The sequence below is a fragment of the Salmo trutta genome, chromosome 34, assembly GCF_901001165.1.
Source record: "Salmo trutta chromosome 34, fSalTru1.1, whole genome shotgun sequence".
Classification (NCBI taxonomy): domain Eukaryota; kingdom Metazoa; phylum Chordata; class Actinopteri; order Salmoniformes; family Salmonidae; genus Salmo; species Salmo trutta.
In genome coordinates, this window is record NC_042990.1 from 5,212,020 (window position 1) to 5,274,608 (window position 62,589).

The 62,589-nt window shown below is 41.1% G+C and overlaps 3 protein-coding genes across 5 annotated transcripts in view; 1 reads left to right on the forward strand and 2 right to left on the reverse strand.

The window, feature by feature from the left end:
* mbpa (myelin basic protein a) overlaps positions 1-4,714 on the forward strand; it is a 13,982-nt gene extending 9,268 nt beyond the window's left edge. Inside the window, exons 2-6 of one of the 2 annotated variants that reach the window (XM_029731401.1) lie at positions 229-321; positions 1,107-1,136; positions 1,388-1,408; positions 2,520-2,603; positions 3,431-4,714. In XM_029731401.1, coding sequence (XP_029587261.1) covers positions 229-321; positions 1,107-1,136; positions 1,388-1,408; positions 2,520-2,603; positions 3,431-3,478 — 276 coding nt within the window. In that variant the 3' untranslated portion in view covers positions 3,479-4,714. The remainder of the gene's footprint in view (positions 1-228; positions 322-1,106; positions 1,137-1,387; positions 1,409-2,519; positions 2,604-3,430) is intronic. The other variant, XM_029731402.1, reaches the window with a different exon arrangement.
* Positions 4,715-16,086: 11,372 nt separating this feature from the next.
* LOC115173379 (hypermethylated in cancer 2 protein-like) lies at positions 16,087-36,731 on the reverse strand. Of its 2 annotated transcripts, none has more exons than XM_029731405.1 (4): positions 36,423-36,731; positions 21,758-21,969; positions 20,530-21,349; positions 16,087-17,350 (listed from the first exon to the last, which is right to left on the reverse strand). In XM_029731405.1, exons 2-4 carry the CDS (start codon positions 21,962-21,964, stop codon positions 16,236-16,238), a joined length of 2,142 nt encoding a protein of 713 aa, XP_029587265.1. In that variant the 5' UTR covers positions 21,965-21,969; positions 36,423-36,731; the 3' UTR covers positions 16,087-16,235. The 2 variants fall into 2 exon arrangements, with proteins under 2 accessions (XP_029587265.1, XP_029587264.1); XM_029731404.1 differs by having other exon boundaries at positions 16,087-17,353.
* Positions 36,732-49,484: 12,753 nt separating this feature from the next.
* Positions 49,485-59,153, reverse strand: LOC115173380 (sodium channel subunit beta-1). Its single transcript, XM_029731406.1, has 7 exons — positions 58,859-59,153; positions 57,588-57,827; positions 57,269-57,435; positions 56,277-56,514; positions 55,948-56,089; positions 53,904-53,975; positions 49,485-49,760 (listed from the first exon to the last, which is right to left on the reverse strand). The coding sequence occupies exons 2-6, from the start codon at positions 57,634-57,636 to the stop codon at positions 53,909-53,911; spliced, it is 663 nt and encodes a 220-aa protein (XP_029587266.1). The 5' UTR covers positions 57,637-57,827; positions 58,859-59,153; the 3' UTR covers positions 49,485-49,760; positions 53,904-53,908.
* Between the last annotated feature and the right edge of the window lie 3,436 nt (positions 59,154-62,589).

The window sequence follows — 62,589 nt, forward strand, 5'->3', positions numbered from 1 at the left end:
TAACAAGAATTGAAGCTTTCTGCCGATATAAGACGCCTATGTCCTGGGAAAGTTCTTGTTACTTACAACGTCATGCTAATCACACTAGCGCACATTAGCTCAACCGTCCCGGTATAGGGACACTGATCCCGTAGAGGTTCATGTACTCATAGCCATTTAATTGAGCCTGATTGTCCAACGTTAGCAGTGAGACTTCTGTGAGTTTTTGACAATTGTTTATACCTTTAGGGGTCCTTCCGGGGTCACGCCACCTCCCCCAAGCCAGCCCCTCGACGTCGGGCTAATGAGAATGCCGTAATGCATTTCTTCAGGAGCTTGAGCGTGAGTATCTTAGATTGACTACCTCTGTGCGATTTTATATATTATAACATGTATTATATTAGTTTTATTTAAACAAATTGTAATTGTAAAGTTGATAACGTTGTGAAATAAATATATTGAACTTACTCTTACACACTCTTACACAAGATGTTTTGTTGTCGAAGAATTATAAACTAGTTTAATTCTCAATGGTATTTATCTTACCTGAAGCATTGTAGAGACCTTGGAGAAAATGTATTACCTGAAGTTACATCCGCTTTGGTCAATGGTGATTGTTTGATACAGTATAAGAAGGGCATGATCAAACTTGCCATACAATTGGAACAAGATTTACTTGTAGCTGTAAATAAGCGGTTTGTAGTGCATACAGTATTCATCTTCACCCATTCATGTTCCTATTTATATTGATGAGAGAACATACTGCTCAGAGAATAATGTATGTTCTCTCATCAACATAAATGTAAACTTGGACAAAGTTATTTTTCACCCATTGAAGTTCTCCAGCAACTTTTGGTTTCATTATTCATAATCTAGACAGACCAGATGTTTTGCCCAGCTCTGGTCCTCGTTAGGAGACATATCCACAAGATATTGCGTAGAGTAGCTATCTAGCACAAGTCAGTTTCTCTAGGCCTGCACCACTGCTTCAAACGTTCAAAAGTACAGTTTTTTTATTAAACTCTCTGCTGTTGCAAAGGGTTTTCCCCATGAGCCAATGTCCTTATGTTTCCATCTTTGAACTCATGGAATAAGACCTTTTCATTTGTTGGGTTCTGTATCCTCAGGTGACAGCCTCTCCCCGTCCCAAGTCCAGGGTGAGTTCCATTACCTCCTTTAAAAAACATTTTACTTTACTGTGGTTACTGTTTCTTTAGGCTCCTGTCAGAAAAAAAGTGGTAATTAGCTTTAAACTGTTCCTTGCTTTTTACAGCGCATGACTTCATGGGCCTGTGCAAGTTGGCTAGCTAGTATAGTAGGTTTACGTTTTCTGTTGTTATAGTTACAGGTGCTGCTACAGTAGGGCTTCATGAATCTTCCTGATTCTCTCTTTTTCTTTCATGTCTAGTGGAGGGAGGTCTTGGGCTTGGTAGGTCATTCAAACTCAACCCTAAACCCCCAAAACAGTGTTGACCTCACAGCCCCGTGTTTGATAATGACATCTTAAATGTTTCCCTCTGTCTGAAGACTTTCTCTAATGTCCTTCTGTGAGCGTTTTGATTGTGTTCTTCCCTCTTATTTAACTTTTACTCTCCCAACTCTGCATCTTCCTTCCCTGGTGTGATTCTTCAAGACAGTTAACATCCAAAAGAATATATATATATTTCTTAGAAAGCCTAAATAACATTTTGCTAAGCACAAACATTGTTTACCTTACTATTCTTACTCTAATGGAAAATGTCGGATGCATGAATCAACGTCGAACACAGTTTTCCTCACATTGGAATTATTCATGGAACGTAGTGGCTGATGAAAAGCTCAAATACAGCTTATACTGTGGTGACATTACATCTCACGATTTCTGTTTTTCTGACATTTTAATTTAGTGTCACTGCTTCTGGATGACTTTGACACTGCTCAACTATTTCTGAACCGCAAGCGGTAAAGACTCTCTCAGGACCCCTATATACAACAGTTTCCGCCTTACTTTCCACCATTCCTTTCCTTACCAGTCTGTGAGACTCTTTCATCTCTGCCCCATTTTCTGTTCATGGTGACTCACTAATCTTCCTGCATTAGTGTGTTTCTTCATTCAACTCCTCTGTGTCCACAGAGTGAGCTGTCCAGGGTGTAAGAATTGAAATGTGCTCCTCACCAGTTCTCTGTGTTATGTGTGCTCTGAAGTAATGCATGCCTTTGTCTTCTGTCTTCTTACCCCCTAAAGGTTGCTGTAATGTTGGTCATTCCACATTTATTTCTCTTCCTGTCTCATTCATACCATTCTTTTACAGTAACAGACCACTGAATGAAGTAAACTGATTTTGGTAGAAACAAGACATTTCTGGGTTTAATGCAAAAGAGCATTGTAGTAATGTAACATTTATACCCATTGTGTTTATCAAAATATATTCAAACTCAATATAACTACTAGTTCAACACCATTTTGGTGTCCTCTCCCTACTTCATCCAATGAGAGCTGAGCACTGATTTTTACCCAGGGCCAGCCATGTTCCATGTGTTTATAAAGCATCTTGTTCTAGGCCTCGCCACCACATGCTGATGCCACAAAGTCATCTTACAGATGCCGCAGAGACCAAGGGACATTGTCCAAAATCTTCAACCTGGTGAGACATCCTGATGTTTGTATCCCAAGTTTATCTTGTCGCTACACAGTTACACTGTCTAAAGAGTGAACCTGATAAACATTGTTTCTTATGTGTGTTTACCTATCAAAACACCATTATTATCAAAGTGAGTCAATTAGAGATGTAACCTAGCCATATGCATCCTGAATCTTCATTAGTTTAGACATAAATCACAAAAAATCTAATTACATTGCGATTTATTTGACATCATACTAAACTAACATGTGCATTAATTAAATGGACACAATTATATACGTTTAACTTGACTGGTAGGGCTACACTTTATGATATACAGTATGTGCTCCTATATATTTGCGGAGTTAAAGTATAATTACAGTGTAGGTACACATTGATATAAACAGGTATTACAGTACGCAAACAGGTATGTAAGTACACTGTAATTACACTGTACCTGGCTATGTAATTTTCATGTAAATGCATAGGTATTAGAGAAATGAATGGTAAAGTGGATGGTGTCTTTTGTTATCAATACTTTTTCAGTTTAATCTCTACTGCACAACTCATTTTTATTGATGTCTTTATACCTACCTCAACCCTCTTTCCTGAGAGTATATACTAACTTTGAATCCCTGAAAATGTGACTTTTGACAATCATGTAAATACAAATAACAAACTTAACCGTAATCTTCTCATAGAAAATAGAAATCCTTCTTTCTATCGAATAGAGACACTCGTCCAACCATGACAAGCACTTTTAAAGCTCTATATTTCCTCTTTTGGTTGTATAGAATTTAATATTTCAGATATCAGTACAATATATTACTTCTGCTTCCCTCTGTTTACAGGAGACCAAGTCCCGCCTTCCCCCCAAACGCTGGAGCACAATCTTCTGAGCTCTCCTTAGATGAGAAAACCATGGAAAAAGATGAAGAGGAGAAAGTTCTCCATTTGCCAGACTCACAACAACCCTTGACAACGTTAACACACTAACACCAGCATGTCTCCTTTGTTTGTAGATAGTGACACATTCTTGGCACCTAACATTTAGCATGCTGGGATGAAAGTGTGCAGTCATTGAGGGTGGGAGCTGTTGAGTTTCTCAATAGCCTTATAATCTGAGCTTTAAGGGAAAGTTCTCCTTTAGAGTGTTGGAAATGCAACAATATTATTCTACTCTAACATTTGACTCAATGGCCTATTCGCCTCATATAGCACCCTGTTCTGATGACGCTAGTGTCTACTATTAATGGGTTGTTGTGTTTTTCTATTTGTCTGCATTTTGTACATGGATGATCTATTCTACGCATAGAAATAGGCTTTATATTCCCCCTTGTTTCTTTTTAGGAGCTCAAACACACAACTGTGTTTCGTTTTGTATGTTGCCATTTATGTGAAATCTGGTCTAAGAAAGTGTTTGTGGGTCTTGTTATGCATGCAATAGTCCAAATTGTCTTGTGAAAGTATGTTGTGAATGCAGTGCTTGCGTATTTGAAAATGTAATGGGAAAACCTGTAAAAGTTCTAAACTAACATTATGTAGTATAACAATTAGATTTGATTCGTTTAGCCATATTACAAAAGTCGTGTTTTATTTAGGCACTTAAATCATCAATGTTGTATAGTGTTATGGTGTCCAAGCCTATTAAAACAACTAATTAAAACAAATGCCCTTCCAAACTGCACTGTTAAACCTTTGCAAATATATACTTCAAAACTGTTTAAGAGCATTTAACATATTTTCTGACTAATCTTTAAATTTGTAGTTTCAATACTTTGGTTAATTTGAAGTTAGCTTTTTGAGTAAAAGAGATGGTGAAATGGGTAGTTGTTATGAGGTCTAACAAATCTCCAAAGTAAAAAAGCGGGTGAGAGCATGGAGTTTTGCAAATTTTCTCTCAAACAATTGTATTATGTGTTTTATTAATTTGTCACTTCCCTTGTGTGCACATATCTGTCTGTTCACTGTGAGTGTTCAATAAAAAATATGATTAAAACTTTATAAAATCATACATTTTTCTGAGGGTGCTCAATAACATTAACTTGGTGCTAAATGTGAAGAAATGGATTGAAGACCAGAATAATGTGTTTCTTGTAAAATGCTCTTTGAAATAAAGATTTTTAAATTGCCAACAAGTTCTCAGAATCATACATTTAAATAACTGAAATTGAAGTCCAAAATCCACCTGTCAGGTAGCTGGATTATCTTGGCAAAGGTGAAATGCTCACTAACAGGGATGTAAACAAATCCGACTTAAGTCAAAACTGTAACTGGGCCACTAAGGAACATTCAATGTCATCTTGGTAAGCAACTCCAATGTTGATTTGGCATTGTGTTTTAGGTTATTGTCCTTCTGAAAGATACATTTGTCTCGTCGTGCCTGTTGGAAAGAAGACAACCAGGTATTCCTCTAGGATTTTGCCTGTGATTAGCTCTAATTTGTTTATTTTAATCAACAAAAAAACTCCCTAGTCCTTGCCGATAAGAGGTATACCCATAACATGATGCAGCCACCACCATGCTTGAAAATATGAAGTGGTACTTAGTGACGTGTTGTGTTGGACTTGCCCCAAACATAACGCTTTGTATTCAGGACATAAAGTTAATTTCTTTGGCACATTTGTTGCAGCTTTACGTTAGTGCCTTATTTCAAACAGGATCCATGTTTTGGAATATTTTTATTCCGTACAGGCTTCCTTCTTTTTACTCTGTCATTTAGTTTAGTATTGTGGAGTAACTACAATATAGCTGATCCATCCTCAGTTTTCTCCTATCACAGCTATTAAACTGTAACTGTTTTAATGTCACCATAGGCCTATGGTGAAATCCCTGAACAGTTTCCTTCCTCTCCGGCGACTGAGTTAGATAGGACGCCTGTATCTTTGTAGTGACTGGGTGTATTGATACACCATCCAAATTGTAACTATACAACAACTTCACCATGTTCCTAGGGATATACAATGTTGGCTTCTTTTTATACCCATCTACCAATAAGTTCCCTTTTTTGCAAGGCATTTGAAAACCTTACTGGTCTTTCTGGTTGAATCTGTGTATGAAATTCACTGCTCGACTGAAGAACCTTACAGATAATTGTATGTGGGGGGTACAGAGAAAGGGAGTCATTCAAAAATCATGTTAAACACTATTGTACAGTGCATTCAGAAAGTATTCAGACCCTTTGACTTTTCCCACATTTTGTTACGTTACAGCCTAATCCTAAAATGGATGAAATATTTTTTTCCCCTCATTAACCTACACACGATAGCCGATAATGACAAAGCAAAAACGTAAATATCACATTGACATAAATATTCAGACCCTTTACTCAGTACTTTGTTGAAGCACGTTTGGCAGCGATTACAGCCTTGAGTCTTCTTGGTTATGACGCTACAAGCTTGACACATATTTATTTGGGGAGTTTCACGCATTCTTCTCTGCAGATTCTCTCAAGCTCTGTCAGGTTGGATGGGGAGTGTTGCTGCACATCTATTTTCAGGTCTCTCCAGAGATGTTCGACTGGGTTCAAGTCCGGGCTCTGACATGACATTTTGCTCTGACATGCACTATGTAGACAGGTGTGTGCCTTTCCAAATCATGTCCAATCAATTGAATTTACCAGGTGGACTCCAATCAAGTTGTAGAAACATCTCAAGGATGATCAATGGAAACAGGATGCACCTGAGCTCAATTTCGAGTCTCATAGCAAAGGTTCTGAGTACAAGTATTTCTGTTTTTATTTTGTATAATTTTGAAAACATTTCTAAAAACTTGTTTTCACCTTGTGATTATGGGGTATTGTATGTAGATTGATGAAGGAAATTTTTTTTAAAATCCCTTTTAGAATATGGCTGTAACGTAACAGAAACAGAAAAAAGTCAAGTGGTCTGAATACTTGGGCGCCAACAGACATAGCAGCTCCTAAGTAACTTTGCAGTACTATACTTTTTGTGTGTTATTTCTTACATTATTAGCCCAGAATGTTTTTTGTTTTATTACATACAGCCTTAAAGAACTTTTGGATATCAGAGCGGCAATAACTTTGTTCGAACTCCCCAGGGCAATTGAACTTATTCCAGAGTCTGCTCCAAGATGCTGCCGGCGGAGAAGAGGTATTCGGTGTGGACTTCAAGTCTGACTCAGGAGGTGCGCACACCATCCACTGCTTCCGAGTACATTACTCGCTAATGTTCAGTCTCTGAATAAAGTAGACAAGCTCAGGGCGAGGATCTCTTTACAGAGAGACATCAGGGACTGTAACATACTCTGTTTCACGGAATCATGGCTCTCTCGGGATATACTGTCCCTGTCCATACAGCCAGCTGGGTTTGCAGTACATCGCATAGACAGGAGTAAAGAACTCTCCGGGAAGAAGAAGGGCGGTGGTGTATCTTTCATGATTAACTACTCATGGTGTGATTGTAATTACATACAGAAACTCAAGTCCTTTTGTTCATCTGACCGAGAATACCTCACAATCAAATGCCGGCCGTATTACCTCCCAAGAGAATTATCTTATAGTTATAGTCACAACTGTGCATATTCCCCCTCATGCTGATACCACGACGGCCCTCAAGGGACTAAACTGGACTTCGAGGAAAACGCTACCAAAGTTCTATCAACACATTGACTGTAGTACTTGCTCTGATAAAACACTCGACCACTACTACTCCCCCTTTTGAAATGCCTACAAGGCCCTCCCCCGCCCTCCCTTTGGCAAATCATATCACGACTCCATTTTGCTCCTCCCTTCCTACAGGCAGAAACTCAAACAGAAAGTACACGTGCTAAGGTCAACTCTGGTCTGACAAATCTGAATCCATGCTTTAAGATTGTTTTGATCACGCAGACTGGGATATGTTCCGGGTAGCCTCTGAGTATAACACTGATATACACACGGACACGGTAACTGAGTTAATCAGGAAGTGTATAGGGGATGTTGTTCCCACTGTGACTATTAAAACCTACCCAAACCAGAAACTGTGGATAGATGGCAGCATTCGAGCAAAACTGAAAGCGCAAATCATCGCATTTAACCATGGCAAAGTGACTGGTAATATGGTTGAATACAAACACTGTATTTATTCCCTCCGTAAGGCAATCAAACAGGCAAAATGTCAGTTCAGAGACATAGTGGAGATGCAATTCAACGGCTCAGACACAAGACGTATTTGGCAGGGTCTACAGACAATCACGGATTACAAAGGGAAAACCAGCCACGTCGCAGACACCAACGTCTTGCTCATGGACAGGCTAAACACCTTCTTCGCCAGCTTTGAGGATAACACAGTGCCACCGACGCGACCGTTCCCAAGGACTGTGTGCTCTCCTTCTCCGACATGAGTAAGACATTTAAACGTGTTAACCCTCGCAAGTCTGCCTGCCCAGACGGCATCCCTAGCCGCGTCCTCAGAGCATGCGCAGACCGGCTGTCTGGAGTGTTTACAGACATATTCAATCACTCCCTATCCCAGTCTGCAGTCCCCACTTTCTTCAAGATGTCCACCATTGCTCTTGTACTCAAGAAAGCAAGGTATATGAACTAAATGACTATCACTACGTAGCACTCACTTCTGTCGTCAGTGCTTTGAGAGGCTAGTTAAGGATCATATCACCTCTACCTTACCTGACATCTTAGACCCACTTCAATTTGCCTACTGCCCCAATAGATCCACAGACGATGCAATCGCCATCGACTGCACACTGCCCTATCCCATCTGGACAAGAGGAATACATAAGTAAGAATGCTGTTCATTGACAACAGCTCGGCCTTCAAAACCATAGTAGCCTCCAAGCTCATTATTAAGCTCGGGGCCCTGGGTCTGAAACCCGCCCAGTGCAACTGGGTCCTGGACTTCCTGACTGGCCACCCCCAGGTGGTGAAGGTAGGAAACAACACCTCCCCTTCGCTGATCCTCAAGACAGGGTTCCCACAAGGGTGCCTGTTCATTCCCCTCCTGTACTCCCTGTTCACCCATGACTGCGTGGCCACGCACGCCTCCAATTCAATAATCAAGTTTGCAGACAACACAACAGTAGTAGGCCTGATTACCAACAATGACGAGACAGCCTACAGGGAGGAGGTGAGTGCACTGGAGTAGTGGTGCCAGGAAAATAACCTCTCCCTCAATGTCAACAAAACGAAGTACCTGATCATGGACTTCAGGAAACAGCAGAGGGAGCACACCCCTATCCACATCGACGGGACCGCAGTGGAGAAGGTGGAAAGCTTCAAGTTCCTCGGCGTACACATCACTGACAATATGAAATGCTCCACCCACACAGACAGTGTGGTGAAGAAGAACTTCAGGAGGCTGAAGAAATTTGGCTTGGTCCGTAAGATCCTCACAAACTTTTACAGATGCACAATTGAGAGCATCCTGTCGGGCTGTATCACCGCCTGGTATGGCAAGTGCACTGCCCGCAACCGCAGGGCTCTCCAGAGGGTGGTGCAGTCTGCCCAACACATCACCGGGGGCACACTGCCTGCCCTCCAGGACACATTCAGCACCCGATGACACAGGAAGACCAAAAAGATCATCAAAGCCATCAACCACCCAAGCAACGACCTGTTCATCCCGCCATCATGCAGAAGGCGAGGTCAGTACAGGTGCATCCAAGCTGGGACCGAGAGACTGAAAAACAGCTTCTATCTCAAGGCCATCAGACTGTTAAATAGCCATCACTAGCCAGCTACCGGATACTTAACCCTGCACCTTAGAGGTTGCTGCCCTATATACATAGACTTGGAATCACTGGTCACTTTAATAATGGAACACTAGGCACTTTAATAATGTTAACGTTCTGCTTTACTCATCCTGTATGTATATACTGTATTCTATTCTGCTGTAGATTAGTCAATGCCACTCTGACATTGCTCGTTCTAATATTTATATATTTCTAAATTCCATTCTTTTACTTTTAGATTTGTGTGTGTGTGTTGTTGTGAATTGTTAGATAGTACTGCCCTGTTGGAGCTAGGAACACAAGCATTTCGCTACACCTGCAATAACATCTGCTAAAAATGTGAATGTGACCAATAAAATTTGATTCGATTTATTGCACACAGTGTGAGTTTTTTTTACCCATCTACCAATAGGTGCCCTTATTTTCGAGGCATTGGAAAACCTCCCTGGTCTTTGTGGTTGAAATTCACTGGCCGACTGAGGGACCTTAATGACAATTGTATCTGTGGAGTTGTCATTCAAAAATCTTGTTCAACACTATTATTGCACACAGAGTGCGCATGCAACTTATTATGTGACTTGTTAAGCACATTTTTACTCCTGAACTTATTTAGGCTTGCCATAACAAAGGGGTTGAATACTTATTGACTCAAGACATTTCAGATTTTCATTTGTTCTTAATTTGTAAAATATTCTAAAAACATAATTCCACTTTGACTGTCACAGGGGTCGTTGAATGGAGACCAAGACGCAGCGTGGATAGTGCTCATTCTTAATTCTTTAATGAAGACACTTTAACAAAAAAACAACAAAACGACCAACAACAGTCCCGTCAGGTACACTTAGACTAAACAGAAACAACTACCCACAAACCCCAAAGGAAAACAGGCTGCCTAAGTATGGCTTCCAATCAGAGACAACAAAAGACTCCTGCCTCTGATTGGAAACCATACCTGGCCAAACATGGAAAAACAACACATAGAAATAGAAAACTAGAACACTCCCACATAGAAACAGAAAACCCCAAAACCCACACAAAACAACCCCCTGCCATGCCCTGACCATTTTACTATGGCAAATGACCTCTTTACCTGGTCAGGACGTGACATTGACATTATATGGTATTGTGTGTAGGCCAGTGACAACATCCCAATTTAATCCATTTTGAATTCAGGCTGTAACACAACAAAATGTGGAAAAAATCAAGGGGTGTGAATGCTTTCTGAAGGCGCTGTATATGCATCAGCTAATACCAACTCAGAAAGTCATTGTAGGATCGTGTAGGGGTCTTCTTTTTCCCAATATTGCATGTCCCTTTGGAGTTGAAATCTCTATACCCCCTGTTATAAACTGTGCACCTGAACACATCAAAACACTATCAGTCCATAATCTCCATCTCTTACTGGCTCTCCATCTCTCAATGTCTAGTATTTAAGCTCAACGCTTTCTTGGCATAGTGTCCTTGTACAGGTTTTTGATCAACTCTGTGTATACTATGTGTGCATCCCAAATGGCACCCTTTCCCCTATCTAGTGTACTACTTTTGACCAGATGGTGCACTACCTGCACTATATAATGAATAGGGTGACATTTGGGATGAAGCCTATGTGTGTGTTTGATCATGAAAACAATTTTAGCAGCAAACAATGAGGATCACAAGACATCACCCTTGCTGCATTTAGCAATATAGACTCGCTGTGTTCCCTGTGAGTTCTGCTACTCATAATTATTGTAGAACTGCATTTAGCCTGCATACACTCAGTGGTCTAAAGTACTTAAATTTAAATATTTTTGGGGTATCTGTACTTTGCTATTTATATGATTCTTTTTTTAATTTACCTATTTTTCACCCAAATTTCATGGTATTCAATTGGTAGTTACAGTCTTGTCTCATCGCTGCAACTCCCGTATGGATTTGGGAGAGGTGAAGTTCGAGAGCCGTGCGTCCTCCAAAACATGACCCAACCAAGCCGCACTGCTTCTTGAAACAATACCCGCTCAGCCCAGAAGCCAGCCACGCCAAGGTGGCGGAGGAAACACCGTACAGCTGGCTACCGTGTCAGCGTGCATGCTCCCGGCCCGCCACAGGAGTCGCTAGAGCACGATGGGACAAGGACATCACTGCTGGCCAAACCCTCCCCTAACCCGGACGACGCTGGGCCAATTGTGAACTGTCCTGTGGTCAGCTGCGATAGAGCCTGGACTCGAACCAGGATCTCTAGCGGCATGGTTAGCACTGCGATGCAGTGCCTTAGACCACTGTGCCACTCGGGAGGATACTATTTATATTTTTGACAACTTTTACTTCACTAGTGCGCATTCCTAAAGAAAATATTGTACTTTTTACTCCATACATTTTCCCTGACAACCCAAAATACTCGTTACATTTTGAATGCTTAGCAGGACAGGAAAATGGTCCAATTCACACACTTATCAAGAGAACATCCCTGGTCATCCCTACTGCCTCTGATCTGGCGGACTCACTAAACACAAATGCATCTTTTGTAAATAATGCGTTGGAGTGTGCCTCTGGCTATCCGTACATTTTAAAAACAATAAATATAAGGAAATTTAAATGACTTATATTTTTACTTCTACTTTTGATAGTATATTTTAGCAATTACAGTTACTTTTGATACTTAAGTATATTTAAAACCAAATACTTTTAGACTTTTACTCCAGTACTACTTTACTGGTTTCACTTCCACTTTTATTTGAGAAACTTTCTATTAAGGTATCTATACTTTTACTCAAGTATGACAATTGGGTAGTTTTTCCACCACCGCATAGACTTTCAATGTCATTTCTTCAAAATTCCTGGGAAGCAAAGGACCATACTTGCGGCATTCCGTAAGTTACCCAATTTGACATGAATGAACCTGATAACTTATTGTTCAAACCATATCTGTGCAAACAAGATTTTATTGTCTCAATTACATTCACAGATGGCTCATGATAAGATAATTTTGCTCATTTAAATATACAAAATATCAGGGATGCAACTTTCATTGGGGAAATTGCATTTTTGTTCCCCCCAGTTTTATCATTGGAATGTGATACAAAAAGAGGCAACTTTAGGACCATGCGGACACCTCCAAGCGGTCAGGTAGGCTGTTTGGAGTGTTTAGATAAAAAAAAATATATATATATATATATATATATATATATATATATATATATATATATATAACTAAAAGTACAAATAACACATAAGGAATCACGTATTAACCAAAAAAAAGTGTTAAACTAATCAAAATATATTTTATATTTGAGATTCTTCAAAGTAGCCACCCTTTGCCTTGATGACAGCTTTACAAACTCTTGGCATTCTCTCAACCAGCTTCATGAGGTAGTCACCTGGAATGGATTTCAAATAACAGGTGTGCCTTGTTGAAAGTTAATTTGTGGAATTTCTATTTGGTAAAAAACCAAGTCCATAATATGGCAATCAGTTGTGATAAGGTAGGGGTGGTATACAGAAGATAGCCCTATTTAGTAAAATACCAAGTCCATATTATGGCAAGAACAGCCCAAATAAGCAAAGAGAAACGACAGCCCTTCATTACTTAAAGACATGAAGGTCAGTCAATCTGGAAAATTTCAAGAACTTTGAAAGTTTCTTCAGGTGCAGTCGCAAAAACCATCAAGCACTATGATGAAAATGGCTCTCATGAGAACCGCCACAGGAAAGGAAGACAAAGAGTTACCTCTGCTGCAGAGGATAAGTTCATCAGACTTAGCAGCCTCAGAAATTGCAGCCCAAATAAATGCTTCACAGAGTTCCAGTAAAAGACACATCTCAACATCAACTGTTCAGAGGAGACTGGTGAATGAGACCTCCATGGTCGAATTGCTGCAAAGAAACCACTACTAAAGGACACCAATAAGAAGAAGAGACTTGCTTGGGCCAAAAAACACACTGGAAATCTGTCCCTTGGTCTGATGAGTCCAAATGTGAGATTTTTGGTTCCAACCGCTGTGTCTTTGTGAGACGCAGAGTAGGTGAACGGATGATCTACGCAAGTGTGGTTCAAACCGTAAAGTACGGAGGAGGAGGTGTGATGGTGTGGGGGTGCTTTGCTGGTGACACTGTCTGTGATTTATTTCGAATTCAAGGCACTCTTAACCAGCATGGCTACCACAGAATTCTGCAGCAATACGCTATCCAATCTGGTTTGCACTTAGTGGGACTATCATTTGTTTTTCAACAGGACAATGACCCAACACACCTCCAGGCTCTGTAAGGGCTATTTGACCAAGAAGGAGTGACGGAGCGCTGCATCAGATTACCTGGCCTCAAAAATCACCTGACCTCAACCCACTTGAGATGGTTTGGGATGAGTTGGACCACAGATTGAAGGAAAAGCAGCCAACAAGTGCTCAGCATATTTCAGAACTCCTTCAAGACTGCATTCCAGGTGAAGCTGGTTGAGAGAATCTCAAGAGTGTGTAAAGCTGTCGTCAAGGCAAAGGGTGGCTACTTAGAAGAACCTAAAATGTTAAATATATTTGTTTAACCTCTCTGGGCCAGTGAGAGGTTAAACAACGCTTGCGTCCCACCTACTCAACAGCCAGTGTAATCCCGTGGCGCGATATTCAAATACCTTAGAAATGCTATTACTTCAATTTCTCAAACATATGACTATTTTACACAATTTTAAAGACAAGACTCTCGTTAATCTAACCACACTGTCCGATTTCAAAAAGGCTTTACAACGAAAGCAAAACATTAGATTATGTCAGCAGAGTACCCAGACAGAAATAATCAGACACCCATTTTTCAAGCTAGCATATAATGTCACATAAACCCAAACCACAGCTAAATGCAGCACTAACCTTTGATGATCTTCATCAGATGACAATCCTAGGACATTATGTTATACAATACATGCATGTTTTGTTCAATCAAGTTCATATTTATATCAAAAACCAGCTTTTTACATTAGCATGTGACTAGCATGTGACTAGCATTCCCACCGAACACTTCCGGTGAATTTACTAAATTACTCACGATAAACGTTCACAAAAAACATAACAATTATTTTAAGAATTATAGATACAGAACTCCTTTATGCACTCGCTATGTCCGATTTTAAAATAGCTTTTCGGTGAAAGCACATTTTGCAATATTCTGAGTAGATAGCCCGGCCATCACAGGCTAGCTATTTTGACACCCACCAAGTGTGGTACTCACCAAACTCCGATTTACTATTAGAAAAGTTTGATTACCTTTGCTGTTCTTCGTCAGAATACACTCCCAGGACTTCTACTTCAATAACAAATGTTGGTTTGGTTCCAAATAATCCATAGTTATATCCAAATAGCGCCGTTTTGTTTGTGCGTTCAAGACACTATCCGAAGGGTAAAGAAGGGTGACGCGCCCGACGCGTTTCGTGACAAACTATTTCAAAATATTCCATTACCGTACTTCGAAGCATGTCAAACGCTGTTTAAAATCAATTTTTATGCTATTTTTCTCATAAAAAAGCGATAATATTCTGACCAGGATTCGTTGTTTTCGTTCAAAGAGAGAGAAAGTAAACATGGTGTCGGCTCGTGCATGCGCCTCCAGTCTCATTGTCCTCAGATCGACCACTATCCAAATGCGCTAATGTTTTTCAGCCATGGCCTGCAAAGCCACCATTCATCGTTCTGGCGCCTTCTGAGAGCCTATGGGAGCGTTAGAAAATGTCACGTTATGCCAGAGATCCCCTGTTTTGGTTAGAGATGATCAAGAATGCCAAGATATAGTCAGAGAGAGCGCTTCCTGTTTGGAATCTTCTCAGGTTTTGGCCTGCCAAATGAGTTCTGTTATACTCACAGACACCATTCAAACAGTTTTAGAAACTTTAGGGTGCTTTCTATCCAAATCAAACAATTATATGCATATTCTAGTTACTGGGCAGGAGTAGTAACCAGATTAAATCGGGTACGTTTTTTATCCGGCCGTGCAAATACTGCCCCCTATCCCCAACAGGTTAACACTTTTTGGTTACTACAGGATTCCATATGTGTTATTTCATCGTTTTGATGTCTTCACTATTATTCTACAATGTAGAAAATAATAAAAATAAAGAAAAACCCTTGAATGAGTAGGTGTGTCTAAAATCTTGACTGGTACAGTATACATATACTACCGATCATAACTTTGGGGTCACTTAGAAATGTCCTTGTTTTTGAAAGAAAAGCAACATTTTTGTCCATTAACACATCAAATTGATCAGAAATACAGTGTAGACATTGTTCATGTTGTAAATGACTATTGTAGCTGGAAACGTCAGATTTTTTATGGAATATCTACATAGACGAACAGAGGCCCATTATCAGCAACCATCATTCCAGTGTTTCAATGGCATGTTATGTTAGCTAATCCAAGTTTATCATTTTAAAAGGCTAATTAATCATTAGAAAACCCTTTTGCAATTATGTTAGCACAGCTGAAAACTGTTTTCTGATTAAAGAAGCAATAAAACTGGCCTTCTTTAGACTAGTTGAGTATCTGGAGCATCAGCATTTGTGGGTTCGATTACAGGCTCAAAATGGCCAGAAACAAAGCACTTTACACTGAAACCCGTCAGCCTATTCTAGTTCTGAGAAATGATGGCAATTCCATGCGAGAAATTGATAAGAAACTGAAGATCTCGTATACAAAATCGTATACAAAATATACACACTGGTGCTCACATCACACTTCACAAACTTTTAAAACCACATGATTCACATTTAGCAAATTACGTTTGTTCCCTCTTTCGAGATATCAATGACATGATGGGATAGTCCTTTAAATAAATAAGAAAGCAGAAATCTCCCTCATAGAATAGTTGTTCAAACAGGTGTATCAACATTGATCTGAGTTTTAATGGTTTACACATGGACCATTATGGACATAATTATCACCCTATCTAATACCACTTTCAAGTGCTGCGGGCCCTATATTCCACAATATTTCACCATCCTCCTTCCTTTAGCTTCAGCTAAACCTGTTGCTGGCTTCCTCTTTAAAGCTGTGACTAACCACAGTCCTTGACTGAGAGCCTAATTCAGTCCCAACCCCACCCGCTAACAACGCACTCATCCCAGACTCTGCCTCTCCCTGACAGTCTGCCTGCTCCACTTTCACTTGACCGCCCTGTGAAAAAAAAACCTCCCCCTCCTTGAACCCATAGGCATAACCATCGTCCATGTCAGCAGCCGCTGTGGTGTTACTACTGGCAGCGGCTCCATCATAGCTGGCGGCCAGTCTCTCACAGCGTGCCTGGTGGCGCAGGAAACTATCCCTCCAGATGACCTTCTTCCCACACAGGCTACACTCGTAGGGCCGCAGCCCGCCATGGGTCTTCAGGTGCTTGGTGAGGTGGTGCTTCATCTTGAAGCTCTTGGCGCACACGGGGCAGGCGAAGGGCCGCAGGTTGAGATGCTGCATCTTGACGTGGCGGTCACGCATACTCTTCAGGGTGTAGGCCTTCCCACAGTGGCAGAAGTGTACTTTTCCTGTGTAAGGGGCCCCGGCAAGGGAGATGGAAGAGGAGGAAGATGGGATGGGGGGTGAGGACGAAGGGGGGAATGGAGCAGGAGATGGGGACAGGTGGCAGCTGGAGGTGGAGGTTGGGGTACCACCACCATGGGTCATCTTTGCCCCATTGGGCCAGTTCAACTCTGGGGCCCCCAGGATAAAGTCATTGTCATCAGGAGAGGTAGGTACTAAGGGTCTCTGAGAAACTTGTCCGGTGCCATCCTCAATCTCATCATAGGTTTCCCTTCCAAAGGCACCCTCCGCAAATCGGCCAAAGTCCACTTCCCCCTCATCATCTTCTTCGTCATCTTCTCTTCTGTAGTCTTCCTCTCCAGCTTGCGGCCTAGCTACTTGCTGAGACCAGGGACTCGCCTGCCACTGCTTTTGGGTAGAGGGTGTAGAAGCTGAGCAGGAGGGTCCAGGAATCACCTCATCTGGTTCCCCAGCATGGGGAGAAGTCAGGGCTGAACTTCTCCCCAACTGTCTCTCCTCTTTCTTCTGCAGCTCCCCTGAGCTCTTTCTCCCCTCTGGCTGTCGTCCCTCCTCACCTTGGTGTACACCAGAGTGGAAGTCTACTGGAGAAATACAAACAGAGTGATGTACAATGGACATAGAGAAATATATAAAGATGGTGTATTTATGGCACTGGGAGGTGTGCTTATCACGGATAAGTGCTTATCCTCTCATAAATATGAGACAAATTTTTAAAGGGACAATCAGCAGTTGAAACAATAACAATGCGAATCCCCGCCCCCGGTTTCGGTAAAAGCTAAGGGATGGGGCTAGATAAATGTAGCCACTCTCAAAAACATACACAGAGCTATGGATGCAAGGACTGACCATCCATGATATCAAAAATATAGTTGTAACCATGTTTTGAGGCTATATAGTGTTTGTTTACATTACTTTGTGTACAAACATTGGAGTAAACAAGGTTATATTTTGGCTTCTGATGGGGTACGTATTATAAATGAATGACTTATAAATGAATGATATGTACCCAATGATTATTGAAGAATATAACTTATAAAAAATATATATATACACTACCATTCAAAAGTTCGGGGTCACTTAGAAATGCCCTTGTTTTTGAACGAAAAGCTAATTTTTTACCCATTAAAATAACATCAATTTGATCAGAAATACAGTGTAGACATTGTTAATGTTGTAAACGACTATTGTAGCTGGAAACGGCAGATTTTTTATGGAATATCTACGTAGGCGTACAGAGGCCCATTATCAGAAATCCTTTCACTCCTGTGTTCCAATGGCACATTGTGTTAGCTAATCAAAGTTTATCATTTTAAAAGACTAATTGATCATTAGAAAACCTTTTTGCAATTATGTTAGAACAGCTGAAAACTGATTAAAAAAGCAATAAAACTGGCCGTCTTTAGACTAGTTGAGTATCTGGAGCATCGGCATTTGTGGGATTCGATTACAGGCTCAAAATGGCCAGAAACAAATAACATTCGTCTGAAACTCGTCAGTCTATTCTTGTTCTGAGAAATGAAGGCTATTCCATGCGAGAAATTGCCAAGAAACTGAAGATCTCGTACAACTCTGTGTACTACTCCCTTCACAGAACAGCGCAAACTGTCTCTAACTAGAATAGAAAGAGGAGTGGGAGGCCCCAGTGCACAACTGAGCAAGAGGACAAGTACAATCGCGTGTCTAGTTTGAGAAATAGATGCCTCACAAGTCCTCAACTGGCAGCTTCATTAAATATTACCCGCAAAACACCAGTCTCAACGTCAACAGTGAAGAGGCGACTCCGGGATGCAGAGTTCCTCTGTCCAGTGTCTGTGTTCTTTTGTCCATCTTAATCTTTTATTTTTATTGGCCAGTCTGAGATATGGCTTTTTCATTGCAACTCTGCCTTTTAAAATTATAAACTTGGATTAGCTAACACAACGTGCCATTGGAACACAGGAGTGATGGTTGCTGATAATGGTCCTCTTTTACGCCTATGTAGGTATTCCATAAAAAATCCACCGTTTCCAGCTACAATAGTCATTTACAATATTAACAATGTCTACACTGTATTTCTGATCAATTTTATGTTATTTTAATGGACAGAAAAAGTGCTTTTCTTTCAAAAACAAGGACATTTCTAAGTGACCATATACAGTTGAAGTTGGAAGTTTACATACACTTAGGTTGGAGTCATTAAAACTCGTTTTTCAACCACTCCACAAATGTCTTGTTAACAAACTATAGTTTTGGCAAGTCGGTTAGGAAATCTGCTTTGTGCATAACACAAGTAACTATTCCAACAATTCTTTACAGACAGATTATTTCACTTATAATTCACTTTATCACAATTCCAGTGGGTCAGAAGTTTACATACACTAAGTTGACTGTGCCTTTAAACAGCTTTGAAAATTCCAGAAAATGATGTCATGGCTTTAGAAGTTTATGAAATCAGCCAAGACTTCAGAAAAAAAATTGTAGACCTCCACAAGTCTGGTTCATCCTTGGGAGCAATTTCCAAACGCCTGAAGGTACCACGTTCATCTGTACAAACAATAGTACGCAAGTTTAAACACCATGGGACCACACAGCCGTCATATCGCTCAGGAAGGAGAAGGGTTCTGTATCCTAGAGATTAACGTACTTTGGTGCGAAAAGTGCAAATCAATCTCAGAACAACAGCAAAGGACCTTGTGAAGATGCTGGAGGAAACAGGTACAAAAATATCTATATTCAGAGTTAAACGAGTCCTATATCAACATAACCTGAAAGGCTACTCAGCAAGGAAGAAGCCACTGCTCCAAAACCGCCATAAAAGCCAGACTACGGTTTGCAACTGCACATGGGGACAAAGATCATACTTTTTGGAGAAATGTCCTCTGGTCTGATGAAACAAAAATACAACTCTTTGGCCATAATGACCATCATTATGTTTGGAGGAAAAAGGGGGAGTCTTGCAAGCCGAAGAACACCATCCGAACCGTGAAGCACGGTGGTGGCAGCATCATGTTGTGGGGGTGCTTTGCTGCAGGAGGGGCTGATGCACTTCACAAAATAGATGGCATCATGAGGATGGAAAATGATGTGGATATATTGAAGCAACATCTCAAGACATCAGTCAGGAAGTTAAAGCTTGATCACAAATGGGTCTTCCAAATGGACAATGACCCCAAGCATACTTCCAAAGTTGTGGCAAAATGGCTTAAGGACAACAAAGTCAAGGTATTGGAGTGACCATCACAAAGCCCTGACCTAAATCCTATAGAAAATTTGTGGGCAGAACTGAAAAAGCATGTGCGAGCAACGAGGCCTACAAACCTGATGAATGGGCCAAAATTCACCTAACTTATTGTGGGAAGCTTGTGGAAGGCTACCAGAAACGTTTGACCCAAGTTAAACAATTTAAAGGCAACGCTCCCAAATACTAATTGGGTGTATGTAAACTTCTGACCCACTGGGAATGTGATGAAATAAATCATTCTCTCTACTATTATTCTGACATTTCACATTCTTTAAATAAAGTGGTGATCCTAACTGACCTAAGACAGGGAATTTTTACTAGGATTAAATGTCAGGAATTGTGAAAAACTGAGTTTAAATGTATTTGGCTAAGGTGTATGTAAACTTCCAACTTCAACTGTATATATATATATATATATACACACACACACACACATACTGTATATTAAAAAAAATATATATAAACAAATATAAACACTTTATAAACACATATCAATGTCCAAGTCCTGTTTACATTTCACATTCTAGGACTACTTACCAGAGTGTCCTCTCAGCTCAGGACCCTCCCTCTTCTCCTCTTCCAACTCTTCTCCCATTCCTTCACTTGCTTCAATCACTCTTTCAGTCCCCTTCTTCTCCTGAGGATCTTCCCCATAGCCCTCTCCACTTCCTCTATCCCTGCCATGGAGTTTCTCAGCACTTGGTGGCACTGCCCTCTGTCTCAGTCTAGCTCTCAGTCTCAATGCCTCACCAGGAAACCCCACGTGCCTGGTGTGGCTATGGTCCAGTCCTCTCCCATCATGATGGCTTAGGGGGCTGGCTTTGCTGTGGCTGGACATCCACACCTCCTCACAGCTGGAGTAGTCACTCTCCCCAGCAGGGTGGGAGTCCAGCTGTGAGTCAGCTAGGTGCTGGACAGGCATGGACATGGCTGGCTGGGGTGAGGACCTGGGGTGGCCCCACCTGGGGAACTGATGGGGCCTCCTCCACGTGGCCAATGGCGGCAGAGCATTCTGCACCTGACCGTAGGTCCTCTTCTGCTTCTCTTTCCCCTCTCTCTCCATGTATAGGCAGTCGGTGCTGCTTGGGGACTGCTGCCTTGAGGAGGCACCGTGGTGTGTGGCAGCTGCAACATCCACAGGGTTGCATTCTGTTGGGGGTCGAGGTCTCTTCAGGATCTCTGTGCATTTGTCAACAATATGCCACATCTGGAGAAAGCTGGCTACCGTTACATAGTTGACAATGTCATCACGCACTATGCTCAGTCGGCCGGTGTAGGCTGAACTCAGGACACTCTCAAAGGCCACAGGGTCCATGACAGAGGGCAGAGACACTGTCATCACATTCTTAAGCAACACCTGGTGAAAGTGATGAAAACTAGGATTTCACAGCTATTTTTCCAGACAACAATGCACATGACAGAGCAAAGACACAAACTACTATTGTGTAGAGACAGGCAAAGACAGACGTCTCTCTCTAATACACTAGTCACGGAAACCCAGACCTAGGCAACAGCAGTGACTAGCCTATGTTTGGGATCAATAAAGGACTCTCTTGGTAACTTCGAAAAGGGGTGAAAAAAATTCAGGGGAGGGTCCACTTCAGATAGACATAGGCTAGTCACATAGGCTAACTCCGCCTTTTCCTCTATGCTAAACTGACGTTGTTTACGTACAGAGGTGTAAGCCGGAAGATTGGTACATTGGCGGAGGCAACCCGAGAGAGACTACTAGTACACACACACATATGCACACAGACAGACAAACCTGATCGTGAAAGTATGGCGAGGAGGCAGCCAGCACACAGCGGTGGGCCCTGAACACCTGTCCCTGCACCTGGATGGAGAGGTCACAGAGCCGGCCCTCCTCCCGCTGTCGATTCAGGCTGTCCAAAACTGCTGCACGCACATTGGGGAAGCATACTTGGACCACCGGGCCAGCAGGGGCACCAGAGACAATGCAGTCCTGATCCATTGTGCCTAAAGTATAAAGAAGAATAAAATCCCGTTAGCTAGCTAGCATTTACGGTTAGTGCTATCTGGGGATCCTTGGGATGTCCCTAAACTCCCTACCCTAAACCATAACCTGAACCCCAAAGCTTGTTGGGTTTTGAGAATGTGAAATATACGTATTCCTGTCACTGATGGAGTGCTGTTTAGAGGGTCTACACCAGAAGGGTTATAGGAGGAAGGTATATAGTGCAACTAAGCTTGGAATGTTTTGAGTGCAGGGAAGCGATTACGTGTGGCAGGCATTGATATGGGGAGACGGGTGGAGATCTTAGAAACTAACAATGTCACTGAGGGAGAGAGGGTACCGTATAATGTTTACATTATGTCAGGATATGTTACTGTTAACCATCAGGGATCCTCTGGGAGAGATCCTCTGGGAGGAGAAGAGACACAGTCTGGTAGCAATAACCATGACAGCCTTGAGTTGAGGAGGCGTGAGCCCTTTGGGGTAAAGGTCAGGTTAGATGAAGTGAGGAAGAACAGATATCACTAAGGTTCTGTCTAGCAACAGAGATGCATTGGCTGTTCATTTGTGGAAGAAGAGACTCAGCCTAGGAGAAAGGGTTAAATATCAGTGCTTGTGAGAAATGTTTTTTTGTCTGAATTACAGATGGAACGACTCTTTGGGAAGAATTAAACTTGGTTAAGCTTCTCTAGTGTCCGTGAGTTATTTACTCTGAAAATTAGGTTCTAACACCATTTTAAATTTAAACTTCAATGGAGAAGGGTGCAATTGCGGCCCGCAATTCAGGGTGTTCCTGCATGTTGGCATTCCTGCATCTGCAGGAACCCCTCTTTATACCTCTATTGGTCCATTTTTAACCTAGGACAGGCGAGAGGTGGGGACGCTCCAGTACAGTAGGTTCCCGTTGGTTGCCATCTGCCGATAAACCCCACAGAAGAAAAAGACGTGAGGGTGACAACGGTAGACAGTGTCCTTCGTCCCCTCCTGTCGGGCATTGTTTTCCTGCAGTTTTGTTAACGACGGTGAGGGCAGGTGTTCAGCCGGCGGGAGCAAAGGACATTGTGTGCTAGCTAGCTAGTCCTAGGAAGACTGCGGTACACAGCATGCGGGAGCGACACCGTGTGCTCGCTAACTACCAAGTTAGCGAGCACACAGTGTAGCTAACTAGCAACCTAGCTAGTTAGTTAGCACACAGTGTCGTCCCCACCTTCCGCCTGCTGTGTACCGTAGTAGCTAGCGGGAAGTGGGGATGACCGGTAGGCAGTGTCCTAATGCACCCGCCGGTTGGGGCACTGATTTCCCGCAGTGCCTCCCGCTAACGTAAACTCACTCACTTTTGTACATCGCCTTGGTCTGTACAATTGACCTTATTTTAGCGCCCCAAAAACATAATACTTCCAGATCAACTGTAATGTCAATACCATTTTAAAGCACAATGTCTCCCCTTTCCAACAAAATCAATGACGAGACCTTCATGATGCCCATCTCTGCATGATTCAAGAATCACTGGGTCGGGTCCGTCGGGTCTTTTTAACAATGGCGGGTGGGGAAGCTAAACCTATTATGTGATAGTGAGAAGTCGTTTTGACCAACTTATCACCTTATCGCCTCTAAAATGTAAATAAAACACTATAAAGAGTTTATATAATGTGTCATTACATACAGTGGGGGGAAAAAGTATTTGATCCCCTGCTGATTTTGTACGATTGCCCACTGATGAAGAAAGGATCAGTCTATAATTTTAATGGTAGGTTTATTTGAACAGTGAGAGACAGAATAACAACAAAAAAATCCAGAAAAACGCATGTCTAAAATGTTATAAATTGATTTGCATTTTAATGACGGAAATAAGTATTTGACCCCCTCTCAATCAGAAAGATTTCTGGCTCCCAGGTGTCTTTAATACAGGTAACAAGCTGAGATTAGGAGCACACTGTTAAAGGGAGTGCTCCTAACCGCAGCTTGTTAACTGTAAAAAATACATCTGTCCACAGAAGCAATCAATCAATCAAATTCCAAACTCTCCACCATGGCTAGTTCTGAACAACACATGCTAATGTAAAAAGCTGGTTTTTGATATAAATATGAACTTGATTGAACAAAACATGCATGTATTGTATAACATAATGTCCTAGGAGTGTCATCTTATGAAGATCATCAAAGGTTAGTGCTGCATTTAGCTGTGGTTTTGGTTTTTGTGACATATAGGCTTGCTTTGAAAATGGCTGTGTGATTATTTTTGGGAGGGTACTCTCCTGACCTAATCTAATGTTTTGCTTTCGTTGTAAAGCCTTTTTGAAATCGGACAATGTGGTTAGATAAAGGATAGTCTTGTCTTTAAAATGGTGTAAAATAGTCATATGTTTGAGAAATTGAAGTTTTTGCATTTTTGAGGTATTTGTAATTCGCGCCACTCTATACCATTGGATATTGGTGAGGCGTTCCGCTAGCGGAACGTCTGTCCCTAACAGGTTTTAATGACTTGGAGAAGATCTGCAAAGAGGAGTGGGACAAAATCCCTCCTGAGATGTGTGCAAACCTGGTGGCCAACTACAAGAAACGTCTGACCTCTGTGATTGCCAACAAGGGTTTTGCCACCAAGTACTAAGTCATGTTTTGCAGAGGGGTCAAATACTTATTTCCCTCATTAAAATGCAAATAATTTTCTAACATGTGTTTTTCTGGATTTTTTTGTTGTTATTCTGTCTCTCACTGTTCAAATAAACCTACCATTAAAATTATAGACTGATCATTTCTTTGTAAGTGGGCAAACGTACAAAATCAGCAGGGGATCAAATACTTTTTTCCCCCACTGTACCTATTTGCAGGTTTGTGTCGAATTTGAATCGGGTTTTCAGGGCGGTGCTAAAGTGATCTTCAGAAATAAACAGCAGCTTTTGAGAGTCATGATAGCTTGCAGTGATGACGGAAAAAAATGACTAGGTATCCCCCCTTACCCCGTCACGGTCCATTTCTTGTTTTTAAACAATGAGAGAAGTGCTACACCTGGTGGAGAGAGATTGTAACACAGAAATAGTTGCTTTATGCGTGCTGTACGTTACGGCATGACACGTCACGATGTAACGAAGGGTCCGTTTTTTTCTACTTTTCTCCAATACTATAGAGCCATTACCATGTCGATCAACGCTTGAATAGAAACGTAGTTCACACCCCAGATTTTGAAGTCAACACAGTCGCTACAGTCCCATTAGTTTTCTTTGCAGCCTCGTTTGAATGTCGCGGTTGCGCACATTTGTACGGAATGGGGTGAGTTTACGTTAGCTAGTAAGAAGGACTCCGGTACACAGCAGGTGGGGGTGACACTGTGTGCTAACTATCCAGATAGCAAGCTAGTAAGGAGGCCTCCGGTACACAGGATGCGGGGGCAAAAAATAAATACTTGCAGTAACTGCAGTCAACTTTGGTATTTTGGATGCAGTAATTGCAGAATTAGTTATACTGCACTGTAACTCCAGTTACACTGCATAGTTACTGCGGTAAAAAAACTATTATTTTGGACGCAGTATTTGCAGCATATTGCAGTTATACTGCACTCTGACTGCAATCTTTTTTTTGTAAGGGCGGGCTGGATAAGCTGAAGTGGACTCGGCCCTAGTATCATTAGCCGGAACCCAGAGTAATATGATTCTGCCGGATTCGGGAAGAGCTCGGCCCGCATGAAGCCCACCCCCCGAATCACGCAAAGCCTGCTGAAAAAGAACATTACTGTATAATTGTAATTGTTAGTGTCTTATAATGCAATGGGTGCATGGCCCACAAACACTATGCACATGTTTATATAGATTGGTTTCTATTAATTGAGAAGCATTTAGATAACTGGTCAGTAGTTTAACCAGATTCCAACAAAAACCAGATATCAACCAAAATTAGACGTATTTTACATGACGTCAAAAAGACTTTATAAAGAAGACGTCTTCATCTGGTTGTGATCTGGTTATATGATGTCCTGACCAGATTTCAACCAGTAAAATACGTCTTTATTTCGTCGTATGACAACTGTGCTTCTCGGCCGGTGCTAGCACATGCACAAAACAAATACACTGCTGGAACACCGATTAAGGTGTTTACATGTCCTAATAATTAGAAAGATAGCTCAGAAAACCAGGTGATTTAATCAGGGTATAATTAATTACTTCCATTTTGACCTTACGCTGATTAAGATAAGCAGAGTAAGTAGTTTACATGACTATTGCATAATCTGTTTACTGCTATAATCCGTTTAATATCGAATTATTAGTGTACATGTAAATGTACTAAATGTTGCACTTCACTAGCAATAGCTCAAGTCAAAACAGATAGAAAAGGGAGGCAGACAGGTGGAGTAGAGAGAGTCATGTAATTTTAAGACCCACATTTTCATCAGGATATTTTCTACTGTTTTTACTTGTCGGCTTTAGACCTATATATTTTACTTAGTTGACGATCTAATTTATAGGCCTACGGCTGCAATGGCCTATAGGCTATCTCTGAGTAATATGCACTCATTTCTTTAGCTGCCAATGGATCACAGTGTATCAATTTGTCCATAAGGCAGAGGCTAGTGCTCTCCATAGTTTCACTTTAACTTTCCGATTTTTATCATTTTACTTCAGATATTTACAGTGCCTTGCAAAAGTATTCATCCACCTTGGTGTTTTTCCTATTTCGTTGCATTACAATCTGTAATTTAAAATGGATTTATATTTGGATTTCATGTTTTATTTAACCATTATTTAACTAGGCAAGTCAGTTAAGAACAAATTCTTATTTACAATGACGGCCTACCAAAAGGCAAAAGACCTCCTGCGAGGATGGGGGCTGGGATTTAAAAAAATCATTTTTTAATAAAAAAAAAATATATAGGACAAAACACACATCACGACAAGAGAAACAACACTACATAAAGACAGACCTAAGACAAAAACATAGCAAGGCAGCAACACATGACAACACAGCATGGTAGCAACACAACATGACAACAACATGGTAGCAGCACAACATGGTACCAGCACAAAACATGGTACAAACATTATTGGGCACAGACAACAGCACAAAGGGCAAGAAGCTAGAGACAACAATATATCACGCAAAGCAGCCACAACTGTCAGTAAGTGTCCATGATTGAGTCTGAATTAAGAGATTGAGATAAAACTGTCCAGACTGAGTGTTTGTTGCAGCTCGTTCCAGTCGTTAGCTGCAGCAAACTGAAAAGGCGTGCGTCTCTGGGATGTGTGTGCTTTGGGGACCTTTAACAGAATGTGACTGGCAGAACGAGTGTTGTATGTGGAGGATGAGGGCTGCAGTAGATATCTCAGATAGGGGGGATTGAGGCCAGAAACTAGAATATGCATATTATTAGTAGATGTGGATAGAAAACTCTGAAGTTTCTAAAACTGTTTGAATGGCGTCTGTGAGTATAACAGAACTCATATGGCAGGCTAAAACCTGAGAAAAAGTCAACCAGGAAGTGGAGGATCTGAGTATTGTAGTTCTTCTTTCTAGTCCCTTTCGAAACTACAGTATCTGTGGGGTTATGTTGCACTTCCTAAGGCTTCCATTGGCTGTCAAAAGCCTTCAGAAAGTGGTTTAAGCATTCTCCTGTCACTGGGCAGAGTATAGGAGCTCAGTTACTGAGTGGTCTGCCTGGCAACAAAGGGATTGGATATGCGCCGTCACGCGAGCGCGCTGTTCCTTCTTTTTCTTCTTGAATGAATATGCTATTGTCCGGTTGGAATATTATCGCAATTTATGTTAAAAATACCATAAAGATTGATTTTAAACAGCGTTTGACATGCTTCTAAGTACGGTAATGGAACATTTTGACTTTTCGTCTCTGGTTCCACGCTCGCGCGTTATGCCTTTGGATAAGTGATCTGTACACACGACCAAAACGGAGGTATTTGTACATAAATATGGATTATTTCGAACAAAAACAACATTTCTTGTCGAAGTAGCAGTCCTGGGAGTGCATTCTGACGAAGCAAAGGTAAGAGAATATTTTTAATACTAATTCTGAGTTTAGGTTGCTCCGAACTTGGTGGGTGTCTGTATAGCTCTCTGTGATGGCTGAGCTATGTACTCAGAATATTGAAAAATGTGCTTTCTCCGTAAATGTAATGCTCGGGCGTCGTGGGTGAGGAATCAAACGCAGGAAGCAGCGAGTACAGGGTAGTGGCTTTTAATGGGCCAAGAGACGAACAAACACAAGCCACCCCAAACAGCGATAAACGCGCACACAAAACAAAGTGCCCCAAACACAGGGGAAAACACAGTCGGCGCAAAACCAACGCACAAGCTCAAGCACAAACATACAACAGAATAAACAATCCCGCACAAAGAGAAGGCGGGCCAGCTAATAATTATAGCCCCGCTAATCACCCCCACTACGAACAGGTGCAAACAATCACAAAAGGGGGGAAAACAAAAAGGGAATCAGTGGCAGCTAGTAGGCCGGTGACGACGACCGCCGAGCGCCACCCGAGCAGGAGGTGGAAGGAAGTTCTTAGTCAACAAAGCATGCAGGAGTCATGAGGCAAATAGCAAAATAGCAAAATGCACAAGTAGGTGTCACCCACTTGGGAGAAGCTTTTATTTCTGAAGGCAGATTTCTTGTAGAAAATGCCAGTGGGTGGTCTTTGAACAGCAGGAGGCGGCTTCAAGGCCTCTGGATCTGGGTGGGGTAGCCTGCCATTTATTGGGCTCAAAGGCTTCGACAGTGTAGGAAGCATTGAGTGTAGGAAGCATTCCAAGTAATTCCATCCAAAATCAGGTTGTAGGTTTGCTGTTTCAATTTGGAATGAAGGTTATGTTGTTTAGGGTAGCATCCTGTATATGTCCATCCCAAAACATCTAAGTTAGTCTAACTCTAAATCTATCTATTTTAAAAACATGCTGAAAAATTTGGGAGCTCATCTGCTCATGACCTCTCTCTCTGGGGTGACCTCTCTCATGTAATGGACATACACAAAATATTCCAAATTGGTGAAGTGAAATGAAAAAATATTATTTAACAAACAACACGTACGCCCATGTATTTTATTTCAATATCCTACTATAATCCACCAGGATTTACAAAAACCTATTTTTATCACATTCATTTCCATCAATAATTACTCAAAAATTATTGCACCTGAATTTGACACGGAAAATATGACTATTATATTTTTCCTTAGAGGTTTTAAGCAAATAACAATGCAGTAATTGTATATTAATTTCAGTAGCTAAATAAAGAGGTAGGCATATCAGTTCCAGCTAAAGCAATTAAATATTTTTGTTTCACTACCCCGTACAGAAGGTGGCGGCAGTAGATAAATACAGTGCCTTGCAAAAGTATTCATCACCCTTGGTGTTTTTCCTAGTTTGTTGCATTACAAACTGTAATTTAAATTGATTTTTATTTGGATTTCATGTAATGGACATAGACAAAATGTTCCAAATTGGTGAAGTGAAATTCAAAAAACGACTTATTTCCCCAAAAAATAAAAAAATAAATGAACTGAAAACTGGTGCGTGCATATGTATTCACCCCCTTTGCTATGAAGCCCCTAAATAAGATCTTGTGCAACCAATTACCTTCAGAAGTCACATAATTAGTTAAATAAAGTCCACCTGTCTGCAATCTAAGTGTCAAGCTAAGCTACAAAGCTCCACAGGGGAGATTGGAGTATCCGTCCATAGGACCACTTTAAGACGTACACCCCACAGAGCTGGGCTTTACGGAAGAGTGGCCAAGAAAAAGCCATTGCTTACAGAAAAAAAATAAGCAAACACATTTGGTATTCCCCAAAAGGCATGTGGGAGACTCCGCAAACATACTCTGGTCAGATGAGATTCTAAAATTGAGCTTTTTGGCCATCAAGGAAAACACTGTCTGGCGCAAACCCAACACCTCTCATCACCCCGAGAATATCATCCCCACAGTAAAGTATGGTGGTGGCAGCATCATGCTGTGGGGATGTTTTTCATCGGCAGGGACTGGGAAACTGGTCAGAATTGAAGGAATGATGGATGGCACTAAATACAGGGAAATTCTTGAGGGAAACCTGTTTCAGTCTTCCAGAGATTTGAGACTGGGACGGAGGTTCACCTTCCAGCAGGACAAACTGCTAAAGCAACACTCGAGTGGTGTAAGGGGAAACATTTAAATGTCTTGGAATGGCCTAGTCAAAGATTAAAGATTGCTGTACACCAGCGGAACCCATCCAACATGAAGGAGTTGGAGCAGTTTTGCCTTGAAGAATGGTCAAAAATCCAAGTGCCTAGATGTGCCAAGCTTATAGAGACATACCCCAAAAGACTTAAAGCTGTAATTGCTGCAAAAGGTGGCTCTACAAAGTATTGACTTTGGGGGGGTGAATAGTTATGCACGCTCAAGTTTTCTGTTTTTTTTGTCTTATTTCTTTTTTGTTTCGCAATAGAGATTGACAAAGATTTTGCATCTTCAAAGTGGTAGGCATGTTGTGTAAATCAAATGATACAAACCCCCCCAAAAATGTATTTTAATTCCAGGTTGTAAGGCAACAAAATAGGAAAAATGCCGAGGGGGGTGAATACTTTCGCAAGCCACTGTAGGTGTAGTCTGCCATAAAACCTTAAAGAAGAAGAAGCAGAAGCTCCAACTAAAACTTGGATTGAAATCTGTGCTTCACGCGCTGGCTGCCAGTTTGAGCGCATCCGTCAACCTTCCAGTATGATTCCATATGGAAGTTTGGACAGAGCGCCCGGTAAAGCTATACAACAACACAGCTGGAAAACAACGACAGTTTCTAGAAATGTTCACCTTTTTTAAAGATTTGACTGCTAAGTGGTAGTCCCTGTTCTCCTGCATTCTTGTTTTACTTTTCTAAGTAAATCGGAGGTTTGTTGGGGAGAAGAACGTGAAAGAAAGATTTGCTAGCAAGCTACTGTAAAGCTAGTTAATTTAGCTGGCTGGACACGTTACATTTTTAACATTCATTGCATCCGCCGTGGAGCCCAGTTTCATAATATTATCATATGTCCCAGCTGCTTCTAGTAGTTTTCAAGTAATCGCGAGAAAACAGGCCTCATTTGAGGGCATTTTTTCACCCTGCCAGCTCCTATTAGTTCTATTGAGCACAGTGGCACCAACTCGCTTTCTCGAACATTCTATTCCCAGCACATTGTTCTGCGTCACAATGCCTGCTTCGCTATTGCAGGCAATGAGACCTGCCCACGTCAACATCGTAGGCTTGCCTCAGGTAACTTATTATTAACAAGGTTATTATTATTATTAACAAGACTACTTTGTGCGCAAGCTAAGCGACGGCTGGCGCGTATCCATCAAATGTTAAACAATAATTTTTTTTGACAAAAGTGTAAAACCTAAACAAACGTGTGTCCCTGTCCACTTTTTCAAGTGTCCGATTTAAAAAATAGCCAGAATTTAGAATAGTCCTTGTTTTTGAAAGAAAAGCACTTTTTTACCCATTAAAATAACATCAAATTGATCAGAAATACAGTGTAGACATTGTTAATGTTGTAAATGACTATTGTAGCTGTAAACGGTGGATTTGTAATGGAATACCTACATAGGCGTACAGAGGCCCATTATCAGCAACCATCACTCATGTGTTCCAATGGCACGTTGGAACAGCATCCCGGAGTCACCTCTTCACTGTTGACATTGAGACTGGTGTTTTGCGGGTACTATTTAATGAAGCTTCCAGTTGAGGACTTGTGAGGCGTCTGTTTCTCATACTAGACACTCTTGCTCAGTTGTGCACCAGGGCCTCCCACTCCTCTTTCTATTCTGGTTAGAGTCAGTTTGCAATGTTCTGTGAAGGGAGGAGTACACAGAGCTGTACGAGATCTTCAGTTTCATGGCAATTTCTCGCATGGAATAGCCTTTATTGCTCAGAACAAGAATAGACTGATGAGTTTCAGAAGAATGTTATTTGTTTCTGGCCATTTTGAGCTTGTAATGGAACCCACAAATGCTGATGATCCAGATACTCAACTAGTCTAAAGACGGACAGTTTTATTGCTTTTTTATCCGTTTTCAGCTGTTCTAACATAATTGCAAAAGGGTTTTCTAATGATCAATTAGTCTTTTACAATTGATTTTTGATAGGATTTCTGATAATGGGCCTCTGTACGCCTACGTAGATATTCCATAAAAAATCTACCGTTTCCAGCTACAATAGTCGTTTACAACATTAACAATGTCTACACTGTATTTCTGATCAAATTGATGTTATTTTAATGGGCAGAAAATGTGCTTTTCTTTCAAAAACAAGGACATTTCTAAGTGACCCCAAACTTTTGAATGATTAAGTGGTTAGAGCATTGGGCCAGTCACTGAAAGGTTGCAAGATCAAATCCCCAAGCTGACAAGGTAAAAATCTGTTGTTCTGCCCCTGAACAAGGCAGTTAACCTACTGTTCCTAGGGCATCATTGTAAATAAGAATGTGTTCTTAACTGACTTGCCTAGTTAAATGAAGGTTAAATAAAAAATTAAGAAATAAAATAGCTAATACAACGTGCCATTGGAACACAGAAGTGATGGTTGCTGATAATGGGCCTATGTTGATATTCCATAAAAAATCTGCTGTTTCTTGCTACAATAGTCATTTACAACATTAACAATGTCTACACTATATTTCTGATCAATTTTATGTTATTTTAATGGACAAAAAAAAATGCTTTTCTTTCAAAAACAAGGACATTTCTAAGTGACCCCAAACATTTGAACGGTTGTGTACATACTTGAATTTTTGCATTTAACTTTCTTTTTTTAAGACTGCCAAACTGTCCTCAATTGGGAAACCTCTGACAGGAACAATATCCTCAGAATTAGGGAGCAGCGTGTTTATAAAAAGTTGTTTGAATTACAACATGTATTAGGATTAAGCAAAACTTGACCATTTAGAGAGGAGTTAAATATTTCCATTATCCAACTGTCTAATTTTGATATCCTCTTAAAATGCTTCAGATTGATGACCAATGACTGAATGTACCACTTCAATAAGAAGGGACAGAGGAGCAAACATGCTGTTGCTATCACTTTTAGTACTGTAGATTCTGACTGTTAAAGATATTTTACTGTGCGTTACAGTTATGTCGTGTCCTGCATGCCCACATGATGCCAATCGTCTTTTTATTTAACATTTTTTAGGCTTACAGTGTCATGAAAAGCCAAGAAACTCAGGAGGTTGATGTATTGCGAGCCCTCTGGAAATTCCCGAAATGTGCCCCTAAGTCATGTTGGAGAAGGACGCAAAGTATGTATATGAGCAAGTTGCTCTTTTTTAAAGACATCTCTAAGCTATAACTGCCACAAAACTCAACTACCGTAATTTCCGGACTATTAAGTGCACCTGAATATAAGCCGCACCCACTGAATTTAAAAAAATATATTATTTTGAACATAAATAAGCCGCACATGTCTATAAGCCGCAGGTGCCTACCGGTACATTGAAACAAATTAACTTTACACAGGCTTTAACGAAGCACGGCTTGTAACAAAAATAAATAGGCTTTAACGAAGCACGGCTTGTAACAAAAATAAATAGGCTTTTTAACGAAACACGGCTTGTAACAAAAAGAAATAGGCTTTAACGAAACACGACTTGTAACAAAAATAAATAGGCTTTAACGAAACACGGCTTGTAACAAAAAATAAAAAATTAGCAGTAAACAGTAGCCTACCAAGAAAGTCATTGGTCACCATCTTCCTTCTCCTGTGCACTGAAACCATCTCCTTCGGTGTCGGAGTTGAATAGCCTCAGAATTGCTTCATCCGATATTGGATCGTTTTCATTGTCGCTCTCGTCACTTTCATCCGGAGGCAAATCCCCCGCTGAGCCCTCTTCAACATGCAGCAGTCCAGCCTTTCGAAACCCGTTGATGATAGTGGATTTTTTGACAATGCTCCACACTGTCAGGACCCACTGGCAGACTTGACCATAAGTTTCTCTTCACATATGGCCCGTTTTAGTGAAGGATTTCTCCCCACTTGTCATCCAAGCCTCCCACTGAACACGGAGCGCCACCTTAAATGCACGATTTACACTGATGTCGAGTGGCTGCAAATACTTTGTTGTACGCCCAGGAATCAGGGTGACAAAATGACTCCCGTAATCAGAATGATGGGAAGTTTGAGAGCGCTCGATTTAATCTAAACAGTAAACAAAATAGTTGTTTGACCTTAACCCGTTCGGCAATTTCATTGGTCTAATGAAAGCTTCATGCCGCCAAAAAACTGAGCACGTCACAGAATGTGTTTTTTTGGAGAAAAAATTTGAAAGCGGGAAAAATCCACATATTAGCCGCGTCATTGTTTAAGCCGCGACGTTCAAAGCGTGGGAAAAAAGTTGCGGCTTATAGTCCGGAAATTCCGGTAGTACCATGGAAATACTTTTAGTCAGCTGAGTCCACAAAGTTTCTTCAAGAATCTCCTTTCTAGTTTGCTTATAAAATCTGAAATTGATGAAGTTGTAATGCGCTGATTCTTTCCACTGCAGATCTGATCCATCACACGACTCTTCAAGAGGGCCACTACGCTCTAGATCGCCTTCTGTGCTCAGAGTTCCCTGATGAGGATCTACCCCATCACACCACTCTAATTAATCATTAATCAAATAAAACAATGGGCCTTTATATGCTCATAGTATTTCTATGCATTATGCAACAATTACTGTATGCAGATGTGCGGAAAATTGTGATTGCTTGATCTATTTTAAATGTAAGAAAATGTTGCTGATTAACTTTAATTGGGGACTATGGAAACAAATAGAAATGTAGTGAACAATGTTTGCAATATCCAACTTTATCCTCTGCAATACTTTTTACAAAAGTAGAACCTAAAAGGGTTATTCAGCTGTCCCCATAAGAGAACCCTTTTGGGTTCTATATAGGACCCTTTCCAAAGAAGGTTCAACATGGAAACCAAAATGTTTCTCCCTGGAACCAAAAAGGATTATTCTATGGGAACAGCCGAAGAACCCCTTTGGAACCCTTTTTTCAAAGAGTGTAGGTAATAAGCTGTAGTCAGGGGGTTATTACCAGTTTATGACAAGGTCTTAACTATGACAAGGTCTTAACTATGACCTTGAGAGCGTTGGACTAGTAACCGAAAGGTTGCAAGTTCGAATCCCTTAGCTGACAAGGTAAAAATCTGTCGTTCTGTCCCTGAACAAGGCAGTTAACCCACCGTTCCTAGGCCGTCATTGAAAATAAGAATGTGTTCTTAACTGACTTGCCTAGTTAAATAAAGGTAAAAAATAATTTTTAAAAGTAGGCTACATATGGCGGTCAGAAAATAAACCATATTCTGGTCAGTAAAAAAACGTTGAAAAAACATACTTTTTCAACCAGTTTGCGACCTGAATAAGGCATAATAAGTTGTCATATTGACTTATTTTCAACCAGGTTTTGCTCACTGAGAAGCCCCCCTCTTAGTGTGAGTGACGTGAATTTGAAACAACTGAATGTATGTCTATTAGAAGTAGTTTTCACATGCAAACTTTATATGTCCGAACTCAGAATCAAACATGCTTCCCAAAAAGAACATGATTGCTGTGGTAGAATGTTTATTTTGATTGGCAATTTCCTGCATTTATCAGAGTGCCATCAGGTAGCCTGATTTCAGATGTTTCCATGTAAACAGGATTATCAGGGGAATCGTTCTTGAAAAGCATGTAAACATTTTTATCAAACTATTATATTAATATGACTATCCACAATCATCACATTTTTGTCTGCATGTAACCATACTCATTGTATCAAATCATCACTGCAAATTCGCTAGCTACAGCTACAGCTTCACTTGCAACATTGTATCAACTAGCCTATTCTGTGCCCTCAGTTTCCTGGGCCAGTGAGCTCGGGACAAACAGCGCCCCTTTCAGACAGAGGGGCGCTGTTTCGTTCGCTCGGATGCGTCTTTCTGTCCGTGCGCGTCTCGGTCAAATAAATGAACAATATTTCAATATTTGATTTGGACGGGCAAGGAGGTACGGTAGGGCGGGCCAGACCCCTAAGACCGGACCATACGCCGACCCTGAGTTTTGGGAACCATCTCGCTCCATCTTCTCCCACTGTCGGCCGCTGGGCTTGCTCTCATCACCATTTGGTGGAGAGTGGAATGGAAACGCCAACCGGATGCTTCAGATTTATACATCCGGTGAAACATTTGGTTCTATCTGTGGTGTGGTTAGCTAGCTTGTTAACATTATCTAGCTACATTAGCTAGCTAGCTACAACCAGAAAGGGTTGAAAGGCCCAACGGTAATCTTCGCAGCCCTAACCCTGCGCAAATTCATTGTCAGTCTAATATAGCCAGGAACAGTGAATAGTAGCAAGACCGACAATTGTTTATCTAGTCCATTCAACCCAGTGCACTCAACTCGTAGTCAATAGCTAGCTAGTCAGGCTAGCCAAGTTAGCATGAAACAAAAAAGTGTGCAATTCTATTAGCTTCAGTTAGCTAATTACCTCTGTTATCAGGTTCTCCAAATGCGAAACGAGTCTTCAAAATATGCCAGTGGTTTCAACTAAAGCACATTATTTTCAGCGTTGTTCAATCACTTAGTCCTTCTCGTTTGGTAACGCACATTCAACTCGACACAGTTCCATCATCATGTCAAGTGGGTGTAGGGTGGGAGTGTAGAGCTTGTCTGTGACTGCCCATCGTGTACAAAGTTCCAACCATTGCTAACTCATGTAGTTACAGTAGCACAGAACTAAAATAATTTAGGTTTGGGCAGCTATCTACCTCCTTTATTTATTGTCAATATACCTGATTCCTAGAACTATCCATCCCATTATCAGAGGCTGATAATCATTAGAGGCATGGTCATTATAGCCTTGTCACTTTTAGTAATGAATTATCTATTTATTAGGAGTTTAGGCCTATCATCACAATGAACATAATAAAAAGACAAGAATACTTGTGACTGGATGATTTTCATTTAAAAGAATGCGGACCACTTAACCTTTATTCATGATTTTACCATTAGAATGTCCCTGTAAAAAGGCTGGCTGCTACATTCTTGTCCCTTTTTTCATTACCATAAGCATCTTATCATATAGCCTGTTGTGTCTGTAGGTTTCAGTAATTTTATTGGAGGGTAAATGCAGTTTAAATTCATTGAAAGTATAGGGAGCATTACTTTTTTCACCGCAACCGGCGATCAGCGTTTTCCCACTTATTGTTTTTACCACTACATCAATGACCATGTGGTAAAGGGACCAGCACACTGTGTGCTTTGAGTTCCACCCATAGACTTACGTAGACATTGCTTTATTGTATATGTCCCATTATGGCGTCTCTGAGAGCACGGGAAGTGCCATTGAGGCCATCTCCATTTTGAAGTAGTCCATTTTCTTCTTCTGCTACTTCTATGAGTTGGCAAGCAAACTGAAAGGGTGCATACTGCCACCTGTAGTGTGTTGTTTGAACAGGTATAAAGCCACCTGCAGTAAATGTGTTTACTGACAACAAAGCCCTTAGAGAAAGATTACAGGGATTATACTATCAATGTAGCGATATTGTTGGTAACAGCTCCATGGTGTGGCATGAACCAACAAACCTGCTAAGGGTGAGCACTCTGTCACCTGTGCCATCAGACCTCTTGGCATATAGTGTAGCAGATCCCAATGATATCTGGAGCAGTTGCAATCATTTTCAATGTATTTCCTATTGTCAGGGGAAAGGGAACAATAGCAGAACACATGGCAGTTTCATCTGGCTTAACAGGCCTTCTTCCTGCACAGAGTCACACACAACAAGAACAATCCCAACATAGGTGTGCTGAAACTCCCCATTATGAGTAGTGAGGTAAACTGGGCACGGTGTGGCTGGATGCTACTATGGAGCGATTTCAATACCAGCAGAAATTGTATTTGAATTCCATAATTTTGAATTATTGCACTAATTTAATCATTAAATTGAACATGTGTTTTGTAATTTCAAACTGAATGAATATTTTTTTATTTTACTAGGCAAGTCAGTTAAGAACAAATTCTTATTTTCAATGATGGCCTAGGAACAGTGGGTTAACTATCTTGTTCAGAGGCAGAATGACAGATTTGTACCTTGTCAGCTCGGTGATTTGAACTTGCAACCTTTCGGTTACTAGTCCAACACTAACCACTAGGCTACGCTGCCACCCCGACTTCCACTGAAATCGGTTCCTTTCCTTGTTCGGGCGGTGTTCGGTGGTCGGCGTCGCCGGTCTTCTAGCCATCGTCGATCACTTTTCATTTTCCATTTGTTTTGTCTTGTTTTCCTACACACCTGGTTTTCATTTCCCTCATTAAGTGTTGTGTATTTAACCCTCTGTTCCCCCCATGTCTTTGTGTGGAATTGTTTGTTGTAAGTGCTTGTGCACATGTTTACTGGTGTGCGACGGGTTTTGTACCCATGTTTGTTATTCTTTATGCTGTTGGTTTTGAAATTAAACTTCTCCGGCTATTACCTAGTTCTGTTCTCCTGCGTCTGACTTCCCTGCCACCAGTTACGCGAACCTTACAGAATTCCACACCTATGAAATGGAGTCAGCAGGAGCAGGTGCCCCTGGTATGGGGGTCGAGGAGCGCATCTAGGAGCAAGCAGCGATGATCCACCATCTCGGCGCCGCCATGGACCACGTCGTCCAAACCATGGACCGCTGGGAGAGACAGGGAGTTCCTCCAGCACCTCCACCAGCAGAACCAGGGCCTCCAATACTCGCCTCCCCTTCACCCGGTTCCAGTGGGATTCGTCTCGCCCTTCCCCGGGAGTACGACGGGACGGCTGCACGCTGCCAGGGTTTCCTATTGCAGCTAGATCTCTACCTGGCAACCGTCCACCCGGCTCCTTCGGGCCGTGAGAGGGTGTCCGCCCTCGTCTCATGCCTCTCAGGGAAGGCCCTGGAGTGGGGAGAAGGAGATGCGACACTGGACCATTTCGAGGATTTCACCCCAGTCTTCGACCACCCGCCCGAGGGTAGAGCGGTGGGTGAACGTCTCTACCATCTGAGGCAGGGGACAAGGAGCGCCCAGGAGTTTGCCATGGACTTTCGGACCCTGGCCGCCAGCGCGGGATGGAATGACAGGGCCCTGATTGACCACTATCGCTGCAGTTTGCGCGAGGACGTCCGTCGGGAGTTGACCTGCCGGGACACTACCCTCACCTTCGACCAGCTGGTGGACCTGTCCATTCGGTTGGATAACCTGCTGGCTACCCGCGGACGTCCAGAGCAGGGTCTGTCAGTTCCATTCCCCAGCACCACCGCTCCGATGCCCATGGAGCTGGGAGGTGCTGTGCGCAGGGAGACCGGAGGAGGTTCCGTCTCGTGCACCATCTGTGGCCACAGAGGTCACACTGCCAGTTGGTGTCGGGTTGGTTCCTCTGGGAGTTGAGGCAGCAGGCAGGGCACTCTGGCGTCACCCCAGGTGAGAAAGCACCATTCTCACCCAGAGCCCTCTGTTGCACATGTTTTTGTTTGTTACTTTTCCTGAGTTTTCCCCGCATTCCCAGCATAAGGCGCTCGTCGATTCAGGTGCGGCTTGGAATTTTATAGACAGATCATTTGCCCATAGGTTAGGGATCCCCATCGTTCCAGTGGCTATTCCCTTCCCAGTTCAGTTTTGAAATTCTGTTCTCTAAATTCAGATTCAAAACCAGAGAGAACATTATAGCCAGGAAAGGTAGAGGAGACAAGATAGAATCAAACACTCTCTTTTGTAAATAGAAGCTTCTGGCGGTTTCTCAGCTGTGGAAAAAGGACCCAATTGTCATACTTGAGTAAAAGTAAAGACATCTTAATAGAAAATGACAAGTCAAAGTCCCCCATTAAAATACTACTTGAGTAAAAGTCTAAAAGTATTTGGTTTTAAATATACTTAATAATCAAAAGTAAATGTTATTGCTAAAATATCAAATGTAAAAGTATAAATAATTTCAAATTCCTTATATTATGATTAAAACGAGACGGCACCATTTTATTAATATTTTTTATTTATTTAAGGGGGCTCACCAACACTCAGACATCATTTACAAACTAAGCATGTGTGTTTAGTGAGTCTGCCAGATCAGAGGCAGTACGGATGACCAGGGATGTTCCCTTGATAAGTGCGTGAATTGAACCATTTTCCTGTCCTGCTTAAGCATTCAACATTTAACGAGTACTTTTGGCCGTCGGGGAAAAGTATGGAGGAAGAAGTACATTATTTTCTTTAGGAATGTAGTAAAGTAAAAGTAGCCTAAAAATATAAATGGTAAAGTACAGATACCGCAGAGAAAATAAAAAAATAAGGCCCACAATGGAAATAAATCCCCGACTTTATTTTTTAATCCCTTTTAAAGATCTGTGTGTATAAAAAGTACCAGTCAAAAGTTTGGACACACCTACTCATTCAAGTGTTTTTCTTTATTTTTACTATTTTTTACATTGTAAAATAATAGTGAAGACAGCAAAACTGTGAAATAACCAAAAAAGTGTTAAACAAATCAAAATATATTTTCTATTTGAGATTCTTCAAAGTAGCCACCGTTTGCCCTCAACCAGCTTCATGAGGTAGTCATCTAGAATGCATTTCAATTAACAGGTGTGCCTTGTTAAAAGTTAATTTGTGGAATTTATTTCCTTCTTAGTGCAATTGAGCTAATCCGTTGTGTTGTGACAAGGTAGGGGGGTATACAGAAGATAGCCCTATTTGGTAAAAGACCAAGTCCATATTATGTCAGAACAGCTCAAATAAGCAAAGAGAAACGACAGTCAATAATTAGACATGAAGGTCAGACAATCCGGAAAAATTCAAGAACATTGAAAGTTTCTTCAAGTGCAGTCGCAAAAAGCATCAAGCGCTATGATGAAACTGGCTCTGATGAGGACCGCAACAAGAAAGTAAGACCCAGTTACCTCTGTTGCAGAGGAAAAGTTTATTAGAGTTAACTGCACCTCAGATTGCAGCCCAAATAAATGCTTCAACTGTTCAGAGGAGACTATATGTATCAGGCCTTCATGGTTGAATTGCTACAAAAAAAAACACTACTAAAGGACACCAATAAGAAGAAGAGACTTGCTTGGGCCAAGAAACACAAGCAATGACCATTAGACAGGTGGAAATCTGTCCTTTGGTCTGATGAGACCAAATTTTTGAATTTTGCTTCTAACAACTTTGTCTTTGTGAGACGCAGTGTAGGTGAACGTATGATCTCAGCATGTGTTGTTCCCTCCGTGAAGCATGGCGGAGGAGGTGTGGGGGTGCTTTGCTGGTGAATTCAAGGCATACTTAACCAGCATGTCTACCACAGCATTCTGCAGCGATATACCATCCCATCTGGTTTGCGCTTAGTGGGACTATAATTAGTTTTTCAACAGGACAATGACCCAACACACCTCCAGGCTGTGTAAGGGCTATTTGAACAAGAAGGAGAGTGATGGAGTGCTGCATCAGATTACCTGGCCTCCACAATCACCCAACCTCAACCCAATTGAGAAGGTTTTGGATGAGTTGGACCAAAGAGTGAAGGAAAAGCAGCCAACAAGTGCTCAGCATATGTGGGAACTCTTTCAAGACTGTTGGAAAAACATTCCTCATGAAGCTGGTTGAGAGAATGCGAAGGGTGTGCAAAGCTGGCATCAAGGCAAAGGGTGATACTTTGAAGAATCTAAAATATATTTGTAATTGTTTAGCACTTTTCTGGTTACTACATGATTCCATATGTGTTATTTCATAGTGTTGATGCCTTCACTATTATTCTACGATGTAGAAAATAGTAAAAATAAAGAAAAACCCTTGAATTAGTAGCTGTGTCCAAACTTTTGACTGGTACTGTATTTGTACAGTTGGGGAGGGGGTGCATTTTTTTATGACACCTTGAGTTGGACCCAAGTACATTTATATCTGTCCCTAAAGCCTAGGAATTGGACCTGTGACTTGGATGGGTCTCTTCAAGGAGGAGGTCAAAGGGGGGTGAAGTGTAACACAGATGGTTCGGTGACCACGCTCGTGTGATGAGTAACTTGTCTGCGACCTGAAAAGTTGCATTGTCTGGCGCACAGGAGACCTGGGTTAGAACCCCATCAGTCAAACTAACACGTCTCCATGTCTCAGGCAAGGTTGCTCATCGCATGCATGGATCACCAAGCCACCTCTGTTGCACAAATGAATTAGCCAGCTACAGGAATTTTGAGAAATATTGAGAAATAGTTTGATAGATTTTTGGGTCAAATTAGCCAGTTATCTACCTTTGATAAGCAGACTGTGTTAGCCCAGCTTGCTAGCTAGTTAGCCCCCATGCCAATTTCAAGTCTTTCAAAACTAATATCTGCCTAATTCGGAAATAGGAAGCTATTTCAAAGAAAATTAACTGGCAGTACGGGAGTTGCAGCGATGAGACAAGACTGTAACTACTACCAATTGGATACCACAAAATTGGGGAGAAAAAAGGGGTAAACATTTTTTTATTATAATAATAATAAAAAATAATAAATAAAAAATAGCAGCACAACATTGCTTAGAATCAAGGGCAATGGTGACATCATTGAGAACCTTTAAGGTTGCAGTGACACATCCATAACCTGAACGGAAACCAGATTGCATACCAGAGAGAATACTATAGACATCAAGAAAGCCAGTCATTTGATTATTGACAAGCTTTTCCAACACTTTTGATTATCAGGGCAAAATAGAAATAGCCTATAACAGTTAGGATCAGCTTGATCTCCCCTTTAAATAAAGGACAAACCGTGGCTGCCTTCCAAACAATGGGAACCTCCCCAGAGAGGAGAGACAGGTTACAATTGTCAGAGATAGGCTTGGCAATTATAGGGGCAGCAACCTTAAAGAAGAAAGGGTCTAAACCTTCTGATCCAGATGGTTTTTTTGGGGTCAAGTTTAAGGAGCTCCTTTAGCAACTCGGACTCAGTGACCACCTGAGCTGACAAGGTAAAACACTTTGTAGCGGGGCAGGGGAAAAAGAGGGAGGAGCATCGGGTCTAGTCGCATTAGAAGGGTTGCGAGATGAGGAAATGTTGGATGGGCAAGGAGGCATGGCTGAGTCAAATAGGAATCCTGACTTAATGAAGTGGTGATTAAAGAGCTCAGCCATGTGCTTCTTGTCAGTAACAACCACATCATCAACATTAAGGGACATGGGCAGCTATGAGGAGGGTTTATTCTCCAGGTCATTAGCCGTTTTCCAGAACTTCTTGGGGTTAGACCCACAGAAAGAGAACTGCTCCTTAAAGTAACTTACTTTGGCCTTCCGGATAGCCTGAGTGCACTTATTTCTCATTTGCCTGAACGAGAGCCAATCAGCCTGAGCATGCGTGTGCTGAGCCTTTCGCCAAATGCAATTCTTGAGGTGGAGTAACTCTGCAATATCACGGTCGAACCAGGGGCTGAACCTGTTTTTAATTCTAATTTTCTTTACAGGGGCGTATTTGTTAACAATATCACTGAAAATATTAAAAAAGAAGGTCCAAGTGTCTTTGACAGAGGGGATCAAGCTGATTTATACCAATTTACAGAGGCCAGTTCATGAAGGAAGGCTTGCTCATTAAAGTTTTTTAGCATGCGTCTATGACAAATCAGGACAGGTCGTTTTACTGAGCAGCCATTATGAACACAGGCTGTAAAACAGTGATCACTAAGGTCATTACAGAAAACACCAGACTGATACCTATCAGAATTATTTGTGAGGATAACATCGAGGAGAGTAGCCTTTTCTGGGTGTTTGGAGTCATACCTTGTGGGATTGGTAATAATATGAGAAAGATTTAGGGAGTCCCTTTGCTTTAGGACTTGGAAAGGGGGTTGTCCCAGTTTAGGTCACCTAGCAGGACAAATTCAGACTTAGTGTAAGGGGCCAGGAGAGAGCTTAGTGCAGGTAGGGTACAGGCCGGTGCTGATGGAGGACGATAGCACCCAGCAACAGTCAACAAAGAGCTATTTGAAAGTTAAATGCAGCAAATCGAATTGTTTGGGGACAGATTTGGTGGAGACAACCGAGCACTGAAGGTGATCCTTGGTAAAGATCGCCACTCCCCCACCTTTGGAAGATATGTCTTGCCAAAAAAACAGAAAGGTTAACATCAGTATTCAAAACACTCTTTCTTAACCACGTCTCAGTAATGACCAACACATCTGGATTGGAGCTGTAAACCCACACTTTCAATTGATCCATTTAGGTAATAAGCTTCTAGTGTTAACATGCAGAAAACACAGGCTTTTATGGGAGCAGAAATCAGTGAAACAGATATCAGAGCACAAATCAGAATTGGGGCTAGCAACAGTAGATGGGCCAGTGTGTACATGGACATTTCCAGATATCATCAACAGTAATACAATCAAGGCACGGCAGAGGACAGGGAGAGCTCTGCAGTGTTGATTTATGACATTTGAATGTGCATTAGATGGCAACAAGATCATATTATACAGCAATTTCATCAGGTAACATGAATACAAAGCCGTGGTTAGAATAGGATGGGAGCCCAGAAGTCTGTGTAACCAATAGAGAGTCAGAGTCCCGAGTGTGGGAACAAACATAGTCTGTCCCACAGTTGGGTTAACAAGAAAGTAATGTACTTTTAAATAAATACATTTTCCCTGACACACAAAAGTACTTGTTACATTTTGAATGCTTAGCAGGAAAGGAAAATGCTCAATTCACATCACACACTTATCAAGATAAATGTAGTTGCTAAAATATACTTAAGTATCAAAATCATTTCAAATTCCTTATATTAAGCAAACCAGACGGTTAGGTACTATATTTATTGAACATTATATGAATCCTATAAATTAAAATTGACAATTTGGGTGCAATCAATTCATTCAAATTATATTTCAACAAAATAATGTTGCAGGAAGGCTAATCTTATCTGTTTCAAGCTACAGAAACGATTTCATAACAATCTGAGATGGTAAGTGTCGAAATCCTCTTTCTTATGCCTTTTGGCTGCGTCCTGGATCTGCTGAAGAAGACCACAGTACCCATAGGGGTGGCAGGTAGCCTCGTGGTTAGAGCATTGGGCCAGTTACCAAAAGGTTGCTGGATTGAATCCCTGAGCTGACAAGGTAAAAAATCTGTCGTTCTGCCCCTGAACAAGGCAGTTAACCCACAGTTCCCCGGTAGGCCGTCATTGCAAATAAGAATTTGTTCTTAACTGACTTGCCTAGTTAAATAACGGTTAAATAAAAATTAAATGCTAGAATCGACATCCCCTCAGATAGGTGGGCCCCTCCCTGACCAAGCCATGAGGTAAAAGGAATTGTCCAAAGAGCGCAGAGACAGGATTGTGTTGAGGCACAGATCTGGGGAAGGGCCTTGGTCAGGGAGGTGACCAAGATCCTGATGGTCACTCTGGCAGAGCTCCAGAGTTCCTCTGTGGAGATGGGAACACCTTCCACAAGGACAACCATCTCTGCAGGACTCCACCAAACAGGCCTTTATGGTAGAGTGGCCAGATGGAAATCACTCCTCAGTAAAAGGCATGACAGCCTGCTTGGAGTTTTCCAAAAAGCACCTAGACTCTCAGACACTGAGAAACAAGATTCTCTGGTCTGATGAAACCAAGATTGAATTATTTGGCCTAAATGCCAAGTGTCACGTCTGGAGGAAACCTGGCACCATCCCTACGGTGAAGCATGGTGGTGGCAGCATCATGTTGTGGGGATGTTTTTCAGGGACTGGAAGACTAGTCAGAATCAAGTCAAAGATGAACGGAGCAAAGTACAGAGATCCTTGATGAAAACCCTAAGCACACAACCATGACAACGCAGGAGTGGCTTCGGGACAAGTCTCTGAATGTCCTTGAGTGGCCCAGCCAGAGCACAGACTTGAACCCGATCGAACATCTCTGGAGAGTTCTGAAAATAGCTGTGCAGCGACGCTCCCCATCCAACCTGACAGAGCTTGAGAGGATCTGCAGAGAATGGGAGAAACTCCCCAAATACAGGTGTGCCAAGCTTGTAGCGTCATACCCAAGAGGACTCGAAGCTGTAATCACTGCCAAAGGTAAATGTGATATTTTTTTATTTTCAATAAACGTGCCTAATTTCCTAAACCTGTTTTTGCTTTGTCATCATGGGGTATTGTGTGTAGATTGAAGAGAAAAAACAATATAATCCATTTTAACAATATAATAAATTTTAAAACAAAGCTGTAACGTAACAAAATGTGGAAAAATCCAGGGGTCTAAATACTTTCCAAATATACTGTACATGTCCTCTTCAGGTTGGGACGTGGAGCAGGGTAGCACAGACGAACTCCAGCCAGGTATGCCAATCACGCTGACTGCCCCTAAGTCAGCAATACGCATCCATGGACGCCACCAGTATCTTGGGACGTTTCCTGAGTACCAGCTCAACCTACCTTAGTACCCCAATACTGACTGTGTGTACCAGCTGCAGTAGTGGCAAAATAAATGTTGGAGGGGGTAAACGGTGATCGTCGTTTGTAGTGAGTAACGTAACGCTCCCAATATTTTGCATTTTACTCCAATTGATAGGCATTTACATGCGTTTAACCTCCACTACATTACTCGTGCCAACTGTATAGTTGAAAGTCTATGTAAGTAAAGTTGGGGTTTGAGAAGTTATCAACATCAGTGGACCTATTATGAATTTGGTGAGATTTGCATGTACTGTTTGCAGGAAAGGTTATATTTAAATGAATGGGTCTTTTGCTAATGCAGTTAGCTTTAAATGTTTTGGCGTTCTTGTGAGTTCTTGTGAGACAATTAAAAGTTCAATATAAAAAATGGTAAGATCAATCTTCACTTCAATTAAGTTTATTATTTGATTTATCATCACATTGTACATTGTAGACAGTCTATCATAATCAATCACATTCTATTATAAATACCTTTTGAAGTTTAGTACATTTCATGATGATTGTGCATAATCTAGAAGACATACAACAGGTGGAGTGGATGGATTTATTAATACAGTGTGATAAACAGAGATCCTATGACATTTCTTGAGCGGCTATGTAATAAACCCTCAAAGTTCAAGAATGGGATGATAATGGCAGTCATTGTAGTAAAATAAAATTGGAATGAATGGCAGTAGAGGCATAGGTGATGCATTTCCTGCTTTTACTAATGCAGGAAAATAAAAGTAAGGCATGTGATATATCAGAAATTGTGTAATAGAATTATTGTCAACCTAAATATTGTCATAATTACAAAGTACCAGTCAAAAGTGTGGACACACCTACTCATTCAAGGGTTTTTCTTTATTTTTACTATTTTCTACATTGTAGAATAATAGTGAAGACAAACTATGAAGTAACACATATGTTATCATGTAGTAACCCAAAAAGTGTTAATCAAATCAAAATATATTTGATATTCTTCAAAGTATCCACCCTTTGCATTGATGACAGCTTTGCATACTCTTGGCATTCTCTCAACCAGCTTCACCTGAGCACTTGTTGGCAGCTTTTCCTTCACTCTGTGGTCCAACTCATCCCAAACAATCTCAATTGGGTTGAGGTCTGGTGATTATGGAGGCCAGGTCATCTGATGCAGCACTCCATCACGTTCCTTCTTGGTCAAATAGCCCTTACACAGCCTGGAGGTGTGTTGGGTCATTGTCCTGTTGAAAAGCAAATTATAGTCCCACCAAGCGCAAACCAGATGGGATGGCTTATTGCTGCAGAATGCTGTGGTTGCCATGCTGGTTAAGTGTGCCTTGAATTCTACATAAATCACTGACAGTGTCACCAGCAAAGCACCCCCACACCTCCTCCTCCATGATTCACAGTGGGAACCACACATGCGGAGATCATCCGTTCACCTACTCTGCGTCTCACAAAGAACCAAAAATCTCAAATTTGGACTCATCAGTCCAAAGGACAGATTTCCACTGGTCTAATGTCTATTGCTCGTGTTTCTTGGCCCAAGCAAGTTTCTTCTTCTTAGTGGTATCCTTTAGTAGTAGTTCCTTTACAGCAATTCGACCATGAAGGCCTGATTGACGTGGTCTCCTCTGAACAGTTGATGTTGAGATGTGTCTGTTACTTGAACTCTGTGAATCATTTATTTGGGCTGCAATTTCTGAGGCTGGTAACTCTAATGAACTTATCCTCTGCAGCAGAGGTAACTCTGGGTCTTCCTTTCCTGTGGCGTTCCTCATGAGAGGCAGTTTCATCATAGCGCTTGACGGTTTTTGCAACTGCACTTCGAAGAAACTTTCAACGTTTTTGAAATTTTCCGGATTGACTGATTTCTTAAAGTAATGATGGACTGTCATTTGTCTTTGCTTCTTTGAGCTGTTCTTGCCATAATATGGACCTGGTATTTTGTCTATACCACCACTACCTTGTCACAACACAACTGATTGTCTCAAACGCATTAAGGAAAGAAACTCCACATATTAACTTTTAACAAGGCACACCTGTTAAAAGCTGGTTGAGACTACCTCATAAAGCTGGTTGAGAGAATGCCAAGAGTTTCCAAAGCTGTCATCAAGGCAAAGGGTGGCTACTTTGAAGAATCTAAAATATAAAACATATTTTGATTTGTTTAACGTTTTGTTAGTTACTAAATTAATCCATATGTGTTAGAAAATAGTAAAATTAAAGAACAACCCTGGAATGAGTAGGTGTCCAAACTTTTGACCTGTAAATACAGGTTTTATACAAATGTTCTGTATAAATTGCCTCAAAAATGTTTTCAATGTTTGTTTTCTTGGAAAGTTGTGAATCTTATATAATACAATATCAATTACTTGTTGCATTTACACTTTGTCTAAGTCATATCACCAACTGATTTCAGCCAGTGTATTGACTGCATTGTTTGTTTGGAATGTCGGCATATTGGCAGTTATTTAGAAAAAAATGATGGAATCATTCTACTAAAACTGGCAGACTAGCTAGCTAATAAACATTACTGTGCATATAATTTTCAAAGTCATTGTTTTAAATTCATTGTTTTAAATAACATCTTCTCACAGCACTCGCTGACCATTGGGGTTGACCAACTCTCTTACCAAAATGGCTGACCTTTTATACTATCATAAGAACGTTCATGTCCATTCGAGTATTCTAATTCCAAAGTGATCTCGCGATAACCATTCAATCAGATTCATTCTCTTACTGTCACACCCTGAGCTGTTTCACCTGTCCTTGTGATGGTCTCCACCCCCTCCAGGTGTCGCTTATTATCCCCGGTGTATATATCCCTGTGTTTCCTGTCTCTCTGTGCCAGTTTGTCTTGTTTGCCAAGTCAACCAGTGGTTTTTCTTGTCCTATTTCCCCCCCCCCCCCAGTCTCTTTTGGTTCTAGTCCTCCTGGTTTTGACCCTTGCCTGTTCGGACTCTGAACCCACCTGCCTGACCACTCTGCCTGTTCTGTCTTCAAGCCTGCCTATCCCCTTGTACTGTTTGGACTCCAATCTGGTTACTGAACCCCTGTCTGGCCTGACCTCAAGACTGCCCTTCATCTGGTACTGTTTTGGACTCTGACCCGGTTCATGAACTCTCGCCTGTCCCCGACCTACCTTTTACCTACCCCTTGGATTAATAAATATCGGAGCTCAATCATCTGCTTCCTGTGTCTGCATTTGGGTCTCGCCTTGTGTCCTTATGATCACAATACCTCTTAATATAAATGTACATACACTTTTGAGAGAAAGATACCATTAAAACTGAAAAATAGGATTCTTACACATACTACTCTAAAAGTAATCATGTCATCATATCACATTTATCCATTAACATTGTAACAGGAATAATAAAGACTCAGAGATACTATACATCTTCCGGGTGTCTTCATGCAAAACAAGGGGTCGTATCGGTGATGAGGCCAGTCTGTAGATGGCACCGCTTGAATTCCTGAAAGCAGAATTAAACATGAATACATTACACATGGTTCATCCTGTGACAAGAGAAAGGTCAAGGACAGTTGAACTCTGTTAGATGTAAATGTGCATATCCATGACAAGCCTCGATTCTACAATAATGACCTCTCCACTCGCTTCATGCTTGAACCTGGTTGAATTGTGTGCATAGAATAGAGTTACTTTTTTTCCCAGACGGAACTTCAGTTATGGCAAGTCAGATAAGATAAAGATATATATACAAAAAGTATTTGGACACCCCTTCAAATTAGTGGATTCAGCCATTTCAGACACACCTGTTGCTGACGTTTATAAAATTGAGAATACAACCATGCAATTTCCATAGACAAACATTGGCAGTAGAATGGCCTTACTGAAGAGCTCAGTGACTTTCAACTTGAAATCGTCATAGAATACCACCTTCCCAACAAGTCAAATTTCTGCCCTGCTATAGCTACCCCGGTCAATTGTAAGTGCTGTTATTGTGAAGTGGAAACGTCTAGGAGCAACAACGGCCCGGCTTGTCTGGTAGGCCACACAAGCTCACAGAACGGCACCGTCGAGTGCTGAAGCGCGGACCAATCGTCTTTCCTCGGTTACAACACTCACAAGGTCCAAACTGCCTCTGGAAGCAACGTCAGCACAAAAACTGTTTGTCGGAAGCTTCATGAAATGGGTTTCCATGGCCAAGCAGTCCCACACAAGCCTAAGATCACCATGCACATGTCAAGCGTCGGCTGTAAAGCTCACTGCCATTGGACTCTGGAGCAGTGGAAATGATGAATCACGCTTCACCATCTGGCAGTCCGACAGACGAATCTGAGTTTGGCAGATGCCAGGAGAACGATACCTGCCCGAATGCATAGTGCCAAATGTAAATTTTGGTGGAGGAGGAATAATGTTCTGGGGCTGTTTTTCATGGTTCGGACTAGGCCCCTTAGTTCCAGTGAAGGGAAATCTTAACACTACATCATACAATTACATTCTAGACGATTGTGTGCTTCCAACTTCGTTGCTAAAGTTTGGGGAAGGCCCTTTCCTGTTTCAGCTAGACAATGCCCCAGTGCACAAAGCGAGGTCCAAATAGAAATGGTTTGTCGAGCTCTGTGTGGAAGAACTTGACTGGCCTGCACAGAGCCCTGACCTCAACTCCATCGAACACCTTTGGGATTAATTGGAACCCCGACTGCAAGCCAGGCCTAATCACCCAACATCAGTGCCCAACCTCACTAATGCTCTTGTGGCTGTATGAAAACAAGTCCCCGCAGCAATGTTGCAACATCTAGTGGAAAGCCTTCCCAGAAGAGTGGAGGCTATTATAGCAGCAAAGGGTGGACCAACTCCATATTAATGCCCATGATTTTGGAATGAGATGTTCGATAAGCAGGTGTCCACATACTTTTGGTAATGTAGTGTATATTGTAAACATATTAAGAGTGACATTCACACATGACAGATACATTTATCTTTTATTTACCGTCTAAGCATTTGTAAGGGACCGTTTGAAAATTATCCAACTCGAGATGTCCCCCACAAAAATGCACCCTCCTCCCCAACATTACATTTCTTTCCACATGACCCTCCCCTTGAACTTGAAAAAAAAAATGTATACAAAAAAAATTAACTTAATTAACTCAAAATATTGATTATGACAACAGTAACAATGTAGGCCTAGGCCTTACTACTACAATCAGGGGCAAAAAAAAAAAAAGGCTCCTGAAACAAAATACTTCTATAAACAGATTTCATTTTACGACTAAAGACATTAGCAGAATGTATTTTTTAATACCACAGTTTTTGTCAGCTATTAGTCGGCGGACCAGAACATAAAATAATAGTGAGTTTTGTCTTTCTTGGTACTCTACTTTTTATTAGCTCAAAACAATCAGCTTGCTTGTAAGAGAAAATGTCGCTCTCAAAAAGTCCCAAAAGAAAAGCAGATTTAGAAAATAAACTTTTCAGGCAAGAGATATGCGTTCATCTTACCACATTTCCCCATGCCAAACCAGTGTGACTTATTTGCAACGAAACTGCCGCTGTTTGCAAATAATTGGATCTGAGACGTCATATGATTCGAAGCATTGTAGCCTACTTTCAAAAGTTACCTTTCCAGTCCAGACAGAAGTCCGACGCAGAACAATTTAAGCTCTAACTGATAACTACTCTTCCGTGGCTTAACCCAAAAAGAGAACGTCACAAGTGCGTCCCTAAAATTCTGTTTTCCTGTGTTTTGTACCATATTGTACAACAGTTGATGAAACAAACACTGTAAAAGTCTGAAAAAGTGTGATCAGTGTTATTTCCTGACAGTTGCTGGTTGAAAATACAATCTACACAGGAGCTTCTAATCAGCAGGTTTGCATGAGCAGGAGTTTCAGCTTTCCATGGTGACATCACCATGTGGTAAATTGGTTAATAGAACAATAACAACAAAGAGTTCCAAACCTCTCTGCCAATAACAGCTAGTTTTCAGTTTTAACCTTCCCATGCAGACCACTCCTAGACAGTCCTAGCAAAATCCTTACTTGAGAAAAATATTCTTTGCTAAAAAGCAATTTTTTGCCAATTTTAACGGAAATCTATTACAGTAAGGTACCTAATTGTTACCCAGAAATTATATTGATATAAAAACGGCTGCATTGGGCATTTAAACATCTCTTTAACAGAAACTGAATAGCTCAATTGAAAGCGACGAAGTTAGACACTGTAGGCCTATTTTATTGAAGGAGACCGGGGAACCAAGTAACACTTTTAGGGTCTGGCTTATTATGAAAATATTATTGAGTTAGATTAACAATATTGCTATACAAACAACTTACATATCTCAGCTACCATTACACACTGTAACTAGAACATACCAGTCATTTACAATTCAACTGAAAGTGGCGGGAGTGAAATGTTACAATTAACCCAGTATGTGGGGTTAAATGTAACACTGTCTTCAATGGTAAAAAATAATGATTTTAAACTGATATTTTGATTTTATCTTTTAGGCATGTCATATTGACCAGAAACTCAAAATTTACCAAAATGTATATAGCCTATTTTATATTAGCATTCAAAAGTATGAATTTGACTTTTTATTGGATTTTTCTAAGGTATTATCTTAGCTGTACTGCTAAACTTGATCTAAAGAATTGACATTTTATATCATGATGTGAATGTGTCTAAATACCATATACAGTTTTGAATTCGCTGACAAATCTATGGATAGCCTACAAGACTGTTGAAATTAATTACTTGAATTAGCCTAATTTCAGCACCATGTGCTGTCTACCTCCCGACTGATTGCGCCGCAGCTGCCGCTTGCCGTTCAGCTGTCATGGAAGTTACTCGAATCTGGCTTATTGAGAAGTCAATAACTCTGATAAAAAAAGCCTCATCATGGGCAACAAAACATGTTGTTTCATGGCCTTTGGAGAGGCAAATATCGAAAGTGTCAGTGTGGCAAATATGAGCCCGAGCCGACGGCGGCAGCCCATGTGGATACTGTGGCGTAGGCTAGTGTATAAGGAAAGTACCAAAACCCTTTGATAGGGAAGGCGCATGAAAGCAGATGGGAAAAGTTTGCTCAAATTCAATAAATTATATAGAAAAACCTACAATACGGCAAATGTAAAAAAACACACTACTCTCCCCTGTGCCCAATAAAATCCACACAATCCTCCCCAAAGCAAAAAAAAAAGGTTACACGCCTCTCCCCTATTTAGTAACCCCCCCCCCCTGTAATTTTCAAAATGTCCCTAAGTCACAAAAATCATTTTGCATTCAAGAGCTGAGCTGTGCCTTAAAAAATAAACATAAGTCACATAAATCAATTTTCAATTAAAAGCCATACTGATGCTGGTACACAACTGTTAGTGCCTCTCTTGTTTTTATGAGGTAGAGTCTGCGCCCTGATGGTAGTACTGCATATTGATTGTTCAGTGGATGTGTTAGATCCAAAATTAGATCCAAGATCCAAAAAGATGTGCCATCTTTGTAAATGTCTCTGAGAGCCTTTTGGTTTCTCCTTACAATCTTACCACTGACCTGCATCACTCTAAGTTATTCTAACTTGCCCATGTGAGGGAGCCAAACAAGGCAACTACACTATGCTTCCTTTGGCTTGCTGATTACGTTTTTTCTCATGACAAACCTGGGTTATTCTGCCACTTGCACACCACAGTTATCTTTACTCTCCGAGGCTATAGCTAAATATTCTGCATTCCTGGAAAGAAAGGAGAAAGAGAAGTGGTTAGAATATCATCATCTGATTATTCATCCTTCCATTCACATTTTATTCATCTATCTATCCATCTACAGTTGAATCATTCTAGCCACTCATCACTTAAAGCATTTCAATCATTTCAACTACACTGCATATCTCCTACGTTTATTATCTTTCAACCTCTATCTATTCATTAATCCATTTAACCTCTCTTTATGAATCCACTTATCCCTCTAAATTTTCTTTATCCATCCAACAACCCCTCTAACCTTCATTCATCACTCCAGCCTTTTTCATCCATCCATCCATAACTTCCTTTACCCTTCCATCAATCCACTTAGCTCTCTAACCTCTCTATCCATCCAACAACCCCTCTAACCTTCATTCAACACGCCATCCTTTTTCCATTCATTCATCCATCCATCCATAATAACGTCCTTTATCCTTTCATGAAGCAACCATCCATCCAACTTAAGTAACCAGACCTATTGCTTTAATGTAGAGACGCAAAGCAAGCAGTGTCAGCTGAGCTAACATTCAATCAGAGACAGAACATAATTGGTTTAAACTTCTTTTGGATAGGGGGCGGTATTTTGACGTCCGGATGAAAAGCGTGCCCAAAGTAAACTGCCTGCTACTCAGGCCCAAAAGCTAGGATATGCATATAATTGGTAAATTTGGATAGAAAACACTCTGTTAAAATTATGTCTGTGAGTATAACAGAACTTATTTGGCAGGCGAAACCCCGAGGACAAACCATCCAGGAATTTTTTGTTGTTGTTGAGTTGACTGTGTTTTCAATTCGTTTTCTATGGTAAACTAGATTTATGAGGCACTTGGTTGCAGTTCCTATGGCTTCCACTAGATGTCAACAGTCTTTAGAAATTGGTTGATGTTTTTTGAGAAATTAAGAAGTACGGCTATTCAGAATGAGAGTCAAGCCAAGTGTACTTTTTTGTTTGGTGCGCACGATCTGTAGCTCGCTCCACTTTGATTTTATCCGCTATTGAACACACTATATTCCGTCTTAAATTTGATCAATTATTTACGTTTTAGGATACCTAAGGATGAATTAGGAAAGTTGTTTGAAATGTTTGGACAAAGTTTACAGGTAACTTAATTAGATAATTTGTAGTCATGTTGGGCGAGTTGGAACCGGTGTTTTTCTGAATCAAACGCGCCAAATAAATTGACATTTTGGGGATATAAAAAAGGAGTTTATCGAACAAAAGGACCATATGTGATGTTTCTGGGACATATTGGAGTGCCAACAGAAGAAGATCTTCAAAGGTAAGGCATGAATTATATCGTTATTTTTGACTTTTGTGTCGCCACCTGCCTGGTTGAAAATGATTGTTATGCATTTGTGTGCTGGGCGCTGTCCTCAGATAATCGCATGGTTTGCTTTTGCCGTAAAGCCTTTTTGAAATCTGACACCGCGGCTGGATTAACAAGAAGTTAAGCTTTATTTTGACATATTGCATGTGTATTTTCAAGATTGTTAAATATTTACAATTCAGTAGTTTGAATTTGGCGCCCTGCACTTTCACTGGATGTTGGTCAGATGGTACGCTACCGTCCCACCTATCCTAGAGAAGTTAACACTTCAAGACTGCTGAGGCAAGCACACACATTTTCTTTAGGAAATGTACCTTCTTTGGCTTTTCTAGAGTGGCAAATGTGACGATTATGGGACACAAAGATGGAAAGATTGAGAGAGAATAGGAGTGGAAAGGAAAACAAATAGAGAAAAAAGACAGATAATATTGAACAAACAGGAACAGAGTAATTATACTACTCAGCACTTTGAAAGACAGTAGAGATTTCAAATCAACAGGATGGACAGGTACAGAGCATACAAGAAAGGGAGGACAGTGAGATTACTGCATACGGAGGAAGACAGTAATAGAGGAGGACCTAAAATGAAAGGATACAGCTGCATGAGAGGAAGTAGGGTTACAGCGTTACTTACGCGCTTTCTCGTAATGCTTCCTCTCCTGCAGCGGAGATCTTTCTGTAGCAGTATACCATCTCTATGTAGAGCCAAGCCTGTAGCCCGATGATGGACACGTACATCATCACCTCAGAGACTATGGAGGCTGTCCCTCTGGTAGCTGTAGAGACAGGAGGGGGGGGGGGGGGTCAAAGCACTCAAAAGGCACCACAGAGTCTCTCACTAAGCACTTACAAAGCACTTTTTGAATTTAATTTCAGGTCATAAATGTTTCCTAACAATTGGGATAATTGACATTGGAATTCCAATTGCATGCAAAGCCATTAGTCTGTATAGTAATACTGAACCTTTAGCCACCACTGTCAGGTGCACAACCTTGCTGACAACGGTCTGGTATTCGTAGAACTCGTACGTCAGGAGCCGGTGGAAGAAGCAACGGTAGGTGCCCGAGTCATTGAAGGTGACATTGAAGAGGTAGATGGACGCATCCTGTATGTCTTGGCTCTGCTTACTGCCGCTCCAGTCCACACGGTCCTCAAAGCGCTCATCCACAACGTGCTGGCCCTCCTCATCGTAATTATATATCTAATGACACAATGACAACTGGGTCATTCACATGGCACTGAAAATGTCTGCGGTTTCACTTCCTAGATCGCGACCCGTAGCTGGCAACATCCAAGAAAATGGACTCAACAGGATGCAACTGTGTTTTGAAAAGGCTTCCAGTAGGAAAGTATACTCAAGGTTACATAGCTATGCACTATCTGCCCATCTGCTGTCCCAGTGGCTCTTATGCTCTCTGAGGGCTAAAATGGCATCCAGATTGATTCAATCTTAACTGCATACAGCACTCCGCCATATCATGTGGTTGGGCATTGTGTGTGTGTGCATACCTTTGTGCCTTGTGGTTGTGTGCTTAGGGATGGGCTCTGGGCAAAGTGGAGTAAGACAGGTTTGCCTAGGGCAGGGTTTTCCAAACTCGGTCCTGGGGCCCCCCTGGGTGCACGTTTTGGTTTTTGCCCCAGCTCTACACAGCTGATTCAAATAATCAAAGCTTCATGATGAGTTGGATATTTGAATCAGCTGTGTAGTGCTAGGGCAAAAAAGGAAATGTGCACCAGGACCGAGTTTGGGAAACCCTGGTCTAGAGGACTAATTAAACCTAACCCTAGCCATTTTAAAAAGCACTGGCATACTCTAAACAGACTGTGGACTACAGTGGCAGCATGTTTTATGTGGGCACCAGAGCAAACAAAACCCCAACCCTAATCCTACAATCTACTGCAGTTTGTAGTAATTTGGAATACTATAGCAATCATAATCAGCCTCAGATACTCACATGAGCAAAGTCAGCTTCCCCTTTGGCCTTGAAATACCAGTCGACTGTGGCAGAAGCCTCCACCTCGGGCCTCATCTTACAGGAGATGCATCCCAGTTTGAACCCTTTGCCTGCAACGGCCTCGGTGTCCGAGTCCACCTCTGCGCAGGCCCCATGAGATAGGGACACTTGTTTACAGGAGAGAAGAGTTGTTATTAGTGCTTTATTTTGATTGTAGAAATGGGTAGCTTCATAATTCAACAGTATAGAGACAAATATCCATATATTGAAAGATGTGACTATCCACAAACGTTCAGTCTACACATTTACACTCACATACCAAAGAGGGCACAAAGCAGAGACAGGAGCAGCAGCCGCACAGCAGACATGTCCTCAAGTATAATGTAGCAACGATAGTACAGATCCTAGGGCTGAGAAGCCTCAAAAGGTATCAAAAAATATCCCAACAGTCTCTTTGAACACTTGACAGTAAGATATTCCTTTGAGATGTTATCCAGAAAGACTTTGTTTGAGCAAAGTAAGAAATGGTAGGGACTGAAGTTGCTTCCTCCGAAATTACCTTGGAAATAACAAAAATAGTACATTTGATGTGGGTTTAATGCCTTCAACCAACACTTATTTTCTAATGGAAGAAATACTCAGACTATTGCATTAATTAATTGATTTGTTACATAACCTACTGTTTTTATAGGCTTTTTCATTCACAATATGCTTTTTCCATTCACTTTGAGGATACATGCAATTATTTACCATGAACATTTGTTTAAAATGTTAATGTTTTAGGAAGACTGGAGCTTGATCATTTCAATTAAATATAATGTGCCTTTAAGTGGATGCTTCATCACGCTATTAAAGTGCAAACGAATAAATGCCAATTGTCCAAGGAGAGACTTTCTAGAGAAGAAGCAGAATACAGGCTAAGAGTGCTAATCTAATATACAGTTAGGCCTATTTAAAAGCCTCACTTAAAAAGATCGCTGCAGCGAATATACTATTTTTCTTTTTTACATTTACTGATATTTCTGCTCTCTATGTCTGTTATATAGCTGTTATGGTCCGTTTTTGGATTGTTACAGATCTATACCCTGGCCTGGTATTTGATTATCAGTTCCCTGAAGTCCTAATATCAAATGGTTAGTGCTATGGCGATTCCTTGGAACGTCCCTACCAGTAACACTATAATGAATCATTTAACGTTTCAACTGCAGTGACGGCAGAGTTGGACGTCCCAAGGATCCCGAATAGCAAGGTCAAATATCAAATACTCTCGTCTATTATTATCTTTATAGGCTATTTATGCCAACTGTAGCCTAATTTCCTATAGGAATAATAGGCCTACTTCTAAATGATTTTAACACTGTTATGCAATCCACCACAGAAGAGGGTATAGACTGTAAATGCGTTAAAATAGCGTACCCGTCATGATGCTTATTTGAATGTGTCGGCACTGTATGGTTTAAATGCAGCAAAATCGCATGCCACTTGCATACATTAATAATACATTGCATGCCAATCATTTTTTTTAACACTGTAAGAGTGTTATTGCTCCATTTGTATTAGGCTAAATGATCATAATTTGCACTGTCTCACATTTTACTGTCCCGACGATGTCCTTTCTGAAAAAAAGCCTCCTTATCCCGATTTGTCCTTTCTCCGGGGGGGAAAATGTAGACTACCCTTCCCTTCTGATGGATCAACACATTTTTCTACACGCGCTGTTCTTTTATGGAGCAACACCGTAGGCTAGGCTACTTGTAGAAGAGATGTTTCGCCCGGGCTGGCATTGCGAATGCGAATAATATAGCATTATCTCACACAACCAGCGCACAGGCACACACATTTTTACGAAATCTGATAAATCTAATAAGCGTCTCGTCAGCAACACTAAAAAACCACTTCCGGTTCGCGAAACGTTGAATAATTTCTAAATAAAAGTACCCCACGTAATAGTAGAAAAGTGTCAATATAATAACCTTTCTTTATTCATGATTTATGATAAATTATTGTTTAAACATTAACAAGGATTGATATTTGTTCATATTTAAGTGACATTTGCATTAAATTTGGGTTTTAAAACTTTCCAAGGTCCCATAAATGCCACCAATGCGAATCACTGCATATCGATTACATATTGGCTTATAGAGCAAAACCTATTCTGGGTGCCACAGTAAAAGTACTGTAGGGAATAGTCAGTAGCGTCTGTAGAATGTATATATGGTGTCCTTTCATGGGGCTCTGAATAACAGAGCCCCATGAATACGCTAATATTTGTGTCAATTCTTCAGAATTGTAATCTGTTTATGTCACTGAGTAGGCTGATTTCCCATTTCATGGACACAAGACCCATAGGTAAGGCTATACATTGCAATATGAATGTCAAAACATACAATAGGCTATACAGTGAGGTGATTGTCCACAGTTAAAGGGGAACTGCACCACTGATTTGGCCTCGTTTTTTTGGCTTGCTCCTCAAGAAATGCTGGTGGCTATGACAGAAGACAAACCTGAGTTGGCTTGGGGGCTTGTGGTTTGCTGTGGGTGTTGTTTGAGTGTGTCCTTGCCACCATGAAGACACACCCATCTGTCAGATCCTTTCCTGCAGCTGTTTCCCCTCACTCAATCGCAACAAACAAACCTCTTGCAGTTTGACTTCAATAACTACAGCCAGATGTATGGTTATATGCTGGATGAAGCTTTGAGTAGGTCAGTAACCTACAGAGTAATATGAGAAGAATGCAATTGCTGAATTTATGTAGGTATTCTAAACGAAGTGTTTTGATAACGTTCAAATGTAGTGACAGGTCCATGTAGAATAAACAACCCTTTACGTAATACCATAGAAGTAGTGTTCTGCTAATATAACAATGTGCAGCTTTCGTCTTCCATTGTCCTTCCCAGCCGATACAGATTCTGTGTCTATCGGCATTTTGTCTGGTGGTAATGGGGCTACCATGTCTAACATGTCAGAGACTCAGGGTGGTCTAACCTTCTTGTGTGGTTGGTCCCAGCATCCATCCATGACCAGGGGATCGGTCTGGCACCCAACTGTGCACTTTGTCTAACAGACAAACAGGGTCAACAATTGTAATCATCCATCAATTATGAACATAGCTTAAGAAATAACATAATCTAATTTGGAAGCTAATTCTATGCTTTACAGATGTAAACTGACTTGATGCCGTTACCCCATGCAACCAACTGTGACATGTTTTGCTATGGCCCTGTGTTGGTCGCTGTTTCACAGAGGTAAAGTAGGTTTTATATCAGACATTCAACTGACATTCACCATTATTTTTTATTCATTTAACCTTTATTTAAACTAGGCAAGTCAGCTAAGAACAAATTCTTACATTTACATTTTACATTTTAGTCATTTAGCAGACGCTCTTATCCAGAGCGACTTACAGTAGTGAATGCATACATTTCATACAATTTCATACATATCATACTTTTTTTTTTCTGTGCTGGCCCCCCGTGACGGCCTACCCCGGCCAAACCCTAACCCGGACGACGCTGGGCCAATTGTGCGCCGCCCTATGGGACTCCCAATCACGGCCGGTTGTGATACAGTCTGGAATCAAACCAGGGTCTGTAGTGGCTCCTCTAGCACTGAGATGCAGTGCCTTAGACTGTTGCACCACTCGGGAGCCCAAATCTCTTGTTCACAATAACTTGTGCATTGATTGTCATAGAAACATCAAAACAATCGCTAATTATTCTAAAAAGGTCTGGCCTACTTTTAAAACATTTGATCCTTCATAAAAAGTCAAGTGTTGATTTTATAGAAATAATCAAATCATATAAAAATACATCTACGTCTCTTGTTCACAATCATTTTTTCATTGATTGTCATAGAAACATCAAAATAAGTGCAAAATATTCTAAAAACATCTGGGAAAGACACTCAAAGAAGTAACAGATACTTGAATTGGAAAACAGTAAGTATACACTCGCATAGCTAATTTTCAAAGCCTTGTGGAAAAGGAAGAGGACACCAGTGTGACCTTTGACAATGCACATTACAGTCCACAACATTAGTTTAGGTATACAGCTGAGGGATGGGGCCAGGGAAATGTCACCCCTAACTAATTAATGAATGTTGAATGTCAACACTATAACTTATAATACACTGACAGGGCAGTTTCTCAAACATTTCAACATGTATTTTTCAATATTTTCAATAACCCACTAACTCAAGCTGAACTGGAAGAGGTGCAGCTATGGTCCATGTTGTGTCCAAACCCGTCTCCAGAATCCCATGGAAGGATCCGGCACCCAACCGCAAGGCGCTACAGAGGGTAGTGGGTACGTCTCAGAACATCACTGGGGTCGAACTCCCTGCCATCAAGGACCTTTATACCAGGTGGTATTTGTATTTGTATTTATTATTAATCCCCATTAGCTGCTGCCAAGGCAGTAGCTACTCTTCCTTTGGTCCAGCCCTATTAAGGCAGTGATACAATTTAAAAACATTACAATACATTCACAACAGATTTCACAACACATTAAGTAAGTGCCCTCAGGCCACTACTCTACTACCACATATCTGTGCCTGTGTTTGTGTTTCCTCACAGTCCCCACTGTTCCATAAGGTGTATTTTTTTCTGTTTTGTAAATCTAATGCATATTGACAAGCATATTATAATGTTAGCTCTCTGTGTACATCCAAGGGCCAGCTGGGCTGCCCTGTTCTGAGCCAATTGCAATTTTCCTAAGTCCGTCTTTGTGGCACCTGACTACACGACTGAACAGTAGTCCAGGTGCGACAAAACTAGAGCCTGTAGGACCTGCCTTGTTGATAGTGTTGTGAAGAAGGTAGAGCAGCGCTTTATTATGGACAGACTTCTCCCCATCTTAGCTACTGTTGTATCAATATGTTTTGACCTTGACAGTTTACAATTCAGGGTTAGTCCAAGCAATTTAGTCACCTCAACTTGCTCAATTTCCACATTATTCACTACAAGATTTAGTTGAGGTTTAGGGTTTAGTGAAGGATTTGTCCCAAATACAATGCTTTTAGTTTTTGAAATATTTAGGATTAAATTATTCCTTGCCACCCATTCTGAAGCTAACTGCAGCTCTTTGTTAAGTGTTGCAGTCATTTCAGTCGCTGTAGTAGCTGACGTGTATAGTGTTGAATCATCCGCATACATAGACACACTGGTTTTACCCAACGCTAGTGGCATGTCCTTACTAAAGACTGAAAAAAGTAAGGGGCCTAGAAAGCTGCCCTGTGGAATTCTTTATTCTACCTGGATTATGCTGGGGACGATTCCATTAACCTCCCTGGGCTAGCGTCCCACCTAGTCAACAGCCAGTGG

Excerpts from the sequence above, each read along its gene's own strand:
- LOC115173379 (XM_029731404.1), bottom strand. The coding sequence starts at position 21,964 with ATGGATCAGGACTGCATTGTCTCTGGTGCCCCTGCTGGCCCGGTGGTC. Across the intron at positions 21,350-21,757 it reads CGCCATACTTTCACGATCAG|GTGTTGCTTAAGAATGTGAT; the intron begins GTTTGTCTGTCT and ends CACTTTCACCAG. Across the intron at positions 17,354-20,529 it reads TGAGCTGAGAGGACACTCTG|TAGACTTCCACTCTGGTGTA; the intron begins GTAAGTAGTCCT and ends GTATTTCTCCAG.
- LOC115173380 (XM_029731406.1), bottom strand. The coding sequence starts at position 57,636 with ATGTCTGCTGTGCGGCTGCTGCTCCTGTCTCTGCTTTGTGCCCTCTTT. Across the intron at positions 56,515-57,268 it reads GGGAAGCTGACTTTGCTCAT|ATATATAATTACGATGAGGA; the intron begins GTGAGTATCTGA and ends TTGTGTCATTAG. Across the intron at positions 53,976-55,947 it reads GAAGCATTACGAGAAAGCGC|GAATGCAGAATATTTAGCTA; the intron begins GTAAGTAACGCT and ends CTTTCTTTCCAG.